This window comes from Lygodium microphyllum, chromosome 19 (genome assembly GCF_053477565.2).
Source record: "Lygodium microphyllum isolate KBCC chromosome 19, Lygodium_microphyllum_v1.1.10, whole genome shotgun sequence".
In the NCBI taxonomy this organism is placed as follows: Eukaryota; Viridiplantae; Streptophyta; class Polypodiopsida; order Schizaeales; family Lygodiaceae; genus Lygodium; species Lygodium microphyllum.
In genome coordinates this window covers 34,691,203-34,763,291 of record NC_141153.1, presented here as the reverse complement: position 1 = coordinate 34,763,291, position 72,089 = coordinate 34,691,203, and the positions used below count along the sequence as shown (strand labels likewise).

General features: G+C 40.3%; 1 protein-coding gene across 2 annotated transcripts; it reads left to right on the top strand.

Annotated features, from left to right (window-relative positions):
* The first annotated feature begins 32,890 nt into the window (after nucleotides 1-32,890).
* On the top strand, nucleotides 32,891-65,351 carry LOC148019729 (pre-mRNA-processing factor 19-like). Of its 2 annotated transcripts, XM_087699871.1 has the most exons (19): nucleotides 32,891-33,098; nucleotides 33,206-33,291; nucleotides 33,382-33,453; nucleotides 33,608-33,670; nucleotides 36,100-36,186; nucleotides 36,741-36,882; nucleotides 36,963-37,090; nucleotides 37,180-37,296; nucleotides 37,398-37,493; nucleotides 37,575-37,634; nucleotides 37,722-37,796; nucleotides 38,859-38,963; nucleotides 39,088-39,204; nucleotides 39,331-39,408; nucleotides 39,822-39,918; nucleotides 40,013-40,064; nucleotides 64,355-64,425; nucleotides 64,561-64,681; nucleotides 64,824-65,351. In XM_087699871.1, the coding sequence occupies exons 1-18, from the start codon at nucleotides 33,086-33,088 to the stop codon at nucleotides 64,668-64,670; spliced, it is 1,569 nt and encodes a 522-aa protein (XP_087555997.1). In that variant the 5' UTR covers nucleotides 32,891-33,085; the 3' UTR covers nucleotides 64,671-64,681; nucleotides 64,824-65,351. The 2 variants fall into 2 exon arrangements, with proteins under 2 accessions (XP_087555997.1, XP_087555996.1); XM_087699870.1 differs by having other exon boundaries at nucleotides 64,561-65,351.
* Nucleotides 65,352-72,089: the final 6,738 nt, after the last annotated feature.

Genomic DNA, 72,089 nt, shown 5'->3' with positions numbered 1-72,089 from the left:
ACAAGCTGATTCGGTCAGGTCCTTCTACCCACTACTTCAACACTTGCCATAGTGTTGGGTTCTACCTACGCAGCTCTCCTAGAGGTAGAGTCACAAGGGGTGCTGATATCAATGTCATGAGAAAATTTCCAACTTCTTACTTTTCATTAGGCTCTACACTCTTTTGCCAATGATTTTAGGCAATCTACTACCTGTGATGTTTAGGCTTTCTCTATGTGGTGCTACCTGGGGTGGTACGGATGTGTCTCTCCATCTTACCCACATAGGTAAGACTAGCATGCTCATGCTAGAGAGCTCATCAATCTCACCTTCAATGATGGGTTCAGTATCCTTTAGGTGCTCTTAGGTTTCTCTCACCCACTCCTTGACCTTATCTACCACCTCCAATTAGTACCTCGAGTTGGGATACTCCCCAATCTTAGCACTCCCCTTTTCGACTATCTTAAGAGCAGATGTTTCCACTTCTACGTTAGTGACTTATTCCCCTTGGGTAATGTGGTGGTATACTCTGTCTTGATTGTAACCTTCACCTTAGCCCTTTTTCTCCTTCTTCTATGACTCTTCATTCCTATTGAGGCTACGTCAAGGTTGCTAGGTCTGGGTAATGAAATATCGGCTTGGCTTATGCTCAGATCATGACATTCAGTGGAATCAACCTGGCCTCATCATCGTCTCAACTCCGAACAACCCTAATGGTACGGATGGCACGATTTCCAAACTAGTGGAGGTTTTTCACCTAGGGAACTCGGGGTACAAGTGTGTGATCCCACACTCTGGCAATCTCAGACCATGTCTTGATTGGCTAGCTCCCTTTTGAGGCAGCAAGACGAAATATGCATTGGGTGACCACATGTCCACCAACATGTGATGGGTTCTTGGTTCTATCCTCCTAGACCTCTATCTCTTCCCCTACCTAATGCTATCATCGATACTGATATGAAATCCATTAAGATGGGGTTACCCTCTTCGTTGTATAAGATGTAAGGGTTTACATATGCTTCATCCTCATTTAGCCCCTCTATGTAATATATCTGAGTGTCTCTTGGTGGATGGGTCACAAAGGTTCCAGGTGGTCTAGGTATCCCTATAGGATTGATGTCCATCCTATGGATGATTGGCTTTGAGTTGTTGGGTGCTAAGAGAGCTAATGGAACTCCCCTTTTGAAGTTCAATGGCCTATTCCCTAGGTAATACGGTTGATTGTACAGTTACGGATATGGGAATAGTCTCAACAATCTTCAATGCATCCGCATCATGGCCAAACCTACCGTAGTTAGCACATGGTCTCTGGCACTCGGTTGGAAGGTGATATTCTCCACAATACACACATTGCACGTGAGGTTGTATGGGCATTCTCATCATCTCTTGAAGCTTAGCCAACTCCAACTTCATGTCTGCCAACTCCTGGTTTTGGTCGACACTCTTTCCCTTGTCCTATATGCTCTAGCTAGATATTTTGCCGACGATGGCCATGACTCGCTCTTCGGATCTAGAGGCAGTACTATCTCGGGTTGTGGCTTTTGAGCTTCTCTCTTTGAGCAAGTCGTCTACATGTATGCCTTCTTTGAAGACCCTAGCTAACACATCTCTCTGCAGGTTCGAGTTGCTCACCAAGGCCTTGTAAAGCTCTTTGCTTTAGATTCCATGTATGAATACAATGGAGGTCGCTTGTTTGTTAGGTCATTCTATTCACTAGGATTCTCTTAAGAATGTGATCATTGTCTTTATGGCGTGCAAACATGTAATTCTCATAAAATTCTAGCTCTATATGCGTGAGCAAGCCATCAACTCTTGTGTATTCAGATGCTTGTGGTTCCATGCCCTATAAGTCATTAGGTGGCACGACCTAATTTGTTACATTCATAGAGGATTGTTCGTATAAGGTTTGGACCTTATCCTATTAAGCAAAAATCTAATGTTTTACGTACTTTTCAACACTTTCTTGCTATGGTTGAGAACCATTCTAAATAAGAATGAAATGCCTATGATATGATAATGGGGGGGAATATGTCTCTGAGGCTTTTGAGTAGCTTTATGAGATGAGAGGGGTATTAAGTATCACTTGATTGTTCCTTACACCCCACCCAAAATGGTGTTGCACAGTAGATAAATAAAACTATTTAGAAAAAAGTCTATAATTAGTCAAGTAGGCTTACAAAAGTACTTTTGGATTGAGAAAATTACTATTGTTGTTCATCTCATTAATAGATCACCATGCATTGCTCTTGGTGGTAGAGTTATAGAGGAGATATGGTCTGGTAAACCACCCTCATATGCACACTTGCGAGTCTTTGGATATGAGGCTTTCTGCCATATTCCCAAAAGCAAGCGCAATAAGTTGGATCCAAAGTCGGTCACATGCATCTTTCTTGAATATGTTGATGTTGGTGAGATGGACCATCACCTTTGGGATCCGCAGGCTCAAAAGGTTATCCGCAACCATAATGTTATATTCCATGGGAAAAATATGCATACGAGAACAAAGCAAGTGATTGAGATATGTAGGGTGATCTTTTAGGAGAATCCTCCTATTACATAGAACAACTAGCCCCAATTAGGTTGCTATTACAACTCCTAATGATGAAGTAGTCTAAGATCTACATGTTATGTAAGATCATGATGTTGAACAGATAGGATATGCCGTATGTGCCCATAACTAGCCTTGAGATGCTCCATTAGAGCCGCACATCTTTGTGATCATTTTGAGCCCTCCATGCAATAAGTCATGGTGACAAATTCTAGTGAGCCTCTTACTTATGAGAGGAGGCTACATGCAAATATGATAGTCCCTCTTGGGAGAGGGCCATGTAGTCCGAGTATGATTGGTTCCTTTGCCCAATGGAAAACATGCATTGCTATGCAAGTGGGTATACAAGTTGAAGAGTACCCTTGGTCACCTAAAGCCACCATATAAAGCCAAATTTATTGCTAAGAGTTTTAGGCAAGAAAAGGGAGTTGATTTTGATGAGATCTTCTCTCATGTGGTTAAGATGACCACCCTTATGCTAGAGGTGTCGTTTCTTGGATGTCGAGGGTGCAAAAATGCACAACCTTGTCTAGTACCAAGGCTTACTACATTGTAGCCTCTAAGGCTTGTAAGAAGGCCTTATGATTAGGCCATCCTTGGTATATTATGACTCCTACATTGCATTCAGACTCTATGAGTACCATTCAGTTGGTACAAAATCTGGTCTTTCATGCAAAGACCAAGCACATTAAGGTTTGTAAATTGTTATGCAGTTTTCAAACTCAACCCGTATAGGACACTCTTGTTTACATAAATGTTAAAAGTCAACCATGGGTCTCCATGACACCACATGCACTAGCTATCTATCAAAGAAAAGAGGCAACCTACCCACAAGATCATCCCAATTCTTGCACGCCAATATCTATTCTACACAATCCCCCTTTAAAATGGAGGCCAACCACTAGCAAATCTAGGAAAGCATTGGAATCTTAATAGTTAAAAAGAGAACAACTCTATGTTCATAAAAGACAAAGAATGAAAGAAGCACTTTCTTCTTGTCCACATCACTCATCACTCTTCGAGGATTATGATTATTATATTCAAAATATCCTCCTCATCACTCCTCAAGAGATTATGATGATTATGTTCAACATATTTATCAAGCAAGGTATTTGAAATTCCACCAACTATTTTCAATGTAGGTCCTAGGAATCATAAAATTTGCTAGTGACTTGGACATAGAAACGCACAAGAGGCTCTAAAGGGATAGGCCCTCAAAATTTGGTAGTGACTTGGGCATAGGAGCACACAAGAGGCTCTGAAGGGATAGGACCCTCAAAAACCCTTGTCTATAGCATGCTTGTTGCATTTAACAATTGGCTATACTTTGATGCATGGTGCCATTTCCTCTTATGCTTCAAAACTTGTTCCCAAGGCCGCTATGAAGGTTGTGCTCAATTCACTCATAGTGTAGGGTTGATCACAAAATATCTATTTTAGCAATGTGTGTGTGTGTGTGTGTGTGTGTGTGTGTGTGTGTGTGTGTGTGTGTGTGTGTGTGTGTGTGTGTGTGTGTGTGTGTGTGTGTGTGTGTGTGTGTGTGTGTGTGTGTGTGTGTGTGTGTGTGTGTGTGTGTGTGTGTGTGTGTGTGTGTGTGTGTGTGTGTGTGTGAAAAGCTATGGTGGAAGCAAGGAGGTGAAGAGAGAGCTTGAACATTCAAAATGCACACACAAGAATGAGACTCGCTCTTTATTTTACCCATTGTATACATAGGGTTTTCCAAGTAGGTAGCCTTAAACCATGGCCTCTTTTCCATGCTAGGTCACTTCATTTTTATATGCCTATGACTCTATTGATGGATGGACTTGCACATGGATCTTCATTTTACTCTTGTAGCCTCTTTCACATGTACAATGTATGAAAAATAAGATATAAAATATGACTCTAGGAGATTACAATTTGCACTGGAGTGATCCTAGCTCTCATTTTTAAATAAAATGCATTTGAATAGTTTTTAGATGATGATTAGTTATTGGATTTAATCTTCCCGCTACTTATGGACTTCAAGTGCTACCTATGATGTATTCTTATCATTTCTCAATGCATATTGATTTTCATTCAATTGCTAGGCCCTCATGAAAAAAAGAATTTGTCCAAAACCCAGTCCAAGACCCAAAGGCATGAACCTGATAAAAACAAAAACAAAGAAAAAGTGGTACACATGGTGTAGATGCTTCCTTTGGAAGGTTGCTCTAAATATTCAACTATACAAGTTGTTCATAAAATTGATGAGCATGAGTATTGCTTGATTGTTGCACCATAGCAACCCACATTTGGCCCGCATGACTTGGTTCATATGCATAGTATGATTAGGCAAAAAAAGATGACACCAGGTTCCATGGCTAGAACAAGATAGTTGAGTCTAGATGCTTTATGTTTGGAATTGTCGAGAAGTTGAACCTCTCATGCATGTTAGAGTTGAATGCAACTCCATGCCACTTTGGGTAAGGACAGAAAGTTGGATCATGTCTCTAAATCTTTGAAAATAGTCCCAAAAAAGGCAAACCAAGCACGGCCATTGGTATCTATTAGTATGTTACAACTCCATGCTAGTCTAACTCCATAGGTATTCTTCAGCCTAAGTGTGTCTTTGGCTCTCAAAGCTTTGTTTTCTTTGGTTGCTTTGACAAATACCAATTTTATCAATCTGGTTTAACCATATTGGATATAAAGATTCTTCTATTGGATGAGCTTGTCAATGGTGAAAGTACTCTTCTAATATTTTTTGGATTCACAAAATCAAAAGCACTAGGAGTATCAACAATGAGTTATGCAGACTCAAAATTCTCAACATGAACTTCAAATTCTTTTGGCTAATCAAACGTTGGTGTCTCTAATGGTATTTCATGAGACATATGTTGGGTTGAAGCCATGAAAGTTTTTATCATCCAACCAACAACCATTGGGTCTAGTTGTGGCACCTTTGTCATGGGCTCACGATCAGTGTGTTCTTCACTCTACTCCTAAAACATGTCCTTTTGGCACAACTTTTAGATTCAACTCAACAACATTGGATAAAGACTCACACAAGCTTGCCCCCTCAAGTTTAATTTTTCTTATAGAAAGAATTTAACAAGAATATTACACAAGTTTATTGGAAACATTTCAAGAAGATCGCCCTAAATGAATCAAAAATACCATTTAAAAAATAAATAAATGCCAAACTGTAAGGCCTACCAAATTAGATATCAAAAAATGATGCCCAATTTTAACAGCATCAACAATATGTGATCTTTAAAGAACTAAACCCCCTGAAAGAAAGAATGAAATTTTATATTAATGTCTCTAAAAGGCCAATGTGGTCTATGAGACTACACTAAAAAGTACAAGGAAGAATCTAATCACTCATGTTAAAAGATAAAAGATATGCCTATGAGACTAGATGTTAGGAGACACTCTCTCTAAGGCAATATCTATGATGCAAATATAAATGATACTACTAAGAATGAGAAGAAAGAGGTAGAAATGCTCTTTTTCTCAATGAAGTGTCTCCCTCAAGTGGAAATGTATCTTTGTGCGGCTAAGGTATCTCAACATTTGAGCGTCTTTTGTCTTCTATGGTGCTCAATGATAGCTCTAATGTATCTATGATAAGGGCGTTTGTGCTTCCTTTTAGGTGGACATGGGTGTCTCGCTCAATTGAGTGCCATTGCTGTATCCAAGGAGATACCCCCTGAAGATGAAGCTCCTCTATATGTAGCCTTGCTAGCTTTCTATCAAGTAATGGTGGTTGATCATGTGCTCAACTATGTGGTAATGAAAGAGTTAGTTATGACAAACCTCTGTATAATTGGACCTAGCTATGGGGGACTTTTATTATGTAGAATAGCATCTCTATGCCACTAAAGCTCCAAAAGAAAAAATCCCAAACATCCCTGATCCTCAAACTACATCATATGTCATAGAGAGCTAAAACCCTCTCAAAATAGATAGCGGTATATGCCTTGAAAATCATAATATATTGTACATTGACATGTGAATACTTCTAAGTCTTTGGCTCTCTATTACGCAAAGTTGGCAAATGTAGTCGTCAATCTCCAAACCCTTCCATCTACATATATCAATCCTTAAGTAATGCATTGATGTGTTGATTTTCCCAATAGTTGTATGTAACCCATGTGGCAATAGGGTATACATATAGCTCAATAGTTGATAAAACCATCCTTAAAGAGTTGAAGAAATTAACTTGGGTACTATGCTATCCTCACGCTATGTGGAACAGGGGGCCTAATCCAAGTCTCCTTGATATGTCTACTCAAATAACATGGTTTATCTCTAACCAACTAAGATCAACTATAGGACAATCCAATTTGTAATCATAGGGAGTATAATATATCAATCTGTAGGCCATGCAAACTCACCCACCCACGATCATGACACCCACCATGGATCTACCAGACTTACTAAATTTTGACGCATGGGAGTCATAGGAGTAGCCAATAGTTGAAGAGAAAGACCTAAAAGAGAAGGAGGATTGCACATCCATGATCCAAACACTACAAGCTCAACCACAAAGAGTGATAGAGTATCCATCCCCCTTGAGCTCTTACTAGAGGAAGAGGAAGAAAATCATGAGACAATACATAAATATTAGGAGAAGCACGAGGCCAACCCTACGATGAAGTTTGACTTCAAGGTGAATGAGGAGATCATATTCAAGAAGCCACTCCCCTCACATAATATATGGCTACTCATACGAATAGCTAATACCATTGTTTCAAAGTGGCTTGATCCCCTAGATACGAAAGCTCATCAAAAGTCTTGTAGGATTCACAAAAGCAAGGGAAGGTATTTGAAATTGAAGCCCAAGGAAGTATGGCCAGGACTATTGGAATGGTGATATCCTCTTTTGGAGAAGGCAATAGTGTGGCCTAAGAAGCCTTCATCTACAAAAGAAAGATCGGTGGGCTGATCCACTTTTCTATCCCTACCGAAGAAGCATGACCAAGATTATCAAGAAAAGGAACACAAGAGATCAATTTCCAAAAGAATCCTAATATTAGAGAAACCTATGTTGATAGAACAAACTTGTTCCAGCATATTGACCTAATCCCCTCCTTTGCACATTTTGCAAGAGAGTTTGCTAATTGCCCATACCTCCTTCATTAGCACTTATAACTACCTCCACCTCCTCATCAAGCTCCTCCATCAACCAGTAAACCATTATGAAGACTGGCTACCCTCATCTTCTTCAACATCAATGCTAAAATTGATTGAGTAGCAATGGTTCATCTCCACCTTCATGTCTTACTATTGCTAGCTTATTGTAATCAATTACATTACTGGAGGACATGGTGTGAAGAAACTGCTAGGGTTCGCAATGAGGAGACACAAAGTGTATGACCATGATAGAAATACGAAGACACAGACATCAACATGCAAAACTCAAAATCCTAAATGCAAAACATAAAACTAAATACTCAAATCACAAAATGCAAACACAAATAAAGAGAGAAAGCTAACTTCGGAGTGAATGAATCAATGCATTAAATGAATGTAAGACTATAAGAATCCTCAAGGACAAAGTAGTATAGTGTCGAAGCATGACGTCCACCAAAGACGAATCCCAAGTGTGGTAACCACCAATTGGAGTAATTGGAGGGTATAAAAGACCAAAATTCATATCACTAGAAGTAGTAGGATTCTTGTTGACAACAATGGAGGTGCCTAATGATGTTATTGATGGTTGAAACTATCAAACACATCTGTAGGAGTGTTGGATTGGAGCTAGTGATGGCTATCTAGGGCCAAACACAATAGTGGAAGGAGTGCTAGGCATCAAGCAATAGCTAGAAGGGTAGTCACCAAGAGCTAGAGTAGTTGACGGAGTGGTGGTAGCAATTGCAAAGGTTGGACTGCCATGTGGAGAAAGGTTGATGGCTGAAATTTGCATTAAAGGGTGAAAAACTTGCACAAAATGGATGGGCTAAATGGTGGATAGCCTATCTATTTATAGATGTGGATGGACCCTCCGAATTAGGGTCTGCACCAAAACTCTCTTGAATTCTAAAGAAACATATTGGTTAAGAATGCCACTCAAACATGATCGAGGAAAATGTGGTTCCTATTATTATGGCCTCTTTTTGCAAAGAGAGAGAGAGAGAGAGAGAGAGAGAGAGAGAAAATGTGAAAAAGTAGCTAGTTTGTGCATTCTATTTTAGCATTAAGTAGTGTAGTAGTGTGATCACCATTTAGTGAGTGCTCATGGTGAATGGAAAAATCATCTTACGATAGAGCAAGAGAAAAGATGAGAAAATAATGGAATGAATAACAAAAAGAAAAGAATTTTAATCTTCATCTTACTAAGTTGGTATAAACTTTCTTGAGAAAGTGCTTGCCTCTTTCTATATTAGTTCCATGAATGACATTACCATCAATGTGTTGATTCCTAATAATTTATAATGGTCCCAGTAACACATGGGAAATTCTTTAATTGGGAACCACCCCAATGAGAAAGCATGATCTCCAAAATATGAAAGGGATTAAAGCAAAATGCCAAGTTGAAAGTCTTACAATGTTGGAGATCCAAGAAAAGTATTGAGATGTTTGGGAGAACAAGCTTCATCATGATCAAGCCAAAAGGATCAGTAAAGTTACTTATTAATATATGTTGGGGTATGTTGCATGTACAACAACAACCAGATCTTAAGTTCCTATTATTCATACCCTAGGTACCACATGTCTATTGTCAAATGCATTCTATTTGCCATTTGAAACATTCCTTCACCAACATTTCTAATGCATTTTGTTCACCATTCGAGTCCATCTAATGGTTCTTAATAACTTTCCAAATGAAGGCATTATTGTAGACAATATTCATCGATAACGATTTCTTTATGGCTCTACTTGGCTCTCTATTTGAGAAGGACAAGGTGCTAGATGGCGCAAATGGATGTAAAGGTAAGATTATCTCTTCTCTTCCTTGGAGCATACTCATGAGATCTAGGAAGATGACCCACAAATGGATGTAAGGTAAGTTTATCTCTTCTCTTCCCTTCCTTGTAGCATGAGTATCCCATGTGGGTCATCTTCCTAGATCTCTCAATTCAAATGGATGATGAGGTTGTATCTATTGTAGGGGCATTAGGGAATGTTTTGTATATCCCTTTTATCACTTCACCACATTCTTTACTTAGGGCTAAGAGAAAGGCCTACACATTATGGGACTAGAAGGTGGACCCACCTGAGTACATGGAGCTATACGATTCTAATGGCATGGAATTGGTGTTGCTAGTTTACTTTTGGGCCTTCCTAGATAGCTGTCATGTATGTAAAGAAGGAGATCATTGCATTGCATTTGCAAAAGCTAAAGCCTATGAAGGATCAAATCAAATGTGGCAAAGAAAATTTTAAAAATGTAGCAAGAGATGCAAGCATTGTAGCCACCTATTAAAGCAATCAACATGGTTGGGAAGAAACCAACACTTGTAACAAAAGAAAAGGATAAGAGGAAGGAACAAGTGCTTGATTTGACAAGTAAAACAATGAATAAAACAAGGCACAAATCTGCAACCTAAAGTCCCATGCATGCAGCACAAGGAGAACCAATATAGGTTTGACAAGGCAATGAGCAAACAATAGTAGAAGGCCAAGTAAAAGATTTCAATCAAGAGACTAGCTAGAGTTCCACTCATGGATCGGAATTACTAATATGCATTCATTGAAGGTGATAAATATATATTTGAAGATACATACTATAGAATGGATTAAGCATAAAAAGAAAATTACCATCATGACATGGAATGTAAGGGGATTGTGCTCAATTTGGAGAAAGGATGTTTTGCCTATAATAGTAGTAAAAGGGAAACATGGAATATTTGATGTGATAATTTGATTTTTTGTTGTTGTAAAGATAAGGTCTTATTTGTATATTTTGTTGATTTTCATTTGTCATAATGACTTGTTGTGTATAGCACTACATGTGACACTATCACATTGAGCTTGGTAAATAGATAGTAGAAAACTATCATGTCTTGAATTTTGGAATATATTCCATGCAATTGAAGAGTCGTGTTTAATGCATAAGTGGGTATTGGCATCAAAAGTTTGAATTTCAACAATGCAAATATGATTCAAATACACACATTTAGTCTTATCAAAACCAAGCAAATGATGTAATGAGATATTCTCACTAGGTTTATGATTGAGTGCGTCTGCAACTACATTAGCATATCTAGGTTGCCATCGAATCATGGGATTAAAGTTTAAGTTTTGTTTGATGTGAAAATAAAAAATGAGTGAATAGGTCAATAAATGCTTGATATCTTCTTCATCAAACTTCATGAGAACTTCAGAACCCATAAGATAGTATTTCCAAATATCTAATGATGAACGATGGCCAAAAGTTATTTATTAACAGGTGCTATAGTTCTATTCACAAGGTTCAAGTACTTTGCTTTCATAAGTAATAGAGCAATCATTTTCATTGGGACAACACCTATACCAAACTAATGTTATGATCATTATTACTTTATTCCTATGAAAATAAAATGTTGTTTATTAAATTTATGGATTTGTGTTTGTCTTTTTGTCACATAATAGCGACTTATTATATGTAGTGCTATGTGTGATACCGGTCACATTGTGCCTAATACACAGATGACACAGATGGTAGGGAACTAATGTATCTTGCATGTCTGCTAATAAGCATATTGTTAGATTGAGTTATGCAAATGATTTATTTTTATGGGATTATGTAAACGAATTGCTAAGCATATTATTAGATGGAATTACACATATAACTTGTTTTGATATTGATCAAAGGAGCATATTTAGTGTGTAGAAATAATTATTACTTTGGGCACTCCTATTGCATGGATTTGTTATGCAACTATGTGTGGATTTATTTATTATTTTTATAACCCTTGTAATGAGGCCTAAGGGCAAGACAAATCTTTTTGTAATGCTAGATTTGTCAGATAGATGCTAGAAAATTATTAGGCAAAAGCATGTCATTCATGTAAGGAAAGTATAAAGTCCAAAAGGCCACTTTTCATTATTTTTGAGCACAAAAGCTAAGAAATACACATCCATAAATATATGCAAGAGGGAGGTGCTCACTCATGCATGGGGAGAGATTGTACCTATTTGCTTGTCATGTATCATCTTTGTTTTCTCTCTTATGTGCTCTCTCAATTTTCAATTAATATTTTGTTATTGTGTGGGGAAAGGCTACATAGCTTGCTTTGCAAGAGATAAAAATTAGAAAGATGAAGCCAAACAATTTGTTATTGCTAGGTATGTTTTGCATGTTGGGCCTTGCCCTTATGGAAAAGAAGGGATGATGTTATTGAGCTATATCATATGGTTGTACAAGGATGGTTCCACTCTTGCTATCCAAATAGAAGTTGGTAGAGAGATGATTATTGTGGTGTTGGTTTACGCTTCCAACACCTTTGTAAATAGGGCAAAGCAGAGTCTCTTCTCAATGAAAATTTAGGTCTATAAATTGACATTTTTGTTAGAAGTTATAATATGAATGAATGTAAGAAGGATAAATCCCATGGCTCTAAGAACATGCTGGTCGAGGGGAGAGATAGATGGAGCAAGGTATAGGTTTGCCACCATTTGCAACTCATAACTATGATGTTCAACAATTCTCAACAACCTCGTTACACATTACATAATTTGGTGCATCATGGATGGTGGCTAATTGTAAATTGAGGGTACACTAGAACTAGTGGTCTCTAACCATTGCCCCTCAAAATGTACTTTTAGATATATTTCATGTTGAAAGACTTAGGGAAGGATAGATCCTTTTTATGCTAAATACATCATTGCTTAAGGAGCCTATCTATTTAAACGAACTAAAATGTGCATCAAAGGAGGTTGATATTTTTGCTTCTAACCATACAAGAAAGTAATTGCAATGCATTCGAATGGTTTTAAAGGTCACCATAGCAAAAAGGCATACTTTACCCTCATAAGAAGAGGGAGCCTATAGATCTCTACACTCAAGGTTAATGTTCTTCGTTGTTTGCTCTTAGCTTATCTCCTCACGACTTGATTTTGTGTCAACTCTTACAAGAAGAAACTAAAGCTCACCTAAAAGTTCATGTTGCAACTAGAATTTAAGGTACCTAGATCTAGATAAAAAGCTGATGAGAGACTAATGGGAATTTGCCATGGCCCCTTACTTCAACGCTCTAAAGGCTAAGAACAATTAATTGCATAGAGGATGTGGAGGGGATAGGACACAAAGATAATCATGCAATCTTGAAAGCCTTTCAAGTAGCATTCCACTACTAATTTTTGGCTCAATACAATGTAAGCTAAGTGTAGATAAGATACGACATAAAGGAAAATGGCCTACTAAGTCAAACAATGTACAATTGACTATAGTGATCAATTAGAGCTATAACTACACCAATTGGAGATGTTACTAATTGAACCCAATAAATGGTGAGTCAATGGTGCCATGTGAAGATCAAGATGACCATCGATATATAGAGTGTGTATGTGTGAGCCCATCTAACCGAGTGGTCCGTCATCATTAATGTCTACACATGTTGAGCTTGCCATCTCAACACTCCCCCTTAAGCTCAATTGCATCTTTGCAGCTACAAGTAAGCTTCAAAATCTTTAAAGCTTCTATGCACCCAAGGCCTTCATAAAAATGTCAACTACTTGATTACATATGTTGACATACACCAAGCCAACCTCTCTTGCAAGTATTTTCTCTCTTACAAAATGGTAGTGCACCTCAATATGCTTTATCCTAACATGAAACCCATGCTTCTTAGCCAGTTGTATTCTACTTATGTTATCATAAGTAATCAATGACAACTGGACCATCTAAATGCACATGTAAATCAACCAATAATTTTTGTAGCCATACTACTTCACATGTTGACATAACAACACCTCTATACTAAACTTCTATACTGGATAAAGCTATTATAGGTTCTTGTTGCTACTCCAAGTAACTAGTATATGATCAACTGAAATACAAATCTATTGATATATCTTTAAAAATATATACTACCATCCCAATTTGCATTTCTAGATCTAAATACCTATATATTCTTACCCATCTCATAAAAATTTTCATAATGCATAGTGGATTTTACTTACCTCAATATGGGTTTCATCGAATCCAAATGAGGCTTCCTAAATACTTGCATAAATTGACTGACAAGCCTAACTACCTCGTGATAGTCATGTAAATCAAACTCCCTACTATTTGCTTGAATATAGTAGGGTTTGTGTCTCATCTCCCACATCAATACTCAACTTTACATTCCACTCCAATGGCATTGGAAGAGGCTTACATGTTGTCATCCCATACTTGGACAATGTATCCAAGCCATATTGTATTTTTGATGGTCAAATACCACCAAAACACCAAATCACCTCACTAACATTAGCAATTCCACTCTCAAGACAGCCAAATACCACCAATACACATGATCACCTCAATGCTAAGAAAGCACCTCAGCTCACTAAGATCCTTTATCACTATCACTTGTAATAATTAAGCTATCCGCATAGATGAATATGATGACCAAACTTGCATCCTCCTTTCTCACATAAAGTGAGTGGTTTGCACCAAAAACATTGAAGCTAATCCCAACAAGATACTCTCCGATCTTGTCAAAGTACTTGCTTCAGCCCACGGAGGACTTTCTTTAACATGCAAACACATATGAGATACTTCATATCATCATAGCTTGTTGGTTGTTCCATGTACACCTCTTCTTGAAAATCACCATGTAAGGAGGTATTTTTCACATTGATTGGCTAAAAAGTCTAACCTTTTATTCCTACCAAAAGCATTCAAAATCTAATAGTTGTCATTGTAGCAATTGGATGAACATTTATTCACAAACTATGCCATATGTTTAAGCATAATGTTTACCAACCAACCTTTCCTTATATGTGCTAATTGAACCATCTACATGATGCCTAATCTTATAGACCCACTTATAGACAATAGCTTTCTTGCCCTTTAACAATGGCACTAAAACCCAAGTTTTGTTAGCATGTAATGTAGCCACCTCCTCATCCATTGTTGCATCCCAATATGCATGACCAATAGCTTCCTTAAAATGGATGCTCTACATCCTTAACTACCTTCACCATGTAATCATACTAGTGAGCTACATAACCCTCAAAATCAAATCGTTTAACATGGTATCTAATCATGTTAGAATTTCTTAATACTAGAACATTCAATGGAGCCTTTGCATTGACATGTGCTTTCTACACATCTAATGTCCTTACAAGGGAATATCGAGCTCATCATCATTCAAACTCTCTTACCCATAGAATTTCCATCAAGAGCCAAATGACTAGTAGATGCATAAGTACCATCTAAGACCTTATTTTTGCCTTTGTCATCAACAATTGGCCTATTTACATTGCTTAAAACACAACTAGATGTAACTAAAGATGTGGGGTTGCTCCTTAGTCTCTCACATCAAGGACTAACTGTACATTTGCTATTTAATTATGTCTTTCATCCACTAAGTATGTGATTTATTGGTCCACTAAGATATTATCCAAGGCAAAGAATGAGAAAATGTTAGTGCTTCTTACCCATTGTTTGCTTGCTTCAATCATCACTCCTTCTCCTTCAATTTAGCCTCCAAAATGGCCTCTAACAATGGTATAGCTCTAATACTATGACAAAAATTGCATGGTGGGGGGACTTGTTTCAATTGATACATCGAATGCACACAATAGATGCGAGGGAGACTCACTCATCAAGAACACAAGAAGAGAGATGGAGGCCAACATGTTTTCTTTCTAGTTTCTCCTTCTTCTTTCTCCCTCAGCATACAATGTACACTAAGTGGCCAGGTGAAGATCATGATGACCATTGATGCACTAAATATAGATATGTTGACCCATCTAAGTAAGTAGTCCATCATCAATGTCTGCATGTGTTAAGCTTGCCATCTCAAGACTACCTAGCTAGTAGTTATTGGAAATTACTATATGCTAATTGATGTGGATTTTGATAAAGCTTATGATCAAACAATCTCATCATCTTAATCATGGAAGTAATAGGCTTTGGGGGAGGATTTATCAAAATGCTTAGGCATATTTAGCTATGCAATAGCAAGAACCTTTCCCACATGAACAAGGTCAATTCAACGAGGATGTCCCCCTTCCATCTCTACTCTTTGTGTTGGTTGTTGATCCTCTCCTCAAAATGGAAATTTGGCTAATGCAAAAGAGGTGGCCTCAAAGGATTGGCTTTGCCAAATGATTAGAAGTTTGCCTCCTAATTCTTAATCAATAAATAATTCTAACTTAATAAAGTCTAAGATAGAACACTTGGAAGCATTGTTAGATGTCTTCCAACAAATTGTTGAGGTTTCAAGCGATGTAATAAGCATATGCAAAATTGAAACTCAATATCTAGGATATGACATCTTGGAAGAGTGAATGGGCATGGCTTTAATCGCATTAAAAATGATGAAGATCTCAAATCTCAGGGAAAAATTTGGGTGTAAGCATCACCTAGAAGCATAAATTCAACTAGATGTTGCATAGTTAGAGGCAAAGCACACAAATGGATAGCTACACCAATGACCTTTGGAGGGAGGGTAGTTGTTCTTAAATCCATGTTAATTGTAGTACTTATATTTATTGCAATGATAGATTATTTTAATAGTACGGCCTAGAACTCTATGGAGAAGCTCATGAGGATTTTCTCTGTAGTAGTGGGCACTTGATGGGGTCATGCAAGATATTAGGAACGTGGAATGGGCTAAAACAATTACATGTTTTGATGTGTAGAGGAGTGTTAATCAAAATCTTGGAATCTAAGGCTACTTGGGTGCACTGATATATGGAAGAAGAAGTGTGATGAGGATAAGTAGGTTGGTATTACTAGTAGGAGAGGTGAAAATGATTTGCATTAAGTCATATGGCTTTTGGAGGACCCTTTAAATATTTTAACTAGTAAATGTTCATCCTAGACTCTCTTTGGCACTCTTTAACAAAGGCATTAGACAATGGTTTGATATATTGGATCGGGTTGCCGTAAGGTGGAAAATTGTTGAAGTTATGTTTTGAGATTGTGCATCTCTTAAGTGCTTGGCATCTAATTGAGGAAAACTCATTTGGTATGCAAGAGAAAGAGCAACTTTAGTAGGCTAGGAGGACAACATAATTTCAAGATTCGGGATCATTGGAGAAAGAGTTTTCCCCAAATATATAGATGGAAAAGGAGGGTATAATCTATGTGAAATAAAACCCCATCCAATAGATAGAAACTATTGGTGTGGAATTTCTCATGAACATATACCTAAGTAGGGAGAGAGTTTCTAAATATTGGAAGATTTCCTCACTATGTGCCCTATGTAAAAGGTAGATGAATTTTATCTCCCCTCTCTTAGGAGTGCCAAGAGGTCAATGGCCTATGGGCAAATTTGAGGTGGTTGATAAGATTGGTTTTTGCAACAAGATTAACTAGAAGTCGATGCTCTTTAGGGACCTAGGAGATTTGAATAAAGTCTTTATAACACTCTAGAATGTAATTTAAGTTATATCATGATTAGATACATCTAAAGTATTGGAAATGACAATTGCTTTGGTAGAATGACTTTTATTAGCTTAGTTGACCATAAAGAGAAGTGTAAGGATGATATTTTGATAATCTTGAAGGCCTAAATAGGATGGAACCATTAATAAGGCAGGCCATAGAACCCTTATATAAGCTTTGTAAGCTTTATGGGAGTGCTCATGAGGCATTCACCACTCCTTGGCAAGATTTTGCAAATATTACGTGCTAAATGTTTCTCACATTATAAATTCTTTTGGTGATAATTTTGACCAATTTTCAATACTTTGCTTTGTTTATCATGTTGCTTTTCTAAATTCTAGATTTCATAAGTTGACATCATTTTCCAATGCAATTCAATCTCTTTGCAAGGCATTCTCTAGCATAATTACATGTCATTCACAAGCATTTAAAGCACTTTCTTTTTGTTGTATGTTATAAGATTTTCCAAGTCAATACAACCCTCAAGACATACATATTAGCCAATATATATTCACACAATGCATTGCATATATCCCCAACTTACAAATTGCTTTACCTTCTAAGACTTTAAACTAACTTGACCTATCCACTGTTGCAAGAACAATTGTTTTTTATGCAAAACAACAATTCTTACTTTGATGCATTCACTATGCCAAAACTCAAGGCCAACAAGCCAATCTAAGACGAGCAGTTACACTAAGTTATAGAAACGTGAATTATAAAACATTTTCAATTCAAGAGCATCAATAAGCTGACCAATAATGGCTTTATATACGCTTGGTATGATGTGAAGTTGCCCCCAAAAATCAAACATATTCTAAATCCAAAGCATCCACAATAGAACCAAATACCAATCAATAATGGTTCAAGGCACAAACATAATTTGTAAAAGCATTGTGCCAATATAGTGAAAGGTGAGAAGGATCGAAGCTTGCTTGGAAGAGCTATGGCGGGAGAGCAAGAGCAAGAAAGAGAGACACACAAAATGGGAACTCCAACAGTCACAATGTGTGACCGAGCCTTCATTTATTCAAACTATCACTAAAAGAATAAAGAATAAAGTGACGGTGATGGGCACCCGCCACTTGTAGTGTGCAATGGCGGGTACTATCAGTGTAGTAATACATGGGTGGCTAGGCAGAGGCACCTTTACCCCCAAAAACCTCCCACTTAAAGGAAAATCTGCCCAGTGAGGAGTGAAAAAAAAAAGACAATGCAATGTACACATGTACAATAGGATGAGGAAAAACATCATCTCATCCAACGCCCCATCAATCTCCTGAGAAAGGTAAAGTGCTCAATAGTGAGGCTTTTCGTAAGCAGATCTATAGGATTTTCATCAGTGGAGATCTTGACAAGGTCAATAGGCTTGTCCTCCACAACCCCACGTATAAAGTGATACCTCACCTCAATGTGTTTCGTCTTCGCATGGAAGACCAGATTCTTGGCTAGCTGAATAGCACTCATAGAATTCGAATGTAGCATAGCTATAGAATCAAACCCAAGGTCATGAACCAAATGGCCCAACCATATGGCCTCCTTTGCAAGCCTCAGTGGCTGCAACATACTTAGCCCCAGTGGTAGAGAGAGCCGTACACTTTTGAACCCTGGACATCCAAGAGACAACACCTCCATCATAGGTGAATACATAGCCAAAAGTAGACTTCCTACTATCTGCATGTCCTACATACTCAGAGTCTGTGTATCCCACAACTCTTGTATCATGGTTGCCATAGCAAATACACATATATGTTGTGCCCTTTAGGTATCTCATGATACCCTTCATGGCATCCCAATGCTTCTTGCTAGGTGTATCCATATAGCATGCCACAACACCAACTGCAAAGGCAATATCTAGATGAGTGGCTATCATGGCATACATCAAACTACCCATGATTGATGCATAAGGGATCTTGGCCATCTTGGCCGTTTCCTCATCTCTGCGGACAATCGGCCTATGAAACCTTCACATAAGAAGGTAATGGACAGCCAATAGGCTTTACATTTCCTACATGCGAAAATGCTCAAGGACTTTATGAATGCACTCCCTCTGGGAGAGGTAGAGTAGTCCCTGATGCCTATTGTGCTTAATGCTCATACCAAGAATGTGAGAGGCCTGTCCCAAATCCTTCATCTCAAATCTCTTCTTTAGCTGAGATTTAAGAGCATCTAGCTCATCACGAGCTTTCCTTGCTATCAACATATCATCCACATAAAGTACCAAAATAAGAAAGGAGCCATCACGGGCTTTCTTCATGTAAAGACACGGATCCATAGCACTCATGTTGTAGTCTATGACTGCAAGAAGGCATCAAACTTATGATACCACTCCTTGGGTGCCTGCTTCAACCCATAAAGACTTTTCTTCAATTTGCATATTAGGTGCTCCCTGCCAGGTTCTGCAAAGCCCTTAGGCTGCTCCACGTGTATCACATCATGCAAATCCCCATGCAAGAATGCAGTCTTAACATCCATCTGATACGTGTCCAAGTCAAGCTGCACGACTAAGGCCAAAACCAAGCGTAGGGTGGTCATCTTGACCATAGGAGAAAAGACTTCATCAAAGTCAACTCCATGGTAAGCATAGGGTGGTCATCTTGACCATAGGAGAAACGACTTCATCAAAGTCAACTCCATGCTCCTGTTTAAAACCCTTAGCAACAAGTCTTGCCTTATAAGCTGGCTTGGGGCTTCCAAGGGTACTTTTCAGCTTGTACACCCATTTGCATGGCAAAGTCTTCTTGCCCTGAGGCAATGCAACCAAATCCCAAGTCATATTCTTGTGCAAGGAATCTATCTCAGACTACATAGCCCTCTCCCAAGAGTGACTGTCACCCCTATGCATAGCCTCATCATAGGTGAGAGACTCTCCTGCATTTGTAACCAAGACATAATGCATCGAAGGCTCAAATCTATCAAGTGGACGTCTATCACTAGTAGATCGTCTCACGATAGGCTCTACGGATGGTCCAACACCTTGGCCATGTGTGCCAACTGCTACTGCAGGCTGTCCAACTAGCTGTGTAGAAGCACATGGCTCCTCCTGGAATATAACCTTGCATATCTCTACTACCTTCTCAAGCTGTCTATGCATATTGTCTTCATGGAAGACTACATCATGGCTGCATATGACTTTCCACGCTTGCAAATCCCAAAGACGGTAACACATCTCGCCTGCATCCCCATAGCCAAGGAAAATGCATTTGACACTCTTAGGATCCAACTTAGTATGCTTGTCTTTGGGCACATGGCAAAATGCCTCACATCCAAAGACACGTAGATGCATATAAGATGGAGGTTTCCTAATCCATACCTCCTCTACAACCTGGAAATCTAAGCCACTAGAAAGTGATCTATTTATGGCATGCACAACTGTATTGATTGTCCTAGTCCAAAAGCTTTGTGGTAAAGTTACATGGCTAAGCATACTACGTACACGCTCTTGGATGGTTCTATTCATCCGCTTAGCCACAAACCATTCTAGGGTGGGGTATAGGGGGCAATCAACTGACGGTTAGTACCCCTCTCGTCACATAGTTGCTCAAAAGCACATGACACATATTCTCCCCCATTGTCAGTCCTAAGGCATTCCAGCCTATGCCCACTCTGGTTCTCAACAAATGCAAGCCATCTCTGAAATACAGCCAATACATCTGACTTAAGCTTAATGGGGTAAGCCCAGACTTTACACGAGAAATCGTCAATGAACGTTACAAAATACTTTGCACCACCCATAGACTAACAGGGCATGGGCCCACAAACATCCAAATGTACCAATGCTAGGGGCTCACTCATGCATGTCCTACCAAACTTCTTATGTGTATTCCTAGTCTGTCTACCATAAAGACAATGCTCACATGAATCAAAACATGCATAGTCAAGGGGCAGTAAGTACTGCAAACCAAAATGCATTTTCATTCCCTTCAAGGACATATGGCCCAAATGGGCATGCCAAAGAGATACATGCGGGATGGAATCCACTGACAAAACATGGTCAACAAAGGACCCATCAACTACAAGATGATAGAGGCTACCAACTTTGGCACCTCTAGCAAGCACAAGTCTACCACGGGTGATCTTTCAGGCAGAATCCCCAAATGAAACATGAAACCCAGTATCATCAAGCTGCCCTACAGACATAAGACTGTGTGTAAGCGCAGGTACATGACGTACATCTTGTAACATAAAAGTACTACCAGTAGAGAACTGCAGCCGTACATCCCTAATGCCAACAATAGTAAGTGACATGTCATCACCCATGCGAACTAAACCAGTGCGATGGGAGTGGAAGTACTCACGGCATGATGTAACATGAAATGAAGTACTAGAATCCAAAAGCCAACACTGCACATACATAGAGTGAACATCGATCAACGACGTAGCATTATAAGAACTAGCTGCATGTATGTACTCTCCGTCGAAGTCATTAGTCTGCATGACATTTGTCTCCTCGATTTTCGCATTAGATTTCATAGGCATAATGATGCCATTAGAGGACTTTTCATGTACTTTGTCTTTCCCCTTCTCTTTGCGCTTCTCATTGCGCAACTCGTGACACTGTGGGCGTATATGACCCTTCTTGCCACAATGATGACATGTCACATTAGCGTTTCTCCCACAAGACTTGCTGTGCAACTTACCATGTGACTTAGACCTAGACTTCTACGAGTTTCTGCCACGGCCATTCCCGTGATCATTCTTGCCATTACCATCTCTGCCTTTAACAATCAAAGCACATGACATATGAGAGGCATCCAAGTTCTTACAATTGATCTCTTCCTGCAGAAGAGCACTCTCTACATCAAGCAAGTTTAAAATAGTAGCAAGAGAACATAAGGCAGTGCGGAATACATCCCATGACTCGCTTAGAGTCCCAAGCAATAACAATTGAGTAACCTCATCATTAAAGGTAATACCCTATGAAGTCAAGTTCTTGATAATAGCATGGAATTGGCTCAAATGAGCAGACATTGTCATATTCTCCTTCATGCGCAGGTCCATAAGCTGCTTCAACCAATATATCTGACTTGTTGGACTTTTCTTGTCATAGAGGTTCTTAATTTTATCCCAAAGCTACCAAGCACTTTGTGCTTCCTCAACCACATTGTAATGCACATGTTCAGTGAGAGATAAGATGAGGGTGGACTTACATAACTCATCAAGCACATCCCATTCATCATCAATCATAGTTTTGGACTGCTCGCCATGCATCCTTAAGGGCTTTATCTGCAATTTCTACACCAATACCTGCCAAACTTGGCTCTTATTGACATAATTTGTACCATCAAGCTTAGTGATGTTGAAGATAGCACTATCAGTGGAAGAACAACCCATAATGTAGTCCAAAACAATGTAGACAGTTCAAAAACTACTTGCTATTTGCTGCTATAAACAGCCAAAATACCACCAAAACCAAGGAAAAATGAACTAATAGCTAATGATGCTACCTACCAAGTACCATCAAAAGTACATAAAATCAGGATGATTCACCATGAAAATTCCACATCAGTCCATGCATAACTACTTGTTGTAATAAATTACAACCAGGTACAATGAGAGCAAACTATAGACAAAATCAATGCACCAAGTCAACCACTGACTATGAAAGCATAACCAGCATCAAGCAGGCATAAATCAACATATGACAGTCATACGGACATCGAGCAAATACCCAAGCATGTCAAACGAATCCATCAGTAAGCCAACACACCCCTTGTGTAATAGGGCAAAGTGTACACAAAACTGGCAAGACCTAACACAAACAGGTGTATGCTCAGGGAGTGCAAAGCCCAAATTAGTCCCAAGTACATGTATGTAGACCAGGGCATATCAACCATGCAACATCCAAGTGAAGAAGATCCTAATCTCGGAAGACTCAAGCTCAATAGCATAAACCACCTGCTCAATGTCTATCAAGCATCCAACGATGCTCCCAGTGGCACAAAAGCTATATGGATCAAGCCAAGAAACTCAAGAAAGGCATATGAGAGCACCAATGACAAAAGATCCAAGACCAGACATCAATAAGACATCATGAGCATATAGGCTCTATAGCCTCCAATTAGAGCATCCATAGACATCAAGTGTATCCCAAATACAACTTTGGCAAGCCAAGAAAGATCCCAAGTAAGTGCTGGGAATCCAGATGCAAGCCAAGACAAGGCACTAGTAGCAATCCGCTCCAAACAATAATGTAACTAGCATGTAGTAGTGGCATAGGCCAAGCATGTCAAGACCGGTCAGACATAAGTAACATAGATGCCATATGTACATCCAAGACGGAGCATCAAAAGCATTCCAAAGCTGAGCTCAAGCTCAAATAAAGATCTGGAACGAAAGACAAGCTCGATGTCGGACCTCGAAGGTCAATACTTCATTACATATCCCAAAGACATAGCTCAATAAACTAATAGGCATAACCAAACATGAAGTAGTAGGCTTTAGGCCATTGTTGTACAGCAGTGATTTATTGTTCAAAATTGAGTATTTTCAGCAACAAAATCAGTCCAAAATGATGGCATAATATGTGCCTTGCATCCCCCAAACAATCGAGCATTAATAGGTACCAAATTGGTTAAGTAGAAGTGCCCAAACAAGCATAGCATTAGATGCCAATGTTACTTTTGCATAACATGACCGTGGGACTGCTATAAACAGTCCTGGGAATGTACAGATCTAACCCAAATCTGATGCCAATGATCAAGGAGGCTTCAACACATGTTAGAGATCATTGCCAAGGGCATTACCAAGCTCGAAGAAGCATGACATAGCCCTCACTGAGGAGTAGGTGTGTTGTTGTAGTATGCTGTCCAAATCAACCAAAAAATTTGTGTAAATTTATTGATGTATGCTTCTGCTATAGTGCATCCATGTGGCCTCAATGGCAATGATTAGAGGCTCCAAGGGGTGCCCAAGGAGGCACACAACAAGCCTCAAGTGCCCAAATGCAAGAGGGAGCAAGATACAAGCTCCAAGAGTTTGAGCTATGGCTGCCCTGATTGACTACAACCTGAGTACTGAATAAAAGCACTGAAAGAACACTTCAATACCTCTGTACCAATGCCCTGAGGGTGCCTCAATAGGCCGGGAAGCCGGGGAGTGACGGGAGCTCAGGAAGGTTGGCTATGGCTATCGGGAAGGAGACCCAATGGTGTGGGTATTTGAATGGAAGCTAAGAATGCCACGAACCAAGCTCAGGAAGTCAGGAAGCCTTGCTTTGATACCAGTTGAAAGGCAAGAAGAATCGAAGCTTGGTTGGAAGTGAGCTATGGCAGAGAGCAAGAGCAAGAAGAGAGAGAGACAAAAATGGAAACTCCAACAGTCACAATGTGTGACTGGGCCTTCCTTTATTCAAACTGTCAGTAAAAGAATAAAGAATAAAGTGACGATGATGAGCGCCCACCACTTGCAATCGTGCAGTGGTAGGTATTGTCAGTGTAGTAATACACGGGCGGCTAGGCAAAGGCACCTTTACCCCCAACAAATATGTGCTAATCTTGGGTCTTCCAATAGGCATAATTCATACCATCAAGCTTAGTGATGTTGAAGATAGCACTATCAATGGAAGAAGATGCCATACTGCAATCCAAAATGGTGCAAATAGTGCAAAATTACTTGCTGTTTTCTACTGTAAACATCCAAAATACCACCAAAACCAAACCAAAATGACCGCGAACTGATAGCTAATGATGCTGCCCACCAAGTACCATCAAAAGTACATACAATCAGGATGATTCAGCATGAAAATTCCACATTAGTCCATGCATAACTTCTTGCTGTAATAAATTACATCCAAGTACAATGAGAGCAAATTGTACGCAAAATGAATTCACCAAGTCAACCACTGACTATCAAAGCATAACCAACATCAAGCAAGCATAAATCAACATGCGATAGTCATACGGACATCGAGCAAACACCCAAGCATGTCAAATGAATCCGTCAGTAAGCTGACACACCCCCTGCGTAATAAGTCAAAGTGTACACAACACTGGCAAGACCTAACACAAAGAGGTTTATGCTTAGGGAGTGCAAAGCCCAAATCAGCCCAAGTACATCTGTGAGGACCACGGCATATCAACCATACAACATCCAAGTGAAGATCCTAGTCTCAAGTATCCGAATGCTCAAGTAGCATAAACCACCTTCTCAATGTCTATCAAGCGTATCAAGATGCTCCCACTGGCACAAAAGCCATAAATATCAAGCAAAGGAGCTCAACAAGGGCATATGATAGCACCAATGCTAGAAGATTTAAGATCAAGCATCAATAAGACCTCATGAGCATATAGGCCATGTAGCATCCATACATAACATCCATAGACATCAAGTACATCCAAACTGTAACTCTTGCAAGCCAAAAAATAGCCAAACTAAGCCCCAGGAAGTCAAATGTCAAGCCAAAGCAAGGCTCAGTAGCATCCAACTCCAAATAATGTAACGAGCATGTAGTAGTGGCATAGGCCAAGCATGTCAAGACCGGTCAGACATAAGCAAAGTACATGCCATAAGTATAGCAAAGATGAAGATCCAAATGATATGTGAAGCAAGCTCAAGCTCAACCAATGATTCAAGAGCAAATCCAAGCTCTATGTCGATCCCTGAGAGTCACTACATCAATGTATACATCTAAGACAAAGCCCGAATGCAATAGGCATATCCAAACATAAGCAAAAGAGCTTCAGCCTTGAATATTTCAACAGCAAATAAATGTCCAAAACTGAGCAAATAGTGGCTCAATCCAAGCTCAAAACCATAGGCATACTTTCCCATATGTATAGGCACCAACCGGGCATAATCGGGCATCAAATGACTATGTAGCATGAGCATAAAGTGTAATGATAGGGGGAATGCCCTGTTTTGGGCTGCCTATGGATTGTGTAAAATAGCCAATGACTAAGCAAATTCAGCCCCAAAAGCATCTCACATCATAGGCATACACTCCCCTAGCATTCACGGAGCATTCGAGACCAACCGAGCAACGAATGTCAATGCCAACCAAGCATAAACATAAAGTGCTCATGTAACAATGTTTGTGGCTGCTTGTGGATTGTGAAAAAAATTCCTAGACTAAGGTAAATCAATCCACAAATCAATGCCAATGATAACCACTAATGTCGAGCATCAAGGGGGTGTTCCCAAAGTGCCAAATGAAGTGTTTTCAAGCTGCCAATGAGTGCCAAGGGAGGGTTGAAGTAAAAAACGAATTTTTTGTAGATCTTCAAGTTGGCCCAAACTAATATGGGGCTTGTGGAAGGGCTGGGCAAGGTCAAGGAAAGGTTGGGGGAGTAGTCAAGGACCCCCAAGAGCTCCCTCTTGAAGGGCAAAGTCACCAGTAGAGAGTAGGCATCACAAGAAGCAAGAGGACATGGCTGCCCTACTTCACAAAACCTGTGGACTAAAGTAAAATAATAAAATAGAGACCCAATACCTCTAAAGAAATGCCCTGAGGGTGCCCAAATGAGCCAGGTAGGTGCTCGGGAAGCCGAGGAGTGACGGGAGCTCGGGAGAGTCGGCTATGGCTGCTAGGAAGGAGACCCAATGAGTGTAGGTAATCAATAGGAAGCTGAAGGAGTCATGGACCAAGCTTGAATGCTCAAGAAACCACACTTTGATACCAGTTGAAAGGTGAGAAGGATCGAAGCTTACTTGGAAGAGCTATGGTGGGAGAGCAAGAGCAAGAAAGAGAGTGACACGAAATGGAAACTCCAACAGTCACAATGTGTGACCGGGCTTTCCTTTATTCAAATAGTCACTAAAAGAATAAAGAATAAAGTGACAGTGATGAGAGCCCGCCACCTTCAGTGTGCACTGGCAAGTACTGTCAGTGTAGTAACACATGGGTAGCTAGGCAAATGCACCTTTACCCCCCGACATATAGTGGCAATATTCAACATTCAATTATTCAAAGGATCATCTCAAGTTAGCATGTATATCAAGCCAAAATTCTAGAAGTCACCATGTAGCTTGAATTTTAAAGATTAGAACAAAGTTTGCACATATATATAGCTAAGTTGCCATAATTATCCATGCTACTTATAGTAATTCATATTACATGCCACTTTGTTGTTGGATGCATTATTATCATGAACCATCACATTCTTCTATGAGGATTTTAAGATCCTATATTACTAGTGTGAATATTTAGTCCCTTGTACACATAAAAGGCTTAATTTTTGTTATTGATTTTGGGTTTTGTTATCCTTTATATCGTAGCACTTATATCGAGATGCATTACTATTAGTAGTGTTAATGATCCATTAGAAGGCAGTGGCCATGAGCATCATGTTCATTATGCATAAATCCGATCTTAATGATCTAAATTTTGTATTTGCTAGATGGAGCCTCTAAACCTAGCTCTACTATACCATGGTGAGATGAGTGCTTGCATGAGGGAACTATTCTTGAGCCATGACTATCCAAGAAGGCCCTATGCTACAAATTCTTGGCACTTAAGCTACATGCCAAACTTGATTGGCCCAATCTTTTTGTTCACTATCCATAAGGTTTGATTCATTTGAGTCCCAATACACCCAAGTATGATGCCAAAAATTCACTCTAAAATTGTTAGCATTGCAAACATAAGAATCCATGTAATCAGAAGTCTTATTTTAATACTTTGGGAAACATCCATGCTTACAAGACTTCTTCAAAAGCACAAGTTGAGCAACCTATTTTCCAGAAATCCATGCTTATACTTCCACACTTGACTTGGGGGATGTCTAATATGTGCTTGCATGGGCTTTGACTTGCTTATCATTTTTGGACAATAAAAGCAATGGGTGACTTCTTACAATATATATTTATTTAGTTTTAGTTAAAAGAATCTAAACAAAATTAACTTGCAAAACTTGCATAGTGAGAGTGGCTTATTACAAGAGTGACATTTAGTGGCGTTCCACTGTTACTTTGATTACCTTGAGAGGCCAAATCAAAATTGCAAATAAGGTCCTTAACTTTCTTCCAGGAGGAGAGGTTGATGAAACATAGTGCTAGCACTAGCGAATGACATTTGGATCAGGGCATGTACGATTGCATCATTTTTTCTTATGCATTGCTTCTGACTTCTACCTTGAAGCCAAACCACTTTTCCATCAATGTGTGAAGGGTGATGCTCATTGTCGCATCAAACTTATGTCCTTCTTTATGATAGCCACAATCCATGACCATAATTTCATTGTATCGATCGATTAGTAAGATGTAAAACAACATTTTATTTATGTCATCACCAGGTTGGATTGTTAATTACATGTGGAATGTTGGATGGTCACTTCCTTGGCACGATTTCACATAATGTTTGAGGATGTTGCTTGGGATCTAAGAATAAGTGCTACTAATAATAGTAAGTAATCAAACTTCCTACCTTGATATGATATCAAAGCTTACAAAATGGAGTGTTAAATATTTTAGACAATGATTTCTTAATAGTGGTGTGAATATGGGCACAATAGATCCTTCACATGGAGGGAACATCGCCATAATGGTCTATAATGTCCTCACCCATCATTTTGAACTTTTTCAACACTATGATATGATTGAGGAAAACTATCCTCATGATTAGGTGTTGAAGGTCTAAAGTAGTAGAGGTTTTGTTCAAGAATAAGGAAGAGGACATGGAGATTTCCCTCTTGGCAAAGCATTTGCTTATTTTTAGCAAAGGAAGACATAGGTTCCTTATTTATAAAATCCACTAATTTATCAAAGTCAAGATTAAGCTTTTTGGCCCACAACATCTTATAGAGAGGTTTATATCATGCCTTCTAAATGGTGGTTGATAGAAGGTTTGGATTCATAAATAGAAACGAGTGACTAACAACTAGATCATAGGGAATATACTTTTGTAGGTTACTTGATTAAGTACCAACCCTTTAAACTCTAGAGATAGCTCATTCTTGGAGCTTCAAGATTCTATCATTTTCATATGGATTGAGAACCATAGTTTTTTGTATGGCTGACTTGATCCATTATTAGGGCATGATGGCTTGTTTATATATGTCTTGCAAGACTCTTTCCATAATGCACATGATGGAGGAAGGTAGCATCAACTACCAAGTAGTTCTTTGGGACGTACCTCAATATTCCCTTGATATGTTCCTTATCATATCGTGACCCTTATATCTTGAATGGCAAAGCTTGCATTTTCATAAGCAATAGCTTTCACTCATAGTGAACATTGTAAAAATATTCATTTTCTTAAACTAGGGAGCATTTACAACGATATTAATACAATAAACTCATTGAAGTTAAATCATAATGGTGGTAAAATCTACAAAAGGAAATTGACAAAATTCATATGGTTAAGATGGAATAACAATTTATTAATGCTATCAAAATACATAAAGGTAAATATTTTCAACATCCTCAAAGGATGCTATCAACTTTTTGAGCATTCTTCAAACAACTAGGAATGACCTAGCTATCTTCCCTATGTGATTACAAAAAGAGCATATACTTTAGCAGTGACTTTGTGCAAAATTAAGTCCAATAGCTCTCCTCTTTCTTTCCTTCTACCAAATAACATATCATTCTTGCATATCCAAATCGAATTATCCATAACAACTCTAATGATAGGTCACACTTTACAAGCCTCATGAATCATCATCAATATTTCATTTATTGCCCCAAGAAGGCCTATTTCCAAATAATGCTATGACGATGAACAATGTCTTTCATGAACTTAATTCCAATTGTGAGAAATTAGAATCAACTATGGAGGATAGAGAGACAAGATAATGACTATGGGTGAGTTGAAGTAAATAAAGTAGAGTGTACTTGTTGAAGTGAAAAGATAGAGTGAAGGTACAACCTAAGTTAGAGTTGACCTAACTAGCCCTCCACCAAACTAATTAGAGTTAAGCTAACTAACTCTAGTCCCTATTGTCACTACTTTTAAATGTGAAGACACTAAGTACACACACACGCACACACACACAAAAGTGACACTATTGAGTGTCCACACCACATGAATTACATGGACACTACCCAAAATTGACAAACTCTAACACCCCCGTTGAAGAGTTGGGCAAGTTAGAAGACAAATAATAGTGTGCTTCGACCCACTTAGCATTAGCCATGAACCTTGCCCACACAGAGGCGATACACTGATTTTGGATTTTTCATCCCATCGCCTCGAGCATATGATGTCTTGCCACTCCAAACGTTCAAGGGGTTACCTTTATCACTATTTTGGACTTTTCATCCCATTGCCTTGAGCATATGATGTCTTGCCACTCCTAACCTTTGAGGTTACCTCTATCATTACTTTAGCCAACCATTTCCTTATTAGAATGGTCCATGGTTAAGTCACCCCCATTCTCCTTATTAGGAAGAATATTAGCATCTTGACCTTGTCCTTCATCCTTGGGATATTTATTGCCCCTTATGCTTGCTATGTCATGATCACCATCCAAATAGTTAAGCTCCATCCCCACTAGCCAAACCATTGGTTCCACAAGAATGTGCCAAGTTCTATTTCCACTCTTTGCCACATTAACATGCCAAAATCGATCAACATAGCCAAGAAGACAAACAGAAACTAACATCATCCTCAATACCATAATTTGGCTTTGAAATCGAGTGATACCCCTTCCAATGCATGATTTGGTCATTCAATTTGCACTATAGCTACTTAATCCTTTACTCCATTGTGCTACCCACCCCTAATGGCAACCAAAGTAGTTCAAAACTTAGGTCGGCCTTACGTCTCTAAAACACATTTGTACTAGTCACTCATTAGGCTCCCTCCTACTTAATGGAATCATCTCCATCTTGTCTACACTATTCTTGACATTGATAGTTCAAACGACTATTGATAAACCTTAGTTAGACCCTCTAGAAATTACTTTTCTATAGTTACTATATTCAAGTTGTCATCGACAAAAATTATGCTATGCACTATTGGTGGTTAGGCCCTAAAGGAACAACAAATGAGCAATGGGTTACCCTTGCCTTATTGATCATAGTAAGAAGAATGATTTTGAAAACATGCCATTGATATATACCATAGTCATGGCATTTATCAATTTGAGGAATCTTTCACTAAAGCCCATAGCCCTTATCACCTTTGTAAATAAAATGCTAGACGATTCAGTCAGATGCCTTGTAAAAATCCATATTTATGAGAATAAAATTTGCCTACATGCTTAGTGCATGATCCATAGAGAATGTCAAATTTAGGATTGCATGCTAAGTCCTTCTACCTTGCACAGGCCTTGCAAAAAGCCATGCTGGCATGGGTGTACTATCCTACCTAGCATTAATTTGATCCTATGTTCCAATACTTTAGCCATTACCTTATATGATACATTCAACATAGTTAATGGCCTCCACTACATCAACTTCATTTAGCCCTCTATAAAATGCCTTAGAGAAGCACCCTCCTTCTTTATCTAATTTAACCATTTGCACAACTCTTAGAGCACTTTGATTGGAACTTTGTATGGGCCCAAGGACATGCCTCTCTTCATCCTTTCCACAACATATTTGGGTTATGGCTCAGTGAGGGATGCTCCAATAGTAGACCTTCCTTTCTATATATCAATTGTGTTAAGTAAAGTATAATTTATCATTGACATCAAAGGCAATAAAAATAATTATCAACTTCTTGGATCTCTGAAGATCTTCCCCACTCTCGCCTTCTAGTACTAACATGTTTCCCTCACCATGAGAGTGATTGGCTTCCCATAGTGTCATATTCCAATTGTTGAGGAGAAATGCATTGTCATCATTCACTACTCTCCCATATCTTTCCATAACATTGCTCTCTCTACAGAGCAATTTTGCCCATAGATAGATATGAGCATGACCTTTGGATTGCCAATTTGGATACTAACCACCATCATACTCCCATCCCCTCTCGCCTATATTACTCAACTTTATTAATGTCTTTGATCAAAGGCATCATTCTGCCCTTACCTTGTTTGTAGTGATCACTAAAATAGTGGGTTACTCTTGTTTTATTGCTTCTTCCTATCCTAGCTTAATGTCTTACAAAGCAATAACATTTGGCTTCTACTTCTTTAGAATTGCATAATAGAGGTCCTTCTTGAGCCCACTTCCTAGCCCTTTGACATTCCACATAATCATTATTAGCCTATTGAACCTTCAGGGTGTAGTCTCCATCATCACAAGCTACTCCTATTCCATCCAAATTTGTGAAATAGTTTTTGTCCACCAACGGCTTGCATTCTAGCTTCTTAAGAGAAAGCTTCCACTTATTTCCCTATAGCCTCTTATTCCATGGAGGCATATTCTCCTTGTTTGCATGCTTGTTTTTGTTTCCAACCTCCATGTGTGCTAAGGGGAAGATGGATGCCACTCGTTCCAAATACTAATGGGAATTGAAGCCACCACTCATCGTGGCTCCATACCCCTCCACTCCACCACTCTCCAAAACTTGAAAGCCCTATTATTGTTTGTTCTTTGCCTCATATTTTGGTAGTTTTTAGGATTGTTAATTGCCTTTTGTAGTGACAATTATGCTAAGCCACATCCTTAAAGGATGATGTACATATTTATATTTACTCTTAAGTAGAGTTGTAGAAGTATCTTTGCCACATAATGGTGAAAATATGTATTTCTACTGATATGATGTCGAGCAACACGAGCAATGAGAAGATCAATAATGCTAATCTCCTTTGCTGTGGAAGTTGCATCTTTTACACAATCGCGTTAACCATCACATAGTAGAAAGGAACAATCACACACACACACACACACAAACACACACACACACACACACACGTGCGTGCGTGCACACACATAATGCATCAAATTTTGAGATGATTGTGATTGGGGGTCATTCCAATCTTTGGAAAAGATTATCACATATACTTCATGTCTTCAACACTGTAAACCACTTGTTCCTAGAGGCCATTAACTTTGGCCTCCTGGGATTTGAAAAAATAAACCTCTAATGCATTTTTTTGGGGGTCGATTTTCTGCAACTGTGTGGCGTCTCTGCTCTCTCCAGGCGCCCTAAGCGTTTCTTCGTCTTCGTCCTCGTCTTCGTCTTCTTCGGCGCGAGTGTTCTCGTTCCTGCCCTTGCTACGATCAGCTGCCCCAAGATGCTCTGTGCAAGTAAGCGCTCCTCTCTCAATTGTGCGGTTTTACTTGTGAACGAGCTTGGATTTTCCCTGCATTATTCCGGAAACAATACAGTCCTCGTTCTCTTTCCGAATGACCAGTATCTGGAACCACGCCTGAGGAGCCTGTCGTTTCCAGTCGCTCTGGCCTGCTTTTCGAGAAACGGCTTATCGAAAAACATATCGCTGTGAGTTTCCCAACCTGAGGACTTAGGGTTCCCAGCTATTACTCTCGCCGTTTGAGTAGGTTTACTGGTTACCTTTTTTTATATCAACAGGAATATGGCACTTGTCCAGTCACAAAAGAGAGCCTCTCGCTTGAGGATCTTATCCCTCTTAAGGTCAACAAGGTATGGAATGTCTTTGCAGGAGATTGATGCCTTGCCGCCTCTCTATCTCTACTCAAGCTTATGAATTGCAAAAGTTGACAGTAGGACCATTTTAGTCTTCAGTTTTGAATGTATCACAATTTGCTTGTCTATGAGTTTGTTTCCATGTTAACAGGCTGTCAAGCCACGGCCATCACAAGCAGCCAGCATACCTGGAATGCTTGCAATTTTTCAAAATGTGAGTAATATGAACATTATTGGTCAGTATTATGAACTCGAAGAAGTGAAGCTTATGTGTGGGGTTTGTATGCATCCATATGTCTTTTGGGTTTGCCTGTTTGCTGATAACGTGGGATTGTTGGGTCAAATTTAGTTCTGTTAAGTAGCTGGTTAAGTGTGGACAGTCCAATTGTATAGATGCTGTTTTCTAGCTCAGTTGTTTGCAAATGAGCTGTACAGTACTACTTTTTTTGTGAAGATCAACTTTCTTGGTACATGCCTTTTGGGAATAGCACTTGGGTGCAAGTGCACTGTAATAATTGGTGTTTCTGATTGTAAATTGTTGCCCTTAAAGTTGAAATGCATGAAATAGTTACACTATTATAGAGATGCATGTAGAACAATAGTGTTCCATTTCTGTGCATATCTAAACCATTGAACCTCCTTTAGTGTATTTTGCAATCGGTGCAGGATTGTGCTTGAATTTCTTTGATAGTTCCTTTTGAGGTGCTATTTCCATTTTTTGGGGACTGTGCTTGAATTTCTTTGATAGTTCCTTTTGAGGTGCTATTTCCATTTTAAGGAAAGTTTTTCTTTGTAGCACCTACCTTTTCATTTCACTTTGTTAGCATTGTTTGGTTTGGCATATATTTTTAAATTTTAATATAGCTAGTTTTATGGAGTCAGGAGCCAATTAGTTCAGCTTAAGATCACTTTTTAAAACTCTCTTTTTCCTTTAGAACAAAATATTTAAAAGGCTGGAACGAAAGGGAAAATTTCTCTGTATCACACCAATATGCACTTGTTGCACGCTAACTTCCAGTTCGTTTCTTTGGGCTTCCATCTAGTGAGATTTCATAACTAGGGACCAGTGTGGGAGTTGAGTGTAGACTACAGTGCCTTTTCCTTCTACATTATTACATACTAAAACGCTTTTTCTTTCAGGGCAATAATTATGCCCTTTAAGTGTCTGAAAGTTATTAGTAGCTTTGCTTTTCCCATAACATGGTGCATGGAGTTGGTCTTGCAGCTTGAAATCATCAGTCAAGCTAATAATCTCCATCCCACCACCCCCCACTGGGTCCCTTCCCTCTTATACTTGCCTTTCTTAACTCCAACGAAACTGTCTCCCATTCATAAGAATTGTATGAGGCCTTCTATTTCTGAAACTTGATAAACTCAAATTTGGTATCTTATCTTGTTCTGGATCATTTCAAAGGCTTCCTGTCTCAATTTGATAAACGCAAATTCGGTGTTTGATATTGTAGTAGATCATTAAATGATCCACTAAGTTTCAAAGATTTCCATGATTATGCAGTTTCATTTCTTTATAGCCATGTAGTTTTCTTTGGCTTGACAGTCTTAGTTAGCATTGTTTATTTTTTTGCTAATTTAAGTAAATTTCCTTTCTGATTTGTTTCTTTTATTTCTTGATGGACCAAAGCACTTGACACACCCACTTGATGTTTGGATGATTCTTGTCTATCATTCACCTGAGCATGGGTTCATAGAGCATATGGCCCAATTTATGCATCACAATCTCATGTTGTACATCTTCAAGCTTTCTAAGGTCTAACCATGTTTGTCTTGTTGGCTGGTAGTCTTATGACCCTCATGGCATTTGACCATTGTCACTCCATTTGTCAACCCTTGGGTCATATGCTGACCATGTCATTCAAGTCCTTGTGAGACCTTTTACTTAGGATGTGCTGTTGGATCTGCTTGGATCCCACTTCATTTTTCATTCTGATGTGTGTATTTTAGAACATTCTGGTTCTTTAACTCAGTGTTAATTTTTTTCATAACTTAATAGCAAAACAGGTTTTAAGATCAGGATCCTACAATTTGAAGACGATTTGCAAGTTGGACTTTACAGTCAAATTTCACTTTTTTTGTTACACAAGGGCTATCTTGAAAAAGAATGCAATGAAGCTTATGAATACATGCCAAATGGATGATTACTGCTTTTGGCATGGGGAGAGGTTGTATGCAGAGCTTGAGTCCCGGTCTATTTTCCCTTTGGCATCCTCAGGAAATGGTTCCAAATCTTTGTTTTTCCAAAAATTGCTCCATATTTTCTGCAGGGATCCCTAAGCGACTAGAAATATTCAGTCATAGTTTCATAGAACACAATTAGTAGACGAACCCATGGGAAATGCATTTTTAGTTTTTCAAGTTGATTTACCCGTCAGATCTAGTGCTCATCGCGTTAGACGACCAAGATGTTGAATTATCAAGTGACAGGTGTACATGCTTATTGCTGCCATTGTCCTCTTGCTTTTATAGTTCTCATGCTAATTATCAAAAGAAAGATCTCTATAATTGTACTTATTCCCCATGTCTCACTGTTTGACATTCATGAATATTGGTTTTAATTTACACCTTATCTCTATCCTTTGTTATTTTTCTCATTTATACTAAAGAAAACCTCTCTCCTTACATTGACAGGAGTGGGATGCTGTGGTCTTGTCCAACTATGCCCTAGAACAACAACTGCATACTGCCCGGCAAGAGCTTAGTCACGCATTATATCAGGTGATCATAAGTTCAAATTGTTAAGTATGGGTTGTTCAAAGCTCATGATCTTTAACTAGATTGATGAGACCTTGTGACCGTTAAACTCTAATTTGTAGCATGCTTCAAGCAGAATTTGGGCTTTTACAGCCCTGTTGTTTATGTATGTACGCTTTCATGAATCGTGACTTCTCAAACCATTCAATGACGTGTGACCTCACTTAAGTCATAAGTTTCTGATCTATTCTAGTTGTAGTTTTTCTTAGATTAAAGGATTCTTGTAATCAGGCTTTGTTTGGTCCAAAGGATTGTTTATGCAATTCTTTCTGTTTGCAAGTTATTTCTATTCGATTCAGGCTGAGTCATAACCATTTGACATTCATGCACCCAGTAATTATAGTCATTACTATTTGGTTTAGGCTGAGGCCGGGGTTCACGTGTTACAGAGTCTCACTTGCTTACTAGACAGGATCTTGTCTTCAAGCTCTATCTGAGAAAGATGTTATCATGCATAGAATAAGCTTGCTTGTAGTTTAGCCATGAAAAAGCAAAAACAAACTTATGGTTTTCTTCAGCATGATGCTGCCTGTAGGGTTATTGCAAGAATAAAGAAGGAAAGGGATGAGGCGTACGCTTTGCTTGCTCAAGCAGAAAGGCATTTGCCTGCTCTACCAAGTTCTGTGCCAAATACACCAGCATTGAGCAATGGGAAACGAGGTTTAGTTGGTTGACATTAGTTTTTGTGGTTTAGCAACCATATTGTGCATTCATAAAATGACATTAAGTTTGCTGCATAGTGGCCCAAGATGAAGAGGAAGAAGCTGCAGCACCCGGCAAAAGAGCGCGTCAAGGAATCACTCCTGAAATCATAAAAGAGCTCACTGATTGTAACGCCAGGTTGTCCTCTCAGAGAAAGAAACGCCAGGTTTGTTTGAAACTCATCACAATTACTTTTCTTCTCCTCCTAACTTCCTTTGAGTTTCTTACTGACATGGTGTGCTCTTTACAAACCAGGTTTCTCAAGATTTAGCTCCTCCTGAAGCTCTTGAGAGGTATACACAGCTCTCAAGTCATCCTCTTCATAAAACAAGCAAACCTGGCATTTTGTCTGTAGATGTACATCTTGAGAAGGTACGTTCCTTCCAAACTTCTTATTAGGTCATCTCCTTTGTAGATTTTGATTCCTTATTTTATCTTTGCTTATTGATTTCAATGCTTTGGATGTATACTAGGATTTGATACTGACTGGAGGAGCAGATGCAAGCGTTGTTGTGTTTGATAGGTCCTCTGGGGAGATAGTGTCCACTTTATCTGGGCACAGCAAAAGGGTTGGTTTTGACTTTTTACCTTGTTGTATACTAGAAATATTATTTGTTTGAGTGTGCTGATGTAGAGTGGGTTGGATGCAGGTTAACAGTGTTAAGTTTGTGCCTCGAGATGGATTTGTTTTGACAGGTTCAGCTGACAAGGTCAAGAAAATGCGCATATTTTCTGAAGGTTTTCTTTAGTTTCTCGTTCTTGTATATGTGATTCTGACCTAGGGAAGAAATTTCCAGACTGTCAAAATATGGCAAGGAAAGGACGACAGAGTGTACGAGTGCAAGCATACTTTACGAGATCATACGGCTGAGGTTTGGGCTATGCTACTTTTTTGAAGGTGGATCAGTTCTTTTGAAGTGTTTTGATGAGCTCCTACCAAAGGCACTCCATGAAGCTTAAAAGTGCTACTCTTTGTTTGCTGTTACTTCGAGTCAGCTGTCGCAGTGCTATTCTGGCAGTTTTATATCAGTTGATTCAATGTACCTTAGTTATGTTTGTCAATTTGTAGTAATTCTTCTCCTTCCAGCCTAAGACTTTTCTAGTTTATGTGAGATATATCCAGCTAATATCTTTAGCATAAGAGTATTTGAAGCACCTGCTTGAAAGTGATTTTCTTAAGTGAGCCTGGGACTCGGAACTCCTCTTTCTACTCTGTGCCTCGACCTCAGTTTGTCCTTGTTTCATCTTCCGCTGTAGGGGTGTATGGAACCAATCCTTAGCTTTCCATATTTCAGCATGCTCACATTCAGGATGTTTATAGTATTTGGTCTCATTGATATCATACTCACCTGTATGTATCTGACTTGTCTAATTATTTTGGATGTGACCTTATCAGCAAGAAATTGTCTTGATGTCCTTTTAGTTTTCTTGAGATTTATTCTTCTTTACTTTACCAGGCCTTAGACTAATAAGCGCTCTTGCTAGTAAAGTTTAAATGGTTGTTTCTTCTCAAGAGGCATGTTCTTATGTTAAAGTTTTGAGGATCTAAAATGATTTCCATCTTGATATACATGAAATCCGTTAGGGGGCAGATTTGATGAAGGAACACTGACCTTTTTGTATTATCAATCTGTTCTGAATTTTCTGTAAACAACTTATTAGATAAATTATGAAGTGCTTTGTACTGGTTGAAATGCTACTTTGCGTATTGTGTCCTGGATGCCTTGCATATATGGCTTTCAAAACTCACTATTTGGATCAAAGATCATCGAGGTGCCAATACATCTTTTTATTTTGAGCAACGTGAGGTGTCAATTGTCAGCCCAATGTGTGGTCCAAACTGCATAGCAAAGTTTTTATGTTGGGAGAGGATTTCAGGCATTTTTAAGTGTTTATGCCATCATTTCTAATTTAATTGTCATTTGCATTATCAGGTCCGAGCTGTGACCTTACATGCAACACATAACTACTTTGTAACTGCATCATCAGACAAAAGCTGGTGCTTCTATGATCTTTCGTATGGGGAGTGCTTGGCCCAGGTCTGCACCTTTAATAAGAGATTAACGAGTTGTTTCATAGCCAACTTTGGATTGCAACTTGGATTAATATTGTTAGTATGCCTGGCCTCAGTTTTAGCGGTATCTGAACTTTTGATATTGCCAGGTGAGTGAGCCTTCAATGCAGGAAGGCTACACTTCAGCAGCCTTTCATCCTGATGGACTTATCCTGGGAATGGGAACTGGGGAATCTCTGGTGCGAATTTGGGACGTAAAGTCGCAGGCAAGTGTTCTCTCAAAAAATTTGTGCTTGGCGAACATCATTTTGGTTGTGGCTTTTACATTCTGACAAATTTTGGTTGTGGCTTTTACATTCTGACAAATTTGGGATGTTTTTATTGCTCACCAGGCCAATGTTGCACAGTTTGAAGGGCATGCTGGACCTGTGACTGATATTTCTTTCTCTGAGAACGGCTATTTTCTTGCTGTAAGCTTACCTCTCCTGGTTGATTCTGGATTACAGGTCCCGATGGACATATTGTTTATGCATTTAATATCTACTTTGAGCAGGTGCATTGCTCTTTCAAAACACATGCTCAATCATGTGTGTGCAAGATTCATATGTTCATTCATTGATTTGCACATGTATCTTGAACAAAAGAACACTCATACTCAAAAATGCACAAATATACATGTACATATATACATATGCATTCACAAATATATGTGCAAGGTTCATATGTTCTTTTGTTGATTTGCACATGTATCTTGAAAAAAAGAACAAGCATGCTCAGAAATGCATAAGACACATTTACATATGCATTCACAAGTTTGTGCATGTGCACATGCACAGGGGGTATTTGCTAAGTTGTGATACTGTTTGCTGAGAGTATACTGTAGACGTCAGCCCATGATGGTGTGAAGCTTTGGGACTTACGTAAGCTTAAAAACTTCCGATCATTTTCACCATATGATTCCAGCACGCCAACAAACACAGGTTAGTACTGCTCATTTGAAAAACTGGACATCTATGATAAAGCTCTATGTTCTATGCTCTGAAACTTATATTTAATTGTTTATTTCTCTTGCAGTGGAGTTTGATTTTAGTGGCAGTTATCTTGCCATAGCTGGATCAGACATACGGTGAGTTGTATGGAAAATGGAAAAATTGTTGAAGTCAATTATTTTTTGTTATGCTTGTCAAGAAAGATATGGCTTGTCTCTGACCTGGATCAGTGTTTGAAAATTGTCAATTATTTTCTGTTATGCTTGTCAAGAAAGATACGGCCTGTCTCTGACCTGGATCAGTGTTTGAAAATTGTTTTTTGTATTAATTAGAAATGAGCTATAGAAAATTATTAAAATTGTATGAAAGCAAAATAAGATGTCATCTAATGAAACAAATACATTACAAGGAAAAGTCTTGGCATGCTATCTTGAACGAACAGGTTAAGCTACACTGCTTAGCTTTGTGCCAGGCTTTGCATCTTTCTGTCTCTTTGCCTGTAAGGCAAGCAGTAGGAAGGCAATAGTTCCATTTGTTCCGCTAAGCCTATTTGCAGTGAAAATAGACGACGAAGATAGTATTTCCATTTCTGTACAGGCCATCACTTGCGCAATGCAAAGTTGGGGGAGTAAGCATTCTAGGCTCTACGACAATGAATGGATTGGTCATTGGCAAAAAGAGAGCCAAGAAAAAGATGAAAGAGAGCTAAACTCAAGCTTAAGAGTGAAGGACTCACGTCGTCACCCAAAACAGATGTTACCTTCTCTAGTGTAGAGAGGGCTATGATAGCACCACAAACGCTAAAGAAACGATTGACAAAGACAAGGTATATCTTGACCCAGTTCAGTAGCTAGCTGTAATCAACAAGGTTAAAGAATGGGTAAAGCTGTCTCAAGACGAGTTGCTGATATGGTAGGGGGAAATTGATGTCCCCTTTGATGTGAAAGGTCAGTTTAGAGATTGTACAAGATTCAAGTAAAGGTTTCACTAGTCCGTTCTGATTGAGTTGGTCTGGGTACATTGCATAGCCTTGAAGGCAGGTTTTTCATCTCTTCTTTCTCTCATTCTGTCTCCCCTGTCAAGTTCTTCTAGAGTCACATATGCCTTGCATTTTATCCACCCTGAATCTATTCAGCATGATGGATTGGATGTCCCGTCTGCCCTAAGATGTAGCTCAGAAATGGGTAGCTTGAGTGATTGCTGTAGTGTGTACTTTTGGAGTCTTACTGCGGGTGATGGTCTGTATGCATCCTGACAAGATGCACTCTATGTAACCCAGATGAGATTTTCAGTCTGGGAGGAAGATTGCCACGGTTATATGAAGAGCCAGAATGTTTTACTGCTGGAACTAGGGACCCGGGTATTGCTGGCATTGATGGCCTGATGTGATAGCCAGATCTTTGGGTCTTCTATTTGTTGTTAGGAGCAATGGGAAGGGTCACTCAAGAAGGGGAACACCATAGGAAGAAAGTACTGAGGGTATCTTGAAGTTGCTTGAAGTTTATACTAGAAAGATCCATTGCAAAGCATTACTACTGGAGCAATGTATTGATATGGTTTGGGACATGCTTTGGAATATGATGATGGGAAGGGGAGTAGAAGCCATTTGTCTATTGTGAGGTGATGCTAGGGTTTGCGTGGAGGAAACACAGAATGTATGAATACAACTAAAACACAATAACATATGAGAACATAGAAATGCAAAAACACAAATAGAGAAGAAAGAGAACCCTGAAATGAGTGTGTGAATGCTATAATTGAAGGAAAGAGTGCACAAGATGCTCAAAGGTAGAGCAATGAGAGTATCTGGTGAGTGACATCCATTGAAGATTGAACTTGAGGGCTGGAATGAACCTGTCAGAGCTGAGATGATACTGAATCTAGAGGGGCACCAGGCTGGAAACCAAAATGCAATAGTCTTTGGGCTGGAGTTGGTAAATGCAGCAGTGTCACTATCAGAAGATGATGGCAGCTGATCACTGGCAGCAAGCTAGAGCTGGGTGACAGCTGGTCGGCAGGAGCAGTAAATGTAGGCAGCAGTGTCAGCAAATATGGTGATAGCTGATGATATTAACAATATGCAGCAAAATGCAGCCTGGAAGAGGGTGTCAAGTGGTTGATGACAGCTGGAATCAGATCGCCTAGTGCTGATGATGACATGGCAGTAGTCACAAGGGTTGGACAATTGTTGGATGGCGTGGGCTGATGGCTGAAACATGCAGAACAAGGATGATGTGAGTGGCTAGGCAGCTTTCTATTTATAGATGTGGATTCTCCCAAAGTTTGGGTGTTTGCTTATGCAACATAGAAGCTTTGGCAAAGTTTGACATTTTGGGCTGTTTGAATGAGCTGATGAAGATTTAACGTGTAATGCATTGTTTTTAGCTTAGCACCCTCTTTATGTTCCAAATTCGGAACCAAAAGGGGATTGCAAGTATAGCTCAATCCATAATACCTCTAGGCATCCCATCCCAAGGCAGCCAGGGCATTGAGCCAAGAGTGCATATGTCAGAAGTGGACACGACAATGGGGCATAAATAGATGGTGAAATAAACTGTTGAACACAAGGTCAAAAGAGAAAAATATAGAAGAACATTGCAAAGAGAACTCAGAAGAATGCTCGGGAAATGGAATCCATATACCAAACATGAGACAATCATGTATAATAATGGGTTATTGGTCGCATAGGCACTGGCACCGGCTCTCCCTCTCCAATAGAACCTTAGGTGATGAATGACTGTTTGAGCAGGGAACCGTAGAATATAAAGAACAAAATAATGCCATAAATGGTAGTAGGTTAGCTAATAATAAATGCCTAAATACTCGTAATGACCACAATAAAATGCCTTAAATACCTTGTAATGTCAGGGATGACGAGACTCACACATTAGCTGATTAGACTGCTAACACCCTCTCTTAGATCATGGGTGATTTAACACAATACAATCACACAATGATAAAGGCTCATCATAGTCCATACAACAACCACCTTAAGAATAGAGCCATGGATACCCAAGCATTGGGTGACCAAGCCACCACTAAGGTGCCTCAAAGAGAACCTGAGTGTTGATGTCGATTGTACCAAAATTTGTAAAATAGAGAATGTAAACGCCCCGAACAACGTAGTATGCTTAACAATTATGATATTCGCTTGTTTTCGAGATTTAATATAAAAGAAAATGAACACTTAAAGCTGAAAATGAAAATTACTCACAAAATTACAGCCATGAAAATGTAAAAGTAATGGAAAACCCCCCCGAAGGAATGTATTTCTGCTCAACCCAAGTCCCTTAGGGAAGAGCTCAGTTACAATCAACCTGAGAGTGAGGAGAAGTAATTCTCACTCTCACAAGATCATGCAAAGATGTACAAACACACATGCATTATCTATTATGCAATGATAAGAACTGATTTCTTTACAGTTATGAGAGAAGAAAGAGGGGAAATCAGCCTTTCTCCATCGTTGAACAATAGTACATGGATAGGGCTTGCTTCTTGTTGCTAAAATGGAAGAAAGAGCTTGAGAAGGAGGTGCTGTAATGAATTTACAGGCTTGCTGTCCTGTAAAACAACAATGATAGAAGAGGGAATATGAAGGAATTTGATAATGGAGAAGTGGGGGATGATGATGGGGATGGATGGGGCCAGTTTCTGGCTATCTGTGGGTGCTGTACATGAGTTTACAGCAAAGAAAAATGATGTTGAATGAAGAAAAACGAGCTCTTATTTATAGGAGATGGAAGAGCTAGTACAAAAGGGGAAAGTGGAGTAGCACAAGACAAGTGTCCAGCCACATGTCATGAGATGTGACAAGTGGTGGGACACTTGGAAACTTATGTGATAAGTGTCTTGACACTTGTCTCTTCTCTATGGCCTTCCTTTTTGGGCTGAATACTGTCAAGAATAGAAACAATCAAATTTAGTAAGCACAGTCAGAGTACAGAACTTACTATTTTTAGAATGACATCCCTATTTTTTAGGACTAGCATTTTTAGGCTAATTCGAGGCTCCTAAAATTTAGGGACCTCTTAAAATTTAGGGATCTCCTAAAATTTAGGGACCCCCCCAATATGGGTGTCATATGAAAGCTTTTTCCGTGTACATCGCAAAAACGGTATCAGAATCTTCATGTGACTTTTCTATGCAAAGAAATGTGCATTTCAAGCTTTCAACCCACACATGCACATTATACAAGCATTTCATGATCATGCCATCTTGTTGATTGTAACTGTCTGTTCTGGGGGATCTAGCCCACACTTCAAGGCATCAATCTTTTCTGTGTGCGAGTCTAATCCTGATATGCGTGAGTTCTGGTCACATGCGCCCAATCGGGCCATATAGGTGGAAGTGTGAACTATCTTTTCTCTAACCCACCGCGTGGGTCCACCATAACCTGTGACCACTCATCAGTGGCCAGCTCCAATGCACTTTTCTTTATATCTAATTAGTGCAAAGGAAATAAATTTAATAAATCATTATATAGACAAATTAATGAAAAAGGATACAAATTCTGTTGCTATAGAGTTGTGACAGCCCTCTGGCTTTTATTCAGCTGTCCTCAGCTGAAAAGCTTCTTGATATGGCTGAAGAATGTTTGGGTAATCCTTCATGAATTTTGTCAGAGATCATAGCCTGTTTCAGGCAGGCAGCAGCAGGCAGCAGCTGCACAGTCCAGCTGCACAGTCGGACTGTGCAGTCGGACTGCCACGTGGCAGTCCGACTGCCTGCAGCTGATTTTTATTAGGCTGCGCCCTATTTTGGCGCCCCATTCCAGGCAGATTTTCGCCTATTTATTGCTGACGTTTTCAGCAGTCTGGCATTCATTCTCTGTCGCAGATTACAGACCGGTGCCGTGCAGATCTCTGTCTCTGTTCGCAGATTTCTGACAGCAGACAGTGCAGACTGCAGCAGACTTCGAGGTGGACAGCAGGTCGCATCGTCGAGGTGGAGACACGCAGTCCAGCGCACTGCGGCCGTGTATATCTTTGTATTCAGCATTCTTTATACAGCAGATCTTCAGTGTACACTGTCTCTTTCTCTCCCTTCTCTCTCTGCGTTCTCTCTCTCTCAGTCCTACGCTTCCGCACCGCTGCACTCTGACATGGTATCAGAGCAGTGTTTGAGGGCTGACTGAGCGCAGAATCAACCTGAAGAGGAGTTTCCATCGCGACACAAATTTGCGTTTTTTGCGTTTAAGGGCAGACAGGAGGGCTGCGCCTTGGAACAAGGCTGAAACGAGTGTGGGCGCACAGGAAAGGAGTACAGGTGGTGGATTTGCTGCTGTTTACTGCTGTTTGTCGCGGAGAAAGTTTGAGTTTTCAACCTAAAAGTGCAGGTTTTGCTTTTTCATCGCCTCCGGCGGGTGAAGGAGCTTCGGGACGCTGAAGAGCCTTAGCAGGCTGAGTCTACTCAGTCAGAGGGGGCTGCTTTTGCGTTTGAGAAGGCATTGCAGGTAAAGATGTCTACAGAGATGGACTTGGAGTTCCAGGCGATTATGGACCGGAAGGTGCCTGTCCTACCGGCTCTTCCTACAGATCAGAAGCTCGACGGCGACAACTACCGCATTTGGCGCGTTATGATGTTGGCCATTCTGGAGTCCTATGATTTGGCGGAGTTGGTACAGGAAGATATTGACCGGCCCTCGGTAAGAGATGAGTCCAAACTCTCTTCCGATGCTCGTACGGAGTTGGCCAGGGCCCAGTCTCATTGGGACAAACTGAATGCCAGGATTCGATCCTTTCTCTTTCTATCATGCACTACAGCCGTGATCGCTCACATCGAGCACTTGACGGTGGCTCGTGAGATATGGCTGGAGCTTGATCAAATGTACAATCGGATGACCCTGATGAAGAGGGTTTCTTTGGAGGTTCAGATGCGGACCTTGTCCGTCAATAAGTCTTCTTCGCTAAGGGAACACATTAACAAGCTAAGGCAGCTACAGATGCAGGTTCAGAATGCGGGGAAGCTGATCTCCTCCGAAGACATGGCGATTACACTCTTGTCCCAGTTGCCGCCACGATTCGGTACATTTTACTCTGCCCTTATTGCTTCAGGGCGCGAGTCTACTCTTCGATGGGAGGAGTTGGTTCCTATGGTCTTGGACCAAGAGGAACAGTTAAAGGGACAGAATGCTTCCAAGACGGAGGCGTTGACAGGTCAAGCCTCTCAGAAGAAGGGGAAGGACCAAAAGAAGAAGAAGGGGGATAACAAGTCCAAGAAGGACAAGGAGAAAGACAAGGACAAAGACTCCACATGCCATATTTGTGGAAAGACTGGCCATTGGAAGAAGGATTGCCCTGACAAAGACTCGAAGGACACCAAGAAGAAGGACACCAAGGATTCTGGAGCGGTGGGTGCACCCTCATCAGCTGCATTTCTACATTTAGTTGTCATTGAGGACGCTTCTCCGAATGCTTCTGATGCTGCGATGGCGGCTTCCCAATCTCGAGAGTGGATTATTGATAGTGGTGCCTCACGGCACATGACTCCTTCATCAGATGGTGTTGCCCAGCTGCGACCTTCGCGTGGGCAGGTTCTCATTGGAGACAGCTCTTCTGTTTCTATTGCAGGTCGGGGTAAGATGCAGCTTATTCCGGATGGACGAGGTGGCACCCATACTTCAGAGGTTTTGCATGTACCAGGATTGGGGTACCATCTCCTTTCAGTCCATAAGATTTGTTCCCTTGGTCTTCTGGTGGAGTTTGACAGTTCTACAGTGCGAGTCCTTGATCGTGAGTCGAGGAAGGTTCTATCATGTGGATATGAGGAGAACGGCATTTACAAACTGAAGTCTTCCACTGCCCTCTCTACTCTTCTTCTTACCTCACAGTCACAGTCTGAATTATGGCATGCTAGGTTTGGTCACCTGAACTATGACTATCTTCGGAAGGCGTCACGGGGACAGCTTGTTCGAGGGTTGCCGGATATAGTGGTGAGCCAGCAGCCATGTGTCTCCTGCATAAAGGGGAAGCAGCATAGGGATGCCATTCCCCACACCGCTTCGCGGCGGTCTACTTCACCGATGGAGTTAGTATCTACGGATCTATGTGGCCCTATGAGGAATGAGTCCCTGCGTGGGAGCTCGTACTTCATGCTGATCGTGGATGACTATAGCAGGATGACATGGGCCTACTTTTTGGCACTAAAATCAGAAGCTTTCTCGCACTTCAAGGATTGGCTTCTCTTTGAGGAGAACCGATCAGGCCGGAAGTTGAAGACCTTGCGATCCGACAAGGGAGGTGAATTTGTCTCTAATGAATTTGCTCGGTTTTGTGCAGATAGAGGAGTTCACCAGGAGTTTGCCAATACGAATACTCCACAAGAAAATGGTATTCTCGAACGGAAGAACCACAGTGTGATCGAGATGGCGCGCACCATGATGGAGCACCGACAGACCCCCCAGGTTCTGTGGGCTGAGGCTGTGGCTACTGCAGTCCACATCCTTAACCGATCTCCTACTTCGGCCGTGGAAGGGATGACTCCATTTGAGGCGTATTTTGGATCGAAGCCAGATGTTTCTTACTTTCGGGTCTTTGGGTGTGATGCCTATGTTCACATTCCCAAAGGTCACCGTGACAAATTCGAAGCGGCTTCCCGCAAACAGGTATTTGTTGGCTACAGCTCCCAGTCCCAAGGCTACCGACTCTATGATCCCGTCAAGCGGGATGTATATACTAGCCGTGATGTGCGGTTTGTGGAGGTTCCGGCCTCTTCAACGGGTGAGGAGCATCCCGTTCTTGGAGATCCAGGGGAGAGTTTGGCTCCTTCTACAGTTCCACTGGAGCCTGTGCCGTTTGATTATGATTCTGTTTCTGACACAGAGTCTACTGTTCCACCGGTTCCTTCTGAGGAGTTACCACCGGTGGACATTCCAGAGTCTTCTACTGATGGAGAACGACGAGGGGAGGTTCGGCCTCCTCCTCGCTGGGCCCGTGACACACTCCGTGATTCAGGGATCGAGGGGTTCCTGAGGAGTGGGGACCGCAGGATGGTCCGCGGCGGTCACGGAGGCACCAGGCGCATTCTTCGGAGCTTGTTTGCTCCAATTATTGTTTGATGTCCCGAGTTATGCAGGATCGAGAGCCCACCTCCGTGAAGGAGGCTTTACAGTCCGCCCCATGGAAGAAAGCTATGGAAGCTGAGTTGGAGGCTATTGAGAGGAATGGCACTTGGTCACTTGTGCCACGCCCCCCGACGAAGAAGGTGATTGGAGTCAAGTGGGTCTTCAAGACCAAATATCTCAGTGATGGTACTTTGGATAAGCACAAGGCTCGCCTTGTTGCTAAGGGTTTTGCCCAGCGCCCAGGGATTGACTGTCATGACACCTTTGCCCCTACAGCTCGTATGGCAACCATTAGAGCTGTTCTTGCTTTGGCTGGCCATAGGAGATGGCCTGTTTATCAGCTGGATGTGAAGTCGGCCTTCTTGAATGGTGATTTGAAGGAGGAGATCTACGTTGAGCAGCCTCCTGGCTTTGGTTCTTCCGATGGGAAAGTCTACAGGTTGAAGAAGGCCCTGTATGGTCTCAAGCAGGCCCCGCGCGCTTGGAACGAGAAGATTGATTCGTTCCTCCAGACTCAGTTGGGATATCGGCGGTCCAAGGCCGATCCGCAGCTGTATGTTCACACTTCCGAGGATGGTTGTGTGCTGTTTGTATTATATGTTGATGATTTGATTGTCACAGGTGATGATGCACAGCAGGTCCAGGAGACAAAGTCAGCTTTACATCGGACGTTCGAGATGACGGATTTGGGGCTACTCCATTTCTTTTTAGGACATGAGATTTTTCAGTCTCAGAGGGGGATCTTTCTCTCCCAACAGAGATATGTACAGGAGCTCTTGGTGTCTTTTGAGATGGATGATTGTCGGGCCCTCTCTACTCCTATGGATCCGAACTGGAAGGCCACTTCCCACTCAGCTTCTCCTTTGGCGGATGCTTCCCGCTATCGACAGTTGATAGGGTCTTTGATTTGGCTTCTCAACACCAGGGTTGATCTATGTTTTGCTGTTGGGCTCTTGGCAGGGTTCATGAGTGAACCTAAGACGGTGCATTGGCAGGCTGCTCAGAGGATACTTCGGTATCTGAGGGGGACGTCTGATTTGGGGATTCATTACCCCGCAGGGACAGATGGGTCAGATCTTGTACTTGCAGGTTGGAGCGACTCGGATTGGGCCGGTGACGTGGACCATAGGCGGTCTACAACAGGTTACTGCTTTACTTTGGGTGCAGGTGTTATTTCTTGGAGTAGCAAGAAGCAGCCCACGGTAGCCCTTTCGTCTACTGAGGCGGAGTATCGGGCCGCGTCTTCCACCACCTGCGAGGTTGTGTGGCTTCGGAGACTGTTGGAGGAGCTTGGGTGCCCCCAGGCTCGTCCTACATTGCTGCGATGTGACAATGAGAGTTGCATTGCCTTGGCGAGGAATCCTGTTTTTCATGCCCGGACGAAGCACATTGAGATCCAGTACCACTTCATCCGAGAAAAGCTTTTGGATGAGACCATCACTGTGGAGTATTGCAAGACGGAGGATAATCTTGCGGATTTGTTTACGAAGGCGCTTCCTCAGGCTCTACTTCGGCAACATTCCAGATCCCTCAGGCTTCTGCCCTGTCCAGGCTCTAAGAGGGGGTGTCAGAGATCATAGCCTGTTTCAGGCAGGCAGCAGCAGGCAGCAGCTGCACAGTCCAGCTGCACAGTCGGACTGTGCAGTCGGACTGCCACGTGGCAGTCCGACTGCCTGCAGCTGATTTTTATCAGGCTGCGCCCTATTTTGGCGCCCCATTCCAGGCAGATTTTCGCCTATTTATTGCTGACGTTTTCAGCAGTCTGGCATTCATTCTCTGTCGCAGATTACAGACCGGTGCCGTGCAGATCTCTGTCTCTGTTCGCAGATTTCTGACAGCAGACAGTGCAGACTGCAGCAGACTTCGAGGTGGACAGCAGGTCGCATCGTCGAGGTGGAGACACGCAGTCCAGCGCACTGCGGCCGTGTATATCTTTGTATTCAGCATTCTTTATACAGCAGATCTTCAGTGTACACTGTCTCTTTCTCTCCCTTCTCTCTCTGCGTTCTCTCTCTCTCAGTCCTACGCTTCCGCACCGCTGCACTCTGACAAATTTTTCATCTACCCACTGTGCATCTGTTGTGGTAGGTTCTTGAATTTTAGTAAGAATTTTTGTGTCACAAGGCCACTTCTCGTGGTTCGATCCTTGTGAAACAAAATCTGTCCAGGTTTCAAGAGTTGCTCTGTTTCTTCAACTTCTGGGGGATCTTCAGTAATGGGTTCCTTTGGTTCTAGTCCTATGTAAGGTTTTAGCAAACTTACATGAAAAGCATTGTATATTTTCCAATGAGCAAGAAGCTCAAGTCGATAAGAAACTTCATTTATTTTCTCAATCACTTTGAAGGGTCCAAAGTATCTACTGGAGAGCTTTGGAAAAGATGAATTTTGACCGGAACCTTGTTTGAGCCTGCTTTTATCAAACTTTAGCAAGACATATTGACATTTTTCAAAAGCCAAAGGTCTTCTTCGTTTATCTGCTTGCTTCTTTTGTCGCTCTTGGGCAACTTTGATAGTGGCTCGAACTTGATCCATTGCGGTTTTTAAATTTGAAGCAAACTCATCAGCAGCAAAAATCTTATCTTTAGTGCGAATAATTGGAGGAGGAATCACTTTACCCTGTACTATTTCATTTGGAGCTTTCCCTGTGGATGAGTGCACTGTATTGTTGTAAGCAAACTCCAATAATGGAAGATATTTCTCCCATTGTGACTTATGTTCACTAACATAAGCTTTCAACATATCCAAAAGAGTGAGATTCATCACCTCTGTTTGGCCGTCAGTTTGAGGATGAAAAGCTGAGAAGAACTTTAAAGTGGTTCCCAAATTCTCAAATAAAGCACGCCAAAAGTTACTTGTGAATTTGGAGTCTCTATTTGAAATGATCTCAGAAGGCATACCATGTAATCTGAAGATATGTTGAATGAAAAGTCTTGCAGCTTGTGCGGATTTCAATGTTTTATGACATGGAATAAAATGTGATTGTTTGCTGAATCTATCAATTATGACCCAAATCATATCATGACCTTGAGGTGTTCTTGGAATACCTGAGATGAAATCCATTGTGATAGATTCCCATGGATCTTTGGGTACTGGAAGAGGTTGCAACAATCCTGGAATCTTCTGTCTATCATACTTGGATTTTTGGCATACCAGACAAGCCTCAATGAAGTTATGTGTATCTCTTCGTAATGTTGGCCAATAAAAGTAGCGCTCAATTGCACTTAGAGTGGCTGCCCTCCCTCTATGCCGTGCATAAGGGGGTTCATGACTTTCTTTAAGGACCTTTTGTCGAACAGGAAGAGTGACACAAAGGCGATTGTTCATGAGAAGGTAACCGTCTTTGATGGAATAATCTGGATGAGAACCTCCTTGCTGTAAATTTGACCAAATTGCTGCAAAATCAGTATCTTCATCATAAGTATTCTTCATCGTTTGAAAATCTTCATGATGAGCCACTGTAATAGTTGCAATGCGAGGCACTCTAGAAAGTGCATCAGCAACTACATTTTGTTTCCCTGGAGTGTACATAATTTGAAAATGAAACATAGATAAGAAATTTTCCCATCTTGCATGTTTCTCTTGCAAATGCTTTTGAGTCTTGAAATACTTCAAGCTTTGATGATCAGTTTTAATAAGGAATTCATTGCCTAAAAGATAATGTTTCCATATCTTTAAAGCATGAACCACTGCTAAGAGCTCCTTTTCATAAATGTCATACCTTTTCTCGACATCATTTAGATGGCGGCTTTCAAAGGCTACGGCATGGCCTTCTTGATTTAGCACTACACCAATACAATCACCGCAAGCATTTGCTTTCACCACAAATGGTTTTACAAGATCTGGAATGATAAGAACAGGTCCAGAAGTAAGAGCTGTTTTCAGCCTTGTGAAGGCTGCCTTCTTTTTTTCCTTCCATTGGAAAGAGATCTTATTCTTTGTAAGGTCATGAAGTGGAGAAGCCATATGTGCAAAATGCTTGATGAAGCGGCGGTAATAAGAGCATAAGCCAAGAAACGATCGCACCTCATGTACATCATGAAGATGAGGCCATTCTTGGATTATCCTGATCTTTTCAGGATCCATCTGAATCCCTTCAGAAGAGATGACATGCCCAAGGTAATTTATTTTATGCATGAAAAATTCACTCTTTTTACCATTTACCAAGAGTTGATTTTGTTGAAGTAATTGTAGAACAATTTCCAAGTGTTGATGATGCTCCTCTTCATTCTTGCTAAAGACAAGAATATCATCAAAAAAAGTACCGACATATTGTCGATGCTCTCTAAAGATGCGCTCCATCATTCGATTAAAGGTGACTGGTGTATTAGTTAATCCGAAAGGAACCACCAAGAATTCATAAAGACCGTATGAAGTGCGGAAAGCGGTTTTGTGTACATCTTGTGGTATTACCCTAATTTGATGATAACCACTCTTTAGATCAATGCGACTGAAAACCTTTGAGCCTCCTAGACGATCCAAAATGTCGTCAATTCTGGGAATAGGAAACCGATTCTTCACAGTGATTTTGTTGAGGGCTCGATAATCAATGCACATCCTGAATGTGCCATCTTTTTTTTGAACAAGAAGAACCGGTGAACAAAATGGTGAGCTACTTGGCCTAATTAGCTCTCGGTTGAGTAGGTCTTTGACTTACTTTCTGATTTCTTCTTGTTGAGGACGGCTCACACGGTATGGTGCTATATTAGGAGGAGAACTGCTCGGGATAATATCAATATGATGGTCTTCTGACCTTTCTGGGGGAAGCTAATAAGGAAGATCTTCCGAAAAACAATCTTTATACTTTTCCAAGAGCTGAAGTCGCTCTTGGTTTTCAGCATTCATATTATCTTTTACATCAGTGACATAAAGCAAACAACATTGAACACAATTCTTAATTGCTCTAGAAACTTGCATATGGCTTACCATAGGTATGGTGTCTCCAGAAACTCCAGCTTGGATCTCGTACTTCTTGCCTTTGTTGGTGAGTTCTACCTTCTTCTTCTGAGAGAAGATGGTTGAATCTACTCTATGATTCCAGGGCATGCCAAGAATCACATCGCAACCATCAAGGTCTCCGATACAGAAGGTATCTTCGTCATTGTAGCCTTGAATTTGAAACTTGAGCTTGCCAATGTAGGGTGTCACAGTCTTCACAGTGTCACCTTCATCAGCATTTAAAGCTTGGCGAACTTCTGCCGGAGTGTCCATCTCTTCATTCTTTAATCCAAGCTCTTTAGCTAATTGCAAGGAAATGATATTTTCATTCGTCCCAAGATCTATCAAGAACAGTGCTTGCTTACCTTGCAACTGTCCCCAAGCTTTTAATAATTTGCGCGTCTCTGGAGTGTGAGTTGTGTTTGCAACTACATCACTGATAGCATTGATTTTCATTGGTGACTTAGGCTTGTTGTCAGAAACCTTGCTTTGTCCCTTGTTTGGACATTGCTTCGCTATGTGGCCTGTTTGTCCACATTTAAAGCACTTCCCTTCTTTCATGAAGCGTTGCTTTTCTTCTTTGGAAAGTTGCTTTGCTTGTGGGTATAGATTGGAGCGAAATTGAGGAGCATTAGGAGGTGCATAGGGCTTCATCTTCTTTTGATTTGATGGCTGCTTTTGCCGCTGTTTTTGTCCTTTATTTGGGGTTGAATACTCCTCATCATCAGCTACTCTCTTCTTATCATTCTTTTGGAATGATTTGTTGCCATTGTGCTCCATTTCCCATGTCTCAGCATGGTCAATGAGTTCCCTGAGACTAGAACAATGATAATGATTAAGAGTAGTACGAAGTTTAAAATGCAAACCTCCTTGAAACTTTCTAAGCTTTTTTGAACTGCTGATCTTGTTGAAATGTTGGACCTTCAAAAGTAGCTCCCAAAATCTCTTGGTATAGTCTCCAAGTGACTCATTTTTCCTTTGTTGCCAAAGCCGATCCCATTCCATTTTTACATCTCTTTTGAAATGAACAGGAAGAAATTGGCTTTGTATCATGCGAACAAAGGACCGCTATGATTTTGGGGCAGCATGATCATATTCCAACCCCGTCCACCAAGTATGGGCTTAGTCGGTTAAATGTAAAGCTGCAAACTTAATCTTTTCTTTTTCTTTATACTTGTCACGACCATACAAAATTTGAAATTGACGAATAAACTTCAGAAGAAGATCAGGATTTCGGGAACCATCATACATACTGAACTTGATTTTCTTTTCAAGTTGAGATAGTGACTTAGTCTTCTTCTTCTTTTTATGCCTTCGTCCGTGCTCGGATCTTGAGGTTGAAGATGAAGTGCTTGATGGGGATGAAGATGGAGACGAGGGTGAAGAATGTCGACGCCTTTGGCGATGATGAGGTCTTCCACGAGAAGGGTGTGACTCTTCATCACTAGAAGAGGGTCCATCAGAGTAGGCTCCAGATGACTTTGAAGAAGAGGACGAGCTTCGACGCGATCTCTTTCTTTGTCTTGAAGTAGAATGGGACTACCTCTTAGAAGTAGTTGGACTTCTTGATCGGCTCCTTTCATTGGTATGGCTTTGTCTCCTTGAAGCAGATGGGCTTCTTTCCTTAAATTCTTTGGGATTCTCAACTTTTTCTAGTTTGAGAAGTTGGTCACGAATTTGCTGATTCTCCTCTCTAAGACTTTGAATGGCTTGAAGGATAGCACTCGACTGATCCATTGAGACTCTTAAGAAAAAAATATGCTCAAGCACTCAATGCAAGGGCTGAAAACAAACAAACTTATAATTGTAAGCACTACCAGTGTTGGGGTGAGGACCGAGCCAAAGCTCTGATACCACTGTAAACACCCCGAACAACGTAGTATGCTTAACAATTATGATATTCGCTTGTTTTCGAGATTTAATATAAAAGAGAATGAACACTTAAAGCTGAAAATGAAAATTACTCACAAAATTACAGCCATGAAAATGTAAAAGTAATGGAGACAAGATTGAGGGTTGAAGATGGGCAACCCCCAAAAACCCCCCCTTCCCCCCCCCCCGAAGGAATGTATTTCTGCTCAACCCAAGTCCCTTAGGGAAGAGCTCAGTTACAATCAACCCGAGAGTGAGGAGAAGTAATTCTCACTCTCACAAGATCATGCAAAGATGTACAAACACACATGCATTATCTATTATGCAATGATAAGAATTGATTTCTTTATAGTTATGAGAGAAGAAAGAGGGGAAATCAGCCTTTCTCCATCGTTGAACAGTAGTACATGGATAGGGCTTGCTTCTTGTTGCTAAAATGGAAGAAAGAGCTTGAGAAGGAGGTGCTGTAATGAATTTACAGGCTTGCTGTCCTGTAAAACAGCAGTGATAGAAGAGGGAATATGAATGAATTTGATAATGGAGAAGTGGGGGATGATGATGGGGATGGATGGGGCCAGTTTCTGGCTATCTGTGGGTGTTGTACATGAGTTTACAGCAAAGAAAAATGATGCTGAATGAAGAAAAACGAGCTCTTATTTATAGGAGAGGGAAGAGCTAGTACAAAAGGGAAAAGTGGAGTAGGACAAGACAAGTGTCCAGCCACATGTCATGAGATGTGACAAGTGGTGGGACACTTGGAAACTTGTGTGACAAGTATCTTGACACTTGTCTCTTCTCTATGGCCTTCCTTTTTGGGCTGAATACTATCAAGAATAGAAACAACCAAATTTAGTAAGCACAGTTAGAGTACAGAACTTACTATTTTTAGAATGACATCCCTATTTTTTAGGACTAGCATTTTTAGGCTAATTCGAGGCTCTTAAAATTTAGGGATCTCCTAAAATTTAGAGACCCCCCCAATATCGGTGTCATATGAAAGCTTTTTCCGTGTACATCGCAAAAACGGTATCAGAATCTTCATGTGACTTTTCTATGCAAAGAAATGGGCATTTCAAGCTTTCAGCCCACACATGCACATTATATAAGCATTTCATGATCATGCCATCTTGTTGATTGTAATTGTCTGTTCTGGGGGATCTAGCCCACACTTCAAGGCATCAATCTTTTCTGTGTGCGAGTCTAACCCTGATATGCGTGAGTTCTGGTCACAGGCGTCCAATCGGGCCATATAGGTGGAAATGTGAACTATCTTTTCTCTAACCCACGGCGTGGATCCACCATAACCTGTGACCACTCATCAGTGGCCAGCTCCAATGCACTTTTCTTTATATCTAATTAGTGCAAAGGAAATAAATTTAATAAATCATTATATAGACAAATTAATGAAAAAGGATACAAATTTTGTTTCTATAGACTTGTGACAGAGAAGAATCATAACAAATCTCTGTGTCTGTTAACCATGTGTCTCGTAGTAGCATATAAGATAATCTTGTCAAAAATGCCTTCGAACATATGCGACCATGGATTCCTTGCCTTTGACCAAGATCACCAAAGTGTTCCCTCATGTGAGCTGAACTTGGAGCCAATCTCGCTCTCTGTCAAGTAACAACCCATCATGAATCTAGATATCAATCCCAACTTTAATATTTGAACTTGTTAGATGTCAATCAATGCTTTAGGGGAATCCCTCTCTGGAACTTGTGCACATGTATACTTGTATAGATGAGCCTCACCTGCCCCACCTCACCATTCTCTTGCACTCCCTCTTTGGCACTCCAGAATTGCAAGGGATGATTGCATCACTTGTACTAGAAAGCAGGAGGGGTTGCCAAGCCCTTCCCTCGGTTTGAATAAGGTTATTCTTTTTGCACCTTGGCCGGAGGATTTGAATTGCTTGAAGTTGCACATGCCTCATTGGAACTGTTAGATTGTGATGGAAGCCTTGCCTGTAATTGCAAAGGCGTCTCATGCTCAAGTAGCATCGAGGACATATGTAGATGTGTGAGTGCATCAGAAAACAAAGGAAGGAGAATCCTAAAGTAAAGTAGGCTAAAGAACTAAGAGCACTAAGTAAAAGCTAGACTAGCTTAGATCACCCCAAGGATGCTAGTCTTAGTGTTTGGCCTCCATCGTATCACGCATGGGATTTAGCAAGTAGTTGCCAATGAAACACATGTCAAGGTAGGAAAGAGATGGTGAAAAGTACACGTGGGGAAAAATCTAATGGATTGGAGTTAGCAGACTAGTCACACAACCCTTAAAAAGTTGGATAGCAAAAAGTACCATGTAATGGAGTGGGGTTAGTAGTTGAGTCACTTAACCTTCAAGAGTCCTATAACACTGGGACAAAGGGGATTGTCCAGGTGCTACATATCTAGTGGCATGCCATTAAGGTGGTTGTGTGCAAGGAGGAGTAGGTGGTGCGGGAGTTAGGGGCGTAGCCTAACTCGATTGGCTAGGGGGACAACAATTGATGGATGCAATTGTGGCCTTTGCTTAGCTAGAAGACCTTGGGCCTTAGTACGATACTCCTCATCTATATGGCTCAAATGTTGGCAGTGTGTATAATCATTTTTTAAAAAGAAGTTGCTAGATGGGTTTAGTTTTGTTGTTTTGTATAAGGAAGGGGTCTCACCCTTATTTTGGGTTGCCTTCCCATCTTGAGAGTTCTTACCACCTTTAGTTTTTCCTTTCAAAGAAGTGGTTTTGCATGATCACAAGAATTGATATTCGAACTCATAGAAGTTCAAGAAGTGGGGTAACAAAATGATGCGTTGCATAAAGTTGAAGTATTTAGAAGGTAGGTTATTTAAGAAAAAGTGACCGGATCATTGTCTTATTCCCAACGCAGCTTGTTTAAGAAAAAAGTGATTGGATCACCTTCTAACTTTGTGGAGCCAATAGTGGCAAACTTGATGGGTAACCACCTAGACTAAACTAGCTTGACTTTCAAATCATCCCCTTCCTTAATAGAAAACACTTGTAGCTCATAATCAATATTGATATGTTGGGTTTGATCTCTCACCACATAGCAATCAAGGAGATGACTTCGACTATTGGATGGTAAGGAAAAGTGTTGTAGGTGCGAGTGAAACTTAGAAAGTAACCCTTGTATTAACTTGACGTTTTCTGTCGCATTGCGAGCTATCTGTTGATAACCCTCCTTGGTGGGGAGACTCGCAGGGAAAGGTTACCCAACAAGGTAGCCTCGAAACCGCACTCCAAGGATGGAAGGCCGTACGTGTTTCGGTGGTTGCATTCCTATGTGAAGCTATTCAGTGATATTTGTGAGACCTTCATAGCTCATAATTTCCGATCCCTTGGGAAAGGGCAAAACCACCCCTAAGGCATGATCACCATGTGCCAAACAATTAAGGTCTTGCGATATCACTTACCAATCTGCTTCACCAAAAGAGTTTCCCTTAGTCAAGGGTCTAGCGGGTAACTCGCGAGGACGGACACCACCTATGAGCCGATGTCCAAGCTAGGTATGGCTCTCCCTTTGTGGGAACCCTTTGGGAGGGGATTTTTAGTGGGTGAAACTCCCACAGTACTTGGTTTCCCTTCAAGGTGACCTAGTCCCTGGCGCGCCCCTCTATCCAAGACTTGGGTCTTCCACGGATCTATCTAGAGGGAGATGGTTCTCCTTCCTTAAGTTGCCAAAGGTGCATTGGGGCGGCTGGCTGTGCACGTAATAAGCAAGCACCAAAAGGTTTTGATCCCTACAAGCTCTGCGTATGTGGGTTACACTGATTGAATCATGAGCAATGGACTTATGCGAGTTCCTTCACTGTAACCTGGACTTGACTTGAATTTTTTTATAAAAAAAAGTGAACACTTACAAATTAACCCTAGAGTGCCTACTATGCATGCAAATAGGATCCATAAGTGGGTGGGTATTGAATGGGCATGGACATTGTAGCCCAAGGAGGGTGGATAGAAACACATTATAAGCAGAGGATGGAAGTCCTTGCATTGGAGTGATCCATGGAGCATGTGACGGTCTACCACCATAAAGGTGTGACTCGACCCTGTGCTGCAAAACAGAATGCTGGGGATGAATCTGACAAACGCCCTTCTAAAAGGTAGGCTTACCGCGTGATTTCCAAGTGTTGCTCCAGTAAATGTAGGCAACACTGTTGTCACATGGGAAACTGCTTGCCATGACCAATCCCACTAAACAGGAACTTTTGCACGCACAGAAAACACACCTGTGGTCATAACAATAAGTAACCACAGGTAGTGGCTAGGGTTTGAGACTCCTGCCACTGTTACTCTTTATGACATTTTTGATTGCTGTTTTATTTTCTTTACCTTGGCTCAAAGCTGAGGTGGATCTAATTGAATCTTCTATTCTGGAAAGAATAAACTGTATGCAACAGCCCAGCATAGGATGCATTAGATCTTTAGAGTAGAATGCTGTGGAACTTGGTAAGGAGTAGGTTGAGGGGTAAGGTGGCTGCAAAGTGGGACTGCAGGTCAGACCACATTGTGCCAGGTAGTGGTCTTATGAGATTCTTAGTGGGCACATTTTTAATATTCAGGTTTGTCCTCTTCTAGTGTACCTTCTGACTCAGGATTCTCTCTCTACCTTGTCCTCATTTAAGTGGTGTTGGTGCTAGTTGGTTTCAGAGCCTTTTTCAGCATAGGGTAGTAAATTGTGCTTTTCTTCATGTCTGCCACCTGGCAAAGAAGTTGCTGTGTTTAAAGTGCATGGACATCTGGTTGCAACTGGAGTGGTAATGCTGACAGATTGGGCTGATCCAAAGTCGTTTTATTTGTTACCCCAAGGGTTTGGCGGGGGATTCAGAATCTGTGTATATACTTTGTATTCTTCCTAGTTACTTCAAACTACGAGATACCATACTAAGAGGAATAAAATTCCTATCCATCTACATAATTGGGGAGTTGTGCAACCAGTTTGCTTTCCGCTTAGGTTTAGGTTGTGTGGATTTAATTAAAAACTTAAATTTGTAAACAAGGTGTTGAATAGCACTGATCAGTGGTTCATTTTTCTCTTTAATTGGTTGTTTCATATGATCAAGTTGGTTCTCTCTTTATCAGGTGATTTCCCTGGGGGCAATGGGCACCGTGATTTTGGTATATTATTTTCACATTATTAGTCATGTTACTTGGGCATTAGGGCTAGACCCATTGCAACTGTGAGAAAAGTTAACTCGATTGTACTTGTCAAGAATCAAGATCAAGTCCAAGATCACTTTGGGTATCATAATTTTGGCGAGGACTTGTTGAGAAACCCTTCACCCTTAATCGCAGTTTGCGTTTTTGCGTTTTGCGTTTAGGGTTTGCAGCCCCAAAAAAGGGTGCCATCCAAGACTGATTGTGCCTATTTATAGGCCACTCTCTCATTCATTCCTCACGGCTGATTCACTCAGTTTGTCACCTCTTCTCTCGAGCCTCTCCACTGCCCTCACACCCCTTCAGGAGGACAGTGCGGTTTGTGGTTTGTGGCTGTCTTCATCATCATCCTTGTGCTACGACACCCTTGTTTCCTTGTATCACATTCGCTCCATGATTCAAAACTTCATCATCCCATTCATCAAAGTTTCTTCTCTCTTCTCTTCTCTTCTCCATGTTTGTGGAGTTCACTCTGTGTTCCTCCTCGCCAATCCTAATGTCTCACTAGCGTGCCATCTTTTGATATGGTATTAGAGCCAGATCTACTCAAACAGCGACAAAGATCCTCTACTCTAGTGACGGCAAGGACCGGTCTCGGGTTAGGCATCCACTTCTCTTCTTCTTCCACTGCATCAATATCTCGTTTTTGCAGGTTTCAGGTGTTTTCAGCTTGCTTCCCACATCCCTTTCGCAGAGGACATTGCAGTCTCAGCTGTCCCTTGCTGTCATCTACAGTTTGGCGCTTGTTTCCAGCCTTCCACCTGCAATTTGCAGTTGTTTACAATAGAGCGGCTGTTATTGATCACTCTCCATTCAAAAAATAATCTCGTTTTCGTAAATTTCAGGTATTTTGGCTTGTTGCCCACACTCCAGATGTGGAGGACATTGCGGTCCAAGTTGGCCATTGTTGTCTGTAACAGTTTGGTGTCTGTTTCCAGCCTACCACACACTGTTCGGAGCTGATTTCAACATACTATTTGCTACTTTTGGTTTTTCGTGCATTTTTAGTCTTTCTCTCTCTTGCAGCTTGCGTTTTTAGTCTCTCTGTCACCAGGTGGTAATACTTTTTACAGTTGCTTTTTTTATTTACTTATATAAATATATATATATATTTTTTTCTTTTGTTGCTGTTGCTTCTCATCCCCAGAGTTCTCTTGGAATAAGCCGGGATCTTTGCATAGCCAGAAGAGGCAACCATTGGGACAAATTGGACTAATGGTTTGTGTGAGCCTTAGGACCGGTTCCATATTGAATGGGCAGTGAAGAATAGAATGCCAGTGGTTTGGGATTGTGTGCTTAGCCATTGGAGATGGTGGATGACAATGGGCTTGGCCAAGACAGATGATGCATATGTGAGAATGCTCTCAGAATTAAAGTCATCGTAATTGAGCCACATTACACTTTTTGATGTGGTCACAATGATAAAAGTTGCTCAGAACAACTTGAAGAATGCAAGGGTCACCATCCCTAAAATTTAGGGAGTGACTATTTTTGAACCCCTGAATCTATTCGCGTCATTATCTTTGTTTTTGCACAAGGATTAATTATCTGGTCTGTGCCGAGGTCAAATTTTGTACCGATCATGAAGAATTTTAGACCAGAAGGTTTATATGGAATGTTGTTACATGTATGCCATGTGGTACAGATTCCCAAAAGAGAGAGAGAGAGCATTTAAAAAAAACGTAATAGGTATAAGGGGCAGATGGAAGAATGAAGTTTGGAGGAGACGAGGGCAGATTGCTGCAAGAAAATCAGCCATGGAGAGTACTTCTATGTCTCTGACTCAAGTACAGAGGTAGAGCTTACTCCCTCTGATCAACTCTCTCTATTCTCAGAGGAAATGCTTTGCATGATGGACTGATTCCATCGAAGGTACAATTCTGTGTTTTCTTTGAAATTTCGCACATGTTGAATAGTAAGAATAGTGTGCTGGACAGTAAGAACAGTGAACTCTGGACATGCTGGACAATAAGAACAGTGAATTCAGAGATCTGCACTGTAATTCCTCACACGAATCATTGAGCCTTGGTCACATACTGAATAGTAAGAACAGTGAATTCTGCACATGTTGGACAGTAAGAATAATGAACTCTGGACATGCTGGACAGTAAGAAAAGTGAATTCAGAGAAATTCGCAGTCCGTGAGCCATGAGTGGTTGGATTTCCTTTCTCTCTCAGATTGGGATTCAGAGGGGGATTTTCTTACTTCGCCTTCAAAGGGGAACTTCCAATTCTTTCGGCTTGAGAGGGGGCTTCTACTTCTACTCCTTTCGATTCAGAGAGGGACCCTATGTGCCATGAAGTTCTTCACACACCACCACCTTTCACTTTCGAGGAATGGCTCTCCTTTGAGCAATCATTTCCTTTACTCATACCCAGGATCTAAAGGATCTACCTAGATCGGGGCCCTTGGATCTTCAGCAACGACTTGGTGACCAGGCCTTCGTTTTCCTTCCAGCATGGAGTCATGGAGCTAGTGGCTTCTCTCCCAAGGTTGAGTTTCGGGCTCTACGACTCATCCAATCTCCTGACTATCTTCAAAGGTCTCCTTTCAAGTGGTATTCTCAGATTACAGGGTGGATCTTCTTCATCCCTTGGTCAACATGGAGCCACCTCCTGAGCTCGAGTACGGGCATATCCTTATGGCTCTCGGCACCACACAAAGTCCGACATTTCTCATTATGCATTGCATGTTTTCATCATCTTTGTACTAGGGTGCTTGGGCAAGTGAACAATTTTTCCACGAGGGACACTGTCCAAGTGGCACGTGTTGCATGAGCATTCTTTAGCATGTAGCAATGCATCTCCACCTCATTCTTCTCTTGTTCCCCTTTTTGGGCTTGAGAGGGGGTTGAGAAACCCTTGGGCCTTCACCCTTCACCCGTAGTTTGTGTTTTTGCGTTTTGCGTTTAGGGTTTGCAGCTCCAAAAAGGGGCGCCATCCTAGACTGACTGTGCCTATTTATAGGCCCCTCTCACATTCATTCCGCATGGTTGATTCATTCAGTTTGTCACCTCTTCTTTCCAGCCTCTCCACTGCCCTCACACCCCTTCAGGAGGACAATGCAGTTCGTGGTTCGCGGCTGTCTTCGTCATCTTCCTTGTGCTACAGCACCCTTGTTCCCTTGTATCACATTCACTCCATGATTCAAAACTTCATCATTCCATTCATCAGAGTTTCTTCTCTCTTCTCTTCTCTTCTCCATGTTTGCTGAGTTCACTCCATGTTCCTGCCCGCAAACCCTAATGTCTCGCTGGTATGTCATCTTTTGACACTTAGATCTTTCTTCTTACACCCTCTTCATGCATTTGTGTAATATCAAGTGGGTTGAAAGTAGGTTAGTAGCAATGCAATGTGCACATTCGTATGCACATATGTGCACGTCCATATGTATACATGTATAGTTAGTCATCTGATGCAGGGCATTCTAGAAAATATGAAAATATCAGTATGGACATTAGAATCTGCTGAAGGTCTCACTTCACAGGAGAAAGGGGGTTTTCAGTCTGGAATTAAGGAATGCACTATCTTATATCAGGGCTTTTGTAATTAACGCTCTAAAGTTGATGGCAAAAATTGTGTTCACGAAATTGGCTGTCTACCATTTCTTGTATGAGATCTTGTTGATATGCATGCTTGCCATGCATTGACCCATGTGTGTTTTAGAAATGGTAAATAAGAAGTGTGCACCTTTTCAAGGGTGTTATGAATTGCATCTCTCTCACTTATGGTTTGGGTTCTCCCTTCAATTCCTGCCTTTGTCATATGGGTGTTGACTGTGCCTGGTTGGTCTTCCCTTTGACTGAGATATGATACATCCCTCATTGCCATTCCTCCACCCTCTTTGTCTTCAGATTCTCTTAACAGTTTCACCAGCTTAATTCTTGCATGGTGTAGTACGATTCCCAGTTGGTAATGTAAGAGGTCTGGATGGATGCTTCTTGATCAAGCATTTACAGGTTTGCAAGCATCATAGTGCAGAGTCAGATGCTCGGTTGGATGAGTACCTTGACGAGTTCCTTAGTATGGTGGATGAGGCTTCTTTAGCCAAGAGTGTCTGACTTGTTAATGCCTTCAGTCTGCAAGGGAAGCACTGAACAGTGTTGTTTTGAGCTCAGTAGAGCTAGGTGGATGAGGTATCCTTCATTTGAGATTCTTGAATATTTAGGAGGATCCTTAAGTTTTAGGAGATTCCTGAAAGCTGGAAGTCTTGAATCAGGTTGAAACTAGATGAAAAATTTTAGGAGGCTCCTATTTGGGTTGCCATCTTGACTCTACTTCTTGTGCCCTTTGACTTCAGTGAATATGCCATGAAGTAGGATGATGACAATGTAGGATGACAACCAGTTATACTGGCTTTGTCAAGGAGGCTGATTTGACAAGATAATTGATGTGCAGGATCTATCAGGTTGCTGGTGTCAAACAGGAATGGAACACTATAAAGGTCGTACCAGATCTTTCAGGAACAGGTATGTTTTGTTACTCCAAGTTATAAGTTCTGTTTTCAGAATTCTCGTTTCTTATCAACTGATATGCTTTGTTACTTCAAGTTGTAAGTCTGGTTTTCAGAATCTTCGTTTTTTATTGACTGCTGTAATTTACAGGCAAAGTTACTTCTGTTCGATTTGGCCCGCAAGCAAATTACTTGGCCGTCGGAACTGCAGACAGAAACTTACGGATTCTTGGCATCCCAAGTGCATCCTCAGAATCCTGAATTTGAATAAGGTCAATGTAACAGATGACCAGTTTTTTTCTTTATCAAATGGTGATGTCCTTGATTGAAGACCCGGGTGGAGGCAAAAGATTTTTCCTAGCAGGCATGTTGAGGACAGCTGTCATGCTGAGGGCAGCTTTCTTGTTCTTGCAGAGGACCTTGGTGATCTTGTTTAAGGCTCAGTGATCTGCTTTATGGGGACGTCTGATTTTATCTCTAGTAGCAGCACTGATCGATTCTTCGATCACTACCTTTTCCATTACAGATTGGTAACCCGGACAGAGCCTGCTTCAAGGCTTGCAAATATCAATAGACTTTTTGCAGACCGCGGAATGGCATCAATCTGCTTTGACATGAAGCTTATTAATGGTGAAAGCTTTTTGAAGTGTAAAACATGAATTCAATCGCATTTTTAGTAAAAATGACAGATGATCCTTGAGAATTAGTTGGTAATTGGAGCTGAGATTGCAGTAGATGAGCAGGTTAGTATGTAGATCGTGGCTATTCTTTTGCAGACTGATTAGTTTTCTTACTTGCATCTCAGACCATGTAATGGTAATACTAGATGATGTCTCTCCATGGACTGTACTAAAGAAGCCGTTTGGATCTTATGGATGTAAAACATTTCAAGCACAAAATGGAAAGTCACAAAACTGGTGTCCATGCCATTTTAAAGTTTAATGTTATTGAATAACGAATTTTTAACAGATAAGTGGTTTCTAGCGTCTCTTCATGGGGTCATGTTTTACATTGCATTATCAAGTTTCTGTCTGGACTCGTCAGCTTGTCAACAGAGGATTGGGCCCACCCTCAGATGCTGCTGCTCTTTTATTTGTGTTGGGCCATTTTTGTATTTGGTGCTTGACCTGTTTTGTAAGTTAACTTTCCAGCCATATGCAGCAATTCTTTGGTCTATAAAGCCTCTACTGAGCACAGATTGTTAGGGATTTGTACTGTAGACTGTCTGATATTGATATTCCCACATTCTGAATAATTATATAGTGAGCTAATCTAAAAATTAATCTAAGCTTGGGCACATGGTAAATATGGTAGCTTAAGATGGTTTTTGAAGTCGCAAGCTTTCAATTTTAAAATGAAAATTTTACCGCTGCTGCTAGTGCTTTTGGTGGCGTCAGGATTCGGCTTGAAGCAGTGGACACTTTCTGTGAAGGTTCAAGTAGTATGTGATGGCATGGCTATTGATATCTGAGCATCTAGTCTGTTAGCACCTTTGTCCAATGGTATGCTTCAAATTTTATCCCCTCTGGCGTTCGTTTTCACAGAAGCATTTGTCAACAGTTTGTATATCGCTGAAATGCTTGGTTTCCATGAATCAGATTGATCTTCTTGAAAGAGGCCTTTGAATCGTTTTGTTTATAACAATCTTGATAACCGGGTCTCGTCTGCTGTTGTAACTAAACTGCTCTACAGCACTTTGCGGGAAGTTATACTGATGTCGTTCTCCTTTAATTGTTTGCTCCTAACTTTGGTACATAAAATTGAAATTAAAAGGTTTGAGTGTTAATTCTTGTTGGCAAAAGTTTATTGAAAGTGCTTTTGCAATGGTAGGCTTGTAATAGTTTAATGTGTACGTAACTCTTGCAGGGTAGACCAAAAGCCACACAAAGGCCCGAAGATTTTTGTTTTTTAGAGTGGCTATGAAATTCCTCTAAAACTGTGTTGCAGATAAACAGATGATGCCTTTATTGGGAGGGTTCTGCCCCTGATTTCTTGTAGATGAATTTGGAATGAAAGTCAAATGGTTTGGTAATTCTTGTTTGTAAAAACCTATGCTAAGTGCTTTACTAATGCCACGATTGTGAAAATTGATTGTGTACCAAGTTTTGTAACGAAGACCAAAAGCTACAAAAAGTGGGAGGGTTTGTAGTCATGCAAAAAATTGAAGTTTTCTCAAAGAAACTACGTTGCAAACCAACTTTATGTAGTGGTGGCCTTAGTTTTGCCCATAATTTCTTGTAGATGTATTTGGAATGAAGGGTGACGAATTGATACTTATTGGTCACAAAAAATTGCAGGAGGTGGTCTTTTCAAAAACTTAAATTGGGTTATGAAGTTTGTCAATTGTGGTATGGGCGACTTGGAGCAAATTATTAAGTAGGTCGCTTAAGGTATCCTTGCCTTGGTTATTGATTATAGTTGTTAAGTAGCCACATGGCCTCTTCCTATGCACGCATGTCCTTGTTCCCAAGAGTTCTTGTGAGGCACCCTCTCCCTTTCCCTCCTTGCGTGCTATCTTCGTTCAAATTGAATGCCATGGTGCTAATACCCAAAGCGGTAAGCCGGGCCGAATACTTCATGAGATTGGAGGAGTATCCATGGTTGGCCTCTCCCTTCTTCCCCTTGGGGAAGAGACAAACATGTTGGGAAAGGAATGGGCACCTACTTTTTTCATGTTGCTTGATGATAATGTTGATTATGTCAGTTATTGAGTTGAAACAAGTGTACTTGGTGGCAATATTCTCAAGGAAGGCGTATCCTCAGCCCATCATGACGAGATAGAGGCAAGAAGGTATGAAAAAACCTGCATGAACTTTTTTCATGTTGCTCGATGATAGTGTTGATATGGCAGTTATTGAGTTGAAATAAGTGTACTTGGGTATAGCTGTAAGGAGTGTAAAAATTTTATTCTTTGTAACGAGTGTAATTGTGTCTAGGTTACAAAAGGTAAGAAGATTGTGCTAAGGTTGTTGAAGGTAGAAGATCATGAAGGCTCTTGTTGCCTATGTGATTTTGCTCCTAGGAAATTTTTCTATTTGATGGGTAAGCCTTTCTTAGTTTTCAAAGTGGTTTTTGTAAAGGTAATGTTGCAATGAGGAGGATTATACTTGGTTTTGGTTAGCTCTCGATAGGAGGATAATTGGAACTCAACTCTTTTGTGGGCTTTAAAGAGAACTTGGTGCTTGTGCTTTTGTGGAGCTCCATCTTGGGTGAGGGTGTACTCATGCAAAAATGTGTGGGCTAGAGGGCTAGACAATGGGATTGTATGCACTTGCAGAAGTACTGGGTAGGTACTTTATATCCCCTTTATGTAGTGGTTAAAGATATCTTTACTTAGAAGTTTGCTTGCATTCTATGGGATTGTCAAAACAAACATCTTGATAGGGTTGATCTTTTCGCCAATGTTTAAGACACTTCTCTAGAAGCGAAGGCAATCTCACTAATAGAAGGAAGAAGAATGGTTGAGAAGAGAGATTTAGTTACAATTCTTACGAAACTTAATTCTTTGGGTTCAAAAGATATTAGAAATGGTCAAACTAGGTAAAGGAAAACATGTCACACAAGAAGCTTGCAAGAATACCCTTGGTGGATCTCAATTTCTATGTGGCCCTAGAGGGTATGGAAGAGATGGTTGACCTTGGTTTGTAAATGTAAGGTCAAGCTAATGTGATGAATGAAGTCATCTTTATGAATGTACAAGAATTGGGCTCTGATAAAGAGGATCTATTCATGCTATGGACTAATTAGGAAATGAAAGCTATACATCGCCAAGAAATGAATTATAAGTTTAGGTAAAGAAGGGCTTGTTTTGGATTATCTGGTGACACAATGCTATGGATAAAGGATCTATTGATGCCTTGTTTTGTTGGATTTTATCTTAATACTTGACTCATCGTGGTTGGTGGTGTAGAATTGTTGATATGGTTTATTTTGTGCTTTGAATGCCTCAGCCACTTGTTTAGAGTTGTGGTTGTTAAAAGAGAATATAGGAGATGGGGACATGTCACTTGTCGGTGATTGGAATGACTTGTTGGAGATGAGAGATTGCATGGTAAAATAAATGTTGTATTAGATGAAAGGGAGAATTTGGGTTTATTGATATTAGGGCATTGATTGCATGAGAAGTGATGACACTATGTACAACATGGCACAACAATTATAAGAGGGTTACTTGGAGAGGGGCCCAACTAGATACAATGTGTGTGGTGAGAAGTACCTAGCTCTAGACTCTTTGAATTCAACAAATTGCTTGTCCACTCTAAATTGTGTGGGGTTTGGTTAGGGCTTTATTAGAATGGTAATACTTATTCATAAGTACTACAACTCAAAATCTTGTGAATGGTTTGTGTGTTAATCATTCCTTCCTTCGAAGATTAGTTAGAAAAGATTACTCCCTTGCTCCCCTTCATGTTGCAATATTAATTGTGCCTTTACTAATGAAGATGGATAGGAAGATCAAAAAATGGAACCATCAAGGGATTTCCTACTTCCTTAGTCAAAAATTTTTATATCCACACTTTTAAACATTGTTAAGAGTATGGCAAGATTTTCAAATGTTTAGGTCAATCTTTGAGAGTAAAGAGTGTCTTACGTAGAGATTAGTATGGCTGAGAGAGAATATCTCTAGTAAACTAGCCAAGTTCTCTACTACCTCCTCAAGTCTTATAGGGAGTTTATTAGCTTCAAAGATAGTTCTCATGCCAAGTCTTGTTTTGGTTGGAACAACATTTGCATTCAATATTTCTTCAAGTCTATTTTATGAACCACATTTAATAATTTATGAGTTGGGCTAATAAAATTTGCACTTCTCAAGTTTGATATTCACTATTGGTCATATCACAATGCAATATTCATTAAAAATGAACTAGAATAATTGAAAAGAAGCATTTGCATATGAGAAAAAGTAAGCAAGCTAGATACCAATATCAAGCCATTCCAAACACTCTTTCAACCAAAGAAAGAAAAAGGGGCATGCTCTCATGCACCCTTGTTTTTGTTAGAGAAATTGCTTGATTACCACAAGATTATGTATATATTTGCAGTGAGAGAGAGAACATGCATGTGTGTATCATGCACACCTATTCTTAAGCAACAAGATTAAATGAAATCTTATGACCTCTTTGCTTAATTCTTAAGCTTAATGCATAATGAAGAACACAATTAAATCACTTAAAAAAACATTAAATTTACAAAATTTGTGTCTTTCATCACTTAAATTTAGTTGGAGCATAAACACCAATATTTATTACACACGCATGATGTTTAAGTTATTAGAAACATTCCTCTTCATTATCTTTGCAGGGATATTTAAGGCATAAAAGGATTGCAATGACATTCAGGTCAGTACGAGCCTACATTTTGGAAACCACAAAATAGTCCACTATGTGTTTTAGTTGTAAAGGGATGACAAAGAGTATGAGAGTATGCTTTTCTTAGACTAGTGATATTTGAAATTTTGTAAAGTTCCATCATGACTCTTTTAAAAATGGCAACATGGAATATGTTTAAGGAAACTTTATAGTATGTTTGTTGACTATCATCACATAAAAAGTTGCATAAATGTTAGGTGACAATTGTTAATGCATGAAGATGGTTAGAGATCAAATAAAATCCACATTGAGATTAACTAACATGCTATATTGATCATCTTTTAGACCCACCAAACTAGGGTGGGTCTCACTTAAAGTATTATGTGAGGAGGAATGCAAGAGAAGACATGCACATCACTTTAGGAAGATATACCATAGTCTCTAAACTATGGGGGAAACACACTTAAGTAATAAATGGTTAGGAGAATAGTGAGATTAATGAGACCTTTAGAAACATCTATTCAAGAAGCTAAGCAAGATAGTACTACTATAGATCATTTTCCCCTTCATCATGATCATGGTCATCATCTTGCAATTCATCCAACAATAACAAGGATCATTGAGTTATAAGAAATATTGCAATTAATGGAAGAGATAAATACAGATAAGAAATAAGAAATGAATGTATAAATGGAATCGTTAATCATATCAAAGCTAAAAATAGAGATGGAGGATTGAACGAGGACGTGCGTACATGGGTAGATGTGGTAAACATGGAAAATAAAAAGATAGAAAACGTAAAATATGTAATGAAGGAAAGCTACCAATGGATAGAAGTGGTCAAGAAGCACAAGAAGTGCTAGAAAATAAGTTGGAATTAATAAATGATACACTTAAAAGATGCAAAAAGAAAGATACATGCACTTTGTGTACAAGTTGTAGGATGGGTTGAGAATGGCACCCCACATGAGGATGCAAAGTCACTTAGCAATAAAATAGGGGAATAGAGGTGTCCATTATGAATGCATAGCGCGTTAGTAAAGATGGGGATAGTAGAGGAAAAAGCAGAGCAAGGGTTGTAGGTTTGATTTAATACAAAAGGTTGTTTTATAGAAGAATTCACTGATAAGTGCAAGTTGGTTGCAAAAGGAAGTAGAGTTGGCCGCATGTTCACTTTAGATCCTAAAATTTCTGCAATGAATGCTGCCATATATACTAAAGGCAAAGGAGTGGTTGTAGATATTGAAATATAGCACAAATGTATTGGAGATGCAAATGTGCAAAGGCTAAAATTAATGTAGTTTAAAGGATTAGTTACAGGGTTGCTTGCTTTTAAGAAGAAAGCTCTCTTACCCCATAGGAAAGCACCCAAAGGTGAAAAAAATTCATGGACGAGAATCTTACTCGCACACATGAGAGAGCATATGTTGTGCATCCTTCAGCTGAGAAATTAAGGAAAGTATGCTGTATATTGTGATGGGCGAGTGATCATTATGGAGCATCGGTCTACATGATGTGCACTTTATAAGACTTGTGTATCATAATTTGGAACTATATATAAATTTTACTTTTTTTATTTACATATACATACATATGCACATGCACATGCACATACACACACACACACACATACATACATATATGTACACATATATGTGTATATATAAGGGTGGGGGCCATAGGTAGACTCAGGTGCTTGTGGAAGCTCAAGAATGATTTTGGTGTCCCCAAGGAGATATGAAACATGTATGCTCTACATGAGATAGTGGTAGGTAGAGTACATGCACTAGGGGTAATCTCAAATTTAGTCTCAATAGCACTATTGGAGTGAAATAGGGATACCCACTCTCACCCACTTATTTTGGGATCTTTATAGATAAGGTATCTCCATGATTTTCAGGGTGTTGGAAAGCAATCCCAATCAGGCCTAGAGGAGTTCTTATGGTCTTTTAGATTGAGGCATGTAGGCTGTCATAATAGCTTCCCTGAATAGCTCTTATTGCTTCACCATGACCAATTTGCAGGCTTCTAATTGGATTCTATGCTGGCTTCAACTATATATGGCTACTTCATTGGTGAGCTTCATCAAGTTAGTCTCATAAAGCCTTTGCACATCATGTTCTACTATGCTCAGGGTCCCTAACGAGCTATTGGAAATGGTCTCATGCAAGCCTACATACGAGGCACTACACATTGACCCTATATTTGTTGATGCTCTTGGTGCTTTCTCTCATGTAAATCTATCTTTGCCTTCTCCTAGGATACTTCAATGTCTATGTTGATGAGTTGGTGTGGCTGATCATAATTATTTGTATGCTTAGCTTAGGCATTTTGATTCTGTAGTCTATAAGTTACTAGTCTTGCCCCTTGA

Excerpts from the sequence above, each read along its gene's own strand:
- LOC148019729 (XM_087699871.1), top strand. Across the intron at positions 37,797-38,858 it reads TACGAGATCATACGGCTGAG|GTCCGAGCTGTGACCTTACA; the intron begins GTTTGGGCTATG and ends TTGCATTATCAG. Across the intron at positions 40,065-64,354 it reads ATAGCTGGATCAGACATACG|GATCTATCAGGTTGCTGGTG; the intron begins GTGAGTTGTATG and ends ATTGATGTGCAG.